Source organism: Dioscorea cayenensis, chromosome 17 (genome assembly GCF_009730915.1).
Source record: "Dioscorea cayenensis subsp. rotundata cultivar TDr96_F1 chromosome 17, TDr96_F1_v2_PseudoChromosome.rev07_lg8_w22 25.fasta, whole genome shotgun sequence".
In the NCBI taxonomy this organism is placed as follows: Eukaryota; Viridiplantae; Streptophyta; class Magnoliopsida; order Dioscoreales; family Dioscoreaceae; genus Dioscorea; species Dioscorea cayenensis.
The window spans coordinates 12,871,914-12,944,002 of NC_052487.1; the positions used below are offsets into that span (position 1 = coordinate 12,871,914).

General features: G+C 35.0%; 1 protein-coding gene, 1 long non-coding RNA gene and 1 other non-coding gene across 5 annotated transcripts; 1 reads left to right on the forward strand and 2 right to left on the reverse strand.

Moving 5' to 3' along the window:
* Positions 1–10,394: 10,394 nt before the first annotated feature.
* LOC120280676 lies at positions 10,395–11,200 on the forward strand. The gene has a single exon (XM_039287603.1). The coding sequence runs from the start codon at positions 10,509–10,511 to the stop codon at positions 10,950–10,952; it is 444 nt and encodes a 147-aa protein (XP_039143537.1). The 5' UTR covers positions 10,395–10,508; the 3' UTR covers positions 10,953–11,200.
* A 24,972-nt stretch (positions 11,201–36,172) lies between these two features.
* LOC120280521 lies at positions 36,173–47,178 on the reverse strand. Of its 3 annotated transcripts, XR_005542345.1 has the most exons (4): positions 46,884–47,178; positions 45,164–46,066; positions 44,938–45,083; positions 43,314–43,563 (listed from the first exon to the last, which is right to left on the reverse strand). It is a non-coding gene; the product is annotated as an uncharacterized LOC120280521 (long non-coding RNA). The 3 variants fall into 3 exon arrangements; XR_005542344.1 differs by lacking the exon at positions 43,314–43,563 and adding an exon at positions 36,173–36,362 and having other exon boundaries at positions 44,938–46,066; XR_005542343.1 differs by having other exon boundaries at positions 44,938–46,066.
* A 16,044-nt stretch (positions 47,179–63,222) lies between these two features.
* Positions 63,223–63,329, reverse strand: LOC120281452. Its single transcript, XR_005542591.1, has one exon. It is a non-coding gene; the product is annotated as a small nucleolar RNA R71 (small nucleolar RNA).
* Between the last annotated feature and the right edge of the window lie 8,760 nt (positions 63,330–72,089).

A 72,089-nucleotide genomic window follows, 5' to 3' on the forward strand; every position in this document is an offset into this window, starting at 1 on the left:
AGAAGCTAATAAAGAGGAAGAGGAGCAAGAAGATGTTGTGGTAGAAGATGATGATGAAGATGATGATGATGGAGATGATGGTGAAGGTTACAAATTTGAATGAGTGTTGATATGGAATCTTGGATATGAAACTTATAATTTGATAGCTTGAGCAACTAAGTTTGAGGATTTGAGCTTTATTTAGTTTTTAAATATCAACTTGGTTGGTAGATAATTTTTTTGAACTAGGTTGTGTTTAAATGCATGACTTTTAATTTATTTTTTTTATTATTTTGATATAATCATATTATATATATATATATATATATGATTTTGATATGGTGAACCCAACCTTATGATTCGATTTGATTCACAATTCTCAATTCACAAAATTTAAAATTTCAATTCACGATTCAAGTCTCGATTTTACAAACCCATGTTCATGGCTATTCCTTACTACCAAGCTTCCCGAAATGCTCACCAGAATGACATGGCGGACGTGAGTCAGCAGGACATTAATAATAATAATAATAATAATAATAATAATAATAATAACTAACAACAGTAACAAATTCTTAAATCTCCTTTTCTTTTTCTCTTCTCTCTCCCGTCATCCTACTCTCGCCGCTCACGCCGCCGTCTCTCTCCCGTCGTCCTACTCTCGCCGCTCATGCCGCCGTCACCACATCTTCATCATCATCGTCACAGCCATCAAACACAAGCTCACTATTGCACTACCATCATCCTATTTCCACCGTCAAACACAAGCTCTCACCATCTCTGTCGTCATCACTCTCTCACGATCTCCGCCGGCATCATCACCGTCGGCATCCTCATCCTATTTCCATAGTCCCCTCACCCAATCCCAGCTATTCTAGCAATCTAGGCAGAGGAAATCTAGGCAGCAATGGCGACCAAGAGGACCTCTAGGTTTCCAAGCTTTTCTTCAAGGAAACCCTCAAAAGGTGAGGTTTCTCAAGCCTTGCACCTCTTTTCTCTGGGGTTTTGTCTGTATCTTCTTCTTCTTTCCGTTTGGTCTCGGTCTCCGTTCTCGTTTTTTTGTCTCTTTCTTCTCTTTTTGATACCTAATTGTTCTCATTCCTTTCGGATTGCTAATCTCGATGGTGTTTCTTAGCGATGAGTCCGATTGTTTTTGGGATTCGAGGTTTTGAGTGTTTTTCGAATAGTTTGGGGTTTATTATGTGAGCTAAAAAATGTGGTTTTTGACCGATTGAGATGTGAAAAGTTTTATCTTTTTGGGACTAATGGATGATTCTTCTTTCCAAGTATCAAGTTTCAACTCTCTACTTCTTGGATCTGATTCACTACTACTGGGGTTTGGGATTTCAGTCTCCATTATGTGTTTTTGTTTTTAAATTGTTATTATGGATTTTTTTTCCATGGATTGATGTTTATAGGCTACTTTGTAACTTCAATAAAATGTAGCATTGTAGTAGCTGCTGTTCTTTGTCAGAGCCTGTATGAACTCTCTGTATCATTTGAATCATCTTAGTTGACCTAAGAATACTAGTATCAGCTTTCAAGTTATGATATTCTTTCTCGGATGCTTAATTTGAAAGTTATAAGAAATGCTAAGGACTGGATTATTGCTTTGGTATGAAACACAAGCTATTAGGCATCTCTACTGGGTAATTTTTTTGGTGGGGGTACCTTATTATGCCCGTGCTTCATTTTGAGCACCTTTTTTCAATTCATATCAAAATGAGTACTTTAATTTAATTTGCTTTCACAGGGAGGGCACTGGGGCTATTCCGGTGATTAAATGCTGACGTGTCTATCAGAGATCTGACATGGAATACTAATTTTCACTTGACTTGCACAAGTGGAAAAGCCACGTGGACAACTTATCCACGCCACCAAAAGAAGGACACGTGGATGAGCCCCTTCTTCTTCTTCTTCTTCTTCTTTTCCCCCAACAAGGCTGGCTGTCCATTTTAGGCTAGCGAAGTTGCTCCGTGAGCAAAGAGCACTGCTAGACTTGTGAGTCATGGATGTTAGCTTTATTCTACTAGATCTAGTGGTGCCGACGGAGTTTCTACAGGAGAAAGGACATATATAGATGTTGAGCTCAGTGTTGACACCACCAAAGCTGGAGCTGGATTTTTTTTTGTCTTTCTTGTCACCTGGCTTCTTATCGGACACTCTGAAGATGTCTTTTCAGCATTTTGAAGAGGAAAGAGAGGACGCAGAGGAGCTGGGTATGGAGAGGATGGAGGGGCATAATCAGAGGGTGGTGGTAGTGGTGGGGGATGGAAAGAGAGAATGTGAAGAGGAAGAAGAACAATACTCCTTGCTTTTTCTCCATAGAAGGGTTGTTTACCATCCATGGTGAAGAGGAGGAAGAAGAACAAGCTCATCCGTGGTGAGAAAGTTGGGTTCCAACATAGAAGGGTTGTTTACCATCCATAACTCAAACTCACAAGAGGAACAATACTCCTTGCTTTTCCTCCATGTGTTTTGCCTTTCTTCTTCTAAACTACAGTCCATCAACAAGATGAAGATGAAAATCAATTAAGCTGAGAAGATGAAGACGTGTGTGTGTGTGTGTGTGTGTGTGTGTGTGTGTGAAATAATGGAGAAGATGAAGAGGAATTAATGAAGGGTTGGAAGGATGAAATATATGGAAAATGAGGAAGTGGTTGAGAACTTGAGAATGTGGCAAGCTTTAGAAGAAAGAGAGAGACACACATGCCTCTGTAACTTGGTTTCCAGGGTAATTGTGCTTTCTTTTTGAGAACTTTGGCTGGAGTCATGGTTATGGCAAACAAGTCTCACTGGTGGAGAAAGGATATCTCTGCTTTCTCAGGGAAGAAGAAGAAGAAGAAGAAGAAGAAGAAGAAGAAGAAGAAGAAGAAGAAGAAGAAAAAGTGGAACTCTGCTCTTTCTGTGAATGTAAAAGAAGGCGAAGAAGTACAAGGGGAGGAGAAGGGGCTAGCGTCCACGTGGCTTTCTTTTGGTGACGTGGATAAGTTGTCCACGTAGCCTTTCCAGGTGGGCAAGTCAAGTGGAAATTAGGATTCCACGTCATATATCCGGTGGACATGTCAGCATTTAATCACCGGAATAGCCCCAGTGCCCTCTTTGTGAAAGCAAATTAAAATAAAGTACTCATTTTGATACAAATTGAAAAAGGGTGCTCAAAATGAAGCATGAGCATAATAAGGCACCCCACCAAAAAAATTACCCCATCTCTACCAAGTAACTTAATTTTAGTTATAGGCTTTAGCTTTGTGCTACATCCTTGGAGTTCTTAAGATTTCCATTCTTTGTTGTAGTTTTCCTTTTATCAGATTTAGCTGTGAGACTTTGCTAGAATCGTGTTTTTTTCTCATAATGAAGCTGCTTTGCATTGAGTCTCTAAACTAGTTTTTGAGCATGTTTTTGCAAAAATAAAAATTAACCCACGAGGAAATTAACGAGAGCAAATGGAGCGAGTTTTTGTTTGATATGAACTTTGACTCATTAGGTTTTCTATGCAAGGATCATTAGCCTTTGATTATCTGGGTTTATGTTCTCTAATGAGCTACAATCTTGTTATCGGTGAGTTCTTTATTGAACCCTCTCTTGAAAGTTCTACTAGATCCATGGTTGATCATTTAGAAGAACCGACATTTCTAACCTTTCTAGAAAAGGCGATAACAAATATTTTGGTAATGAGTTGTATCTGTTAGAACTTTATCCGAGCAAGCGAGATGTATGCCATCTCTATTGTTTGCTATTAATCTAATGGGTGAGTTCAATAAAAGCTTGATTAATAACACAATTTTTGTCGGTTCAATCTTACATTGATTTAAGAACCAAATTATTAGTTTTTTCCAAAATTTTTTCCTTGTAATTCTATCATATGACAAGTTTCGCTGGATGTGTATGCTATCTAACAACTACACTGCCAGTGATCTTGGCCAAATTTATTGAGCTAATACTCTGATGATGGCCATCATGTGACTTTGGTTTGACTTGCCTTATTGGAGGTTATTTTAATTTTGAGCTAATAATCTGATGATGGCCAAATTTTCTTTGGTTTGTCATCCATATTTCTTTTACTTCTGTATGACATATTTCCACATTATGTCCAGGTTGCACAGTTTCTTAGCGGCATTAACTGGGCATTGCTTGTATGACAATGGGAGCAATTCTTATTGACATTAGAACCTTCGATGTTGCATAGGTTGTCAAGATATCAAGAGAAACAAAGAGATGCGATCGAGTTCGAGCCTAGAAACACTTCTAAATGAACAAGGAACGAATTAATGACAACAACAGTCTTGTAAATATGAAAACTATATTTTGTAATCAAAATTGTGATTGACAATTATGTGAATTGTAAATATGAAATATATGAATTGTAATTGGCGATTATATGAATTGGAATCGAATTGTGTAATCGAATGCTTCTTGCATTAACAATAATATTGTAAATATGAAAACTATGACTTGTAAATACGAAAATTGTCTAGATTTTGCTGAAATATAAATTTTTTGCACAAGATTATCTGCATCATTATGAAATCTGCAGATATATGAAACAGGATTTTCTGCACAAGGGAAATATATGAAACATGCAAATATATGACACAGTGATTTTGTCTGAAAGCAAGTATTTTCTCGCACAAGGGAAATATATGAAATCGTAAAATATAAACATAAATAAATGTGGAGAAATTCAAGCTCATAATTATGAAAAATGGAATACATGAAACCTAAAAAAATTCAGATACAGTTTGCTTTCATCACAGCCCATGATAGAATTCAATACACATAGTTACTTTCATCCAAGGCACAATAAAAATTCAACACGGTTTTGAAATCCAAATAACTACGAGTACAAAAACACATATTTACGCATAAAAATCTAACAAACTAGAAATCCAAAAACAACATTGGATCCGCAAAGAAAACAATGACCAACTATTACAGATCAAGCTAAAAATAAAAACAAAATAAAAACACTTATTGGTATAACTTCTTCAACAACATGCTTACCTCGGTAACAAGGCTACTTTGCTCTATTAGTCATTGTCAGATGAGTTGATGGTGTATTTTGCTGCAAATATTGTATGAACTTTTAGTCATCTAAATCATATGTGTTGATATAAAGCTTTCTAGTTACCTGTGACGAAGAATCAGTGCCAACCTAAGAAAAAAAACTTAGTCTATTATATTAAAAATATTATATGAAACAACATAACAAATATACTCTTAAATAACATCATATTACCACACTTTCTTGAGTACAAAGTTCTTGTGTGCCATCTGGAGTTTGTGTATTTCCCTTAAGATGAATCTTCTGAGAAAATAAAAATAAATAAATTTTAGCATAGCAATTATTAAAAATGATATGAAGTTCTTGTATGAGTACCTTTTTCTTATTTCTAATGGTTAATTCTTCGACTTTTGACTTCTTCCTCTTCGATGGTGGTCGGCCCTTAGTTCGAACTTTTAAAGGAGTTCGAAACTTTATTGTTGAAGATGTTGCTTGGTGTTGTTCATGATCCACTTCCAATGAATGTTGCTTTGGATGGCTCTCCCAATAATTTGTATCATCCATCAACTTCTCAATTGCCCAATCCACAAACTTCATTAGAAAATTATAGTTCTCAATAGATTGTGCTCCAATTTCAGCAGCTTTGGAAAAATGAGAGCATAAACTATTGTATCGCATTTTTTGCTCACAAGTGTTTGTATCATCATAACAATTCATCACATAAGTATGCCTGCGTTTGATATCTTTTCTCCAACGAGGTAAAATATATTGAGGTGGAAGCTCTTTGACATTCTTCTCAAGAAAAACCTTGCAAATATGTCTACAAATAATTCCTTTGAACTCAAATAAACGGCATGAGCATTTAGTGTCAAAATCAACTTCATTATGATAGACATTAAATACCACTTGTCTTCTAAATATGCCTTCTTTTCCTCTGAAAATATCTGCCACCTGAAATATATGTAATGGCCCATCTGAATTTATAAGTGCAAGATTGCAATATAGCATTCCTCTCAGTTCATCTTGAAACAATCCAAAAATTTCATTTGTGTAGGCTTCTTGTAGTTGCTTCTCAAAATAACAGTCGGTTATCATGTGAAAGCTTGTGTTAAATGAAGCAAAATCTGCTTTGTTTTCCTTTTCAATCTTGCTTTTTAATGCATTGTCATATTGCTCCACAAATTGCTTTAAAGATGTTGTTGGACAAACATAGCCATCAAAAAAAGTATTTATGCTTTCACTTCTTTGTGTGGTAGACATTCCAGCCCAAAAAATTCCTTTAACATAGATAGGTGCCCATCGATGACGAATATTGTATAAGAAATTCAACCACTCATTTCTTTCAACATTGTAGTCCTTTACCATCTTCAACCAAGTATCTTCGAATTCTTGAATATCCATTGCCTCATAAATGATGCTCTTTAATACCTTCTTTATTGCTTTGTACTCATTTAACCCTCCAAGCTTCTCAGGAACTTTCTTCATGATATGCCATAGGCAAAGTCGGTGATGAGAGTTTGGGAAAACTGCCTTAACTGCACCTTGAATAGCCATACATTGATCTGTAATTTTTGCCTTAGGAGCTTTACCAGCCATGCATTCTAACCAAGTATTGAACAACCAAATATAAGTTTTTGTATCTTCCTTTGACAATAAACCACATCCGAATAATATAGTTTGCCCGTGATGATTTACACCAACAAAAGGAGCAAAAGGCATGTGATACTTATTCGTCAAGTATGTCGTGTCAAATGATATTACATCACCAAAAGCCTCATAAGCTGCTATGGACCTTGCATCTGCTCAAAATACATTTCTCAAATGACCTTTATCATCTATATCGATCATATGAAAGAAATTTGAATTTCTCTGGTGCATTCGAGAGAAATAATTGCCAAGGGCTTCAGCATCCACAACACCAAGCCTAAGCTGTCTTGCTTTTGCAATGTAATTTCTGCAATCTTTTTCAGTATATGTTAAATTCTCATAACCACCACTTTCAATAGCTAAAAAATGAAAATTCTTACTCAAGCCTATGCCTGCTTGATCATTTAACTCAAGTTTTCTTTTCACATATCCATCCATTTTTTTATTGCATCTCTGAAAACGAGATTTCTGTCGACTAAGTGCATGATTGTGTTCCAAATTAACACGCAATATAGTACACTGTCCATTATCACTGATTATAACATTCATCTTGGCTTGACAATTCATCTTAGTAGATAGTCTTGGGTTGAAAGCATTTTTGGCGGTTGATATTCTTTTGCCACCTCTTACACATGCAAGTGTGTAATATTTCAATTTTCCATCTTCTCTTGATCTTGTACTTCGTTTGGTAATACCAAAACCTTCTTGCCGAGCATATTCAATGTACAGATTGTACACTTCTTCTTGAGAATTGAGTTTCATGCCTATTTTCGGAACAACTTTTCCACATGTTGGTACTTCCATATTTACCATGGCTTCATTTTCTTCATTCAAAATTTCTAAACTTGAAGACCCAGCTTCCATCCCCTTCTTGCATAGTTCAGAGGAGACAATTTTTTGCTCTGCCATAGTATTCTTGATTTGGATGATGGGCTACAAAACAACAAATCAATTCAGAATTTACCACCTGAAAATGAAAAACAATGGTCTTACAATAAACCAATTCAAAATAATATAAACTCACCTAGAGATGAAAAACTTGTGGCACAAGAAATACAATTGAGACAACACCTTCTCTTTTTCAGATCTGTAGACAAAAATAACTGTATAATTCCAAAAATTACTCATCAACAAAGCATGGATGATCAACCCAGTAAATAAAAAAATTCAAGATCAAAACAAAGCATACCTTTGTGTGCTTCTCTGTGAATGGAGATTTTCCACAAATTTAAGACTGACAACGGTGATGGCGATTGCCGGAATAGCTGGGATTGGGTGAGGGGACTATGGAAATAGGATGAGGATGCCGACGGTGACCATGCCGGCGGAGATCGTGAGAGAGTGATGACGACAGAGGTGGTGAGAGCTTGTGTTTGACGGCGGAAATAGGATGATGGTAGTGCGGTAGTGAGCTTGTGTTTGATGGCTGTGACGATGATGATGATGAAGATGTGGTGACGGCGGCGTAAGCGGCGAGAGTAGGACGACGGGACAGACAGCGGCGTAAGCGGCGAGAGTAGGACGACAGGAGAGAGAAGAGAAAAAGAAAGAGAGATTTGAGAATTTGTTACTGTTGTTAGTTATTATTATTATTATTATTATTATTATTAATGTCCTGCTGACTCACTTCCGCCACGTCATTCTGGTAAGCATTTCGGCAAGCTTGGTAGTAAGGAATAGCATTACTCATATACTATAACTGCATGGAAGCATAATAGAGTGGGCTCAACGCGGCGACATGACGGTTGAGATGCAAGAGATCACTTCTTTGTGTGGATAGATATATAATTCTCCATTTATTTGTGAATCAACTTTGTAAATATCCTGAAAAACAAACCTCTTTTTGAGGTAGGGCGACAAGCGCCAACCTTCAGGGGCGTACGTGAGCGGGGGAATTGCCACAACGTCCTCACCCTCTTGAAAACTGGGGAGCGCGGTCAGGGGGAATCGAACTCGCGTCTCCTCCAACGAGGGGACCCGGGGTACCTAACCTCTTTGAACCATGTTAGTTAAACAATATTAATTTGATTTATTGTCATGGTAATTCTTTTGGCTTCCAATGTAGGATTTTGTGTTGCAGCAAAAATTAAAAATGCATTTCTTCAAGAATGGGCTTTAGTTTGCTTCATTTTTCATTAGAATTCTTTCACTTGCCATAAGATGGTTAGTGAATCATGGAATGGCATTATTAGGGGTGTCGAACAAACCCAAGTAAACCAACAAACTAACCAGAATTGACAAAGAAAAAAAAATGATATATATATATATATATATATATATATATATATATATTTACTTTGATTGGTTCGGTTCAGGTTGCTCAAAAAATCAAATGGAATTAATTGAAACGAAAATTTAGAAAATGAAAAATATTTCATGCAATAATTTTAAAAAATAATTAGAAACATATTTATTGGCATTGAATGTTTTAACAAATAATTTGCTAAATCTTATTTAAAAACACTAATGGATTTAAAATTATATTTTGGTATAACTTTATTAGTCAAGGAATTTGAACTATGACTTTCATCAAAATAATAATCTCAATTATGAATATATTCCCATATAAACATCTTGTTTTTAACATAAATAAAGAAGTTTATTATTAATGACAAATTGTCATCAACTCCAATTGATAGAAACAAATTTAGGATTTGATCGGAGTTTAAAAAAATATATATATATATATATATATATATATATTTGAAATAATTAGTTAGGTTCAGATTAAAAGTACACCAAATTAAGCAAACCCAAATCATGAATAGGGATGGCAATTGGGCGGGGCCGAGCGGGGCACACCTCTACCATCCCCGCCACGGATGGTAATAAGGCGGGGTGGGGGCGGGGCACGCCTTTACCATCCCCCACCCCTTCCTGTCCTATTTTTTTTTCATAAACCGTCAGTCCCGCCCCGCCTGCTTCGCTCATAGTTACAAATAAGTAACTAAAATTCCTAAAAATATTTTTAAAATAATTTTTTTTATAAAACATATACTTTTAAAAATAAGCTCATAAAAATTTATTGAAATTTTAAAAAAATTCATTTACCCCTACACTATATAATATTTATAATAAATCAAATTATTAACGGGGTGGGGCGGGGCATAGAAAAACCAAACCAGCTTGCCCCGTCCAAAGCTGGCCCGTTCAGACGAATTGGGTCAAAAATCACAGATCAGTTTGGTTTTTGCCATCCCTAATTATGAACACTCCTAAAAGTAGTTACAATGTAGAATGGGTTACATATCAATTTTATTACTTCATGGGATACCAATATAGTTGAATAAATTATTAAATTGTTTATGATTCATATGTAGATAGTCTAGAAATTTAAATTTTTATTATATAAAATGTTATTATTTCATGTGCGTATAAAATGAAATCCTGAATACTTAGAATTTGACTCTCATAATATAATATATGATTAAAATATACTAGGATAAATCTAGGAGATTAAGAGTTTGGCTCTTATTATGATTAAAACATACCAGGATAAATCCAAAAGACTAATAAGAGTTTGATTTTTTTTTCTTTCAAAGGTTTTTGAATGTGTATAGACCACACTTCTTTGTGATGTGTATATATATATATATATATATAATTTATTACATATCAAATTTAAAAATAAAAATTGAAAAAATAAAATTTTAAAATTTTAAAAAGCTAGAGTTAAAAAAAAGCAGGTTGTTGGCAACTTTGTCTCTTCCCATTCATTTCCCAAGCATCTGGTCCCATCTCTTTCTATAAAGTCTCTCAAACCCACTCATAACTTGCCCCAAACCCCACCCAAAAAACAAAAATAGAAACAGAAACCAAAAAGAAAAAGATCAAACGCTAGGTTTCATTCCATTTTCCACCCAAAAACAACAACAAAATGGCGATGGAGCTGATAGAAAACAACCGGGAAGGCGCCGAGATCTTCAGCGGCTCCGATCTCTGCAAGAAGAAGTGCGCGGAGCTACTGGAAGAGCTCCACCTGCCGCGCGGCCTCCTCCCGCTGCCGGATCTCTTGGAGGTCGGACGGAACAAGGCGACGGGCTTCGTGTGGCTACGGCAACCCAAGGCCACGATCAACCACTTCAAGAAGATCGGGAAGACGGTGTCGTACGCGACGGAGGTCACGGCCTTCGTTGAGGATCGCCGGATGACGAGGATGACCGGAGTGAAAAGCAAGGAGTTGTTGATCTGGTTTTCGATCTCTGATATGCTCGTTGCTGATCCCGAGGGGAAGAAGATCGCCTTCAAAACGGCCTCTGGACTTGGCCGAGCTTTCCCTTTCTCTGCGTTTGAAGAGGAGGGGGGGAGGAGTGAGGTTTGATGGCAGTTTCGTTATTAATTGGATGGCATGGGGTGGATTTGTAAGTTGGAGTTGAAGGAATAAATAATATTTTATTAATTAAAACGTTCTCTGCGTGTGTGTTTTCCAATGTTTTCAGAACCGGACCGGGAAGTGAACCGGCCAAACAACCGGGTCATGGGTCGGTTGGACCGGATGACCCGGTTTGGTCAAACCGGATGATGTAATAATTAATAATTATATATATATTCTCCAAAATTCTAAACTCACATATACATGAGGTTCTCTCTTTTACTTTGATGGTATTTGATGGTCCTGAATTATATTGATAGATATTTTCATGAGGTTCTCTCTTTTACTTTGAAGAAGGTAAACTAAGACAATAATGGATACTTAAAACATTGCTTAGGATAATAGATATGATCATTATTAATTGTGGTAATTGCCAAAAACCCCTTGACAATTTTTTTTATGGACAATTACCCCTCCTAACTTTTAGTATCCTCAAAAAACCCCTCTTTTTTCCTCAATTGACTTTTCAACCCATTATGCATCTAACGGATAGAAACAGAATCAATTAAAATTTTCATGGACAATATTATCCTTGCATGGGAAGTTGTGGACAACCACTATATAGTGCGAAATGACCATCATGCTCATTATGTAACCACTTTGGCACTTGAAAAGATAAAACCAAAAGATAAACAGTATTCATCTTATTGGCGAAACTTTTTTCCTCTCTTTGGCCTTTCATCCACTTGCAAGAGAGGACCCGCACTTCTTTCCCTTGTTCTCCAAGCGTTTATCCTCAAAGATACTGTGTTATGGAGAAAATAGTTACTAGAAGCAAGCTTCCTTAGGACCTATGTTGTCATTCCTCGAACGCAATGAGGTGAACTTTGCTCTCCGCTCATTTCTTTTCTCCTTCTTACTGAGTCTTGGATGTATTCTTTGGCTTTCAATACTGACCTTCCGCTGTCAACTTAACTTCTTTCTCATGTTGGTAAGGTTCTTTCTTTTTCTAGTTTCTGATCTTCCTTCTTGCTTTAGAAACTATGGATTCCTATTCAAGTCCAGGCTCCAACAATGGGAATGGAAGAAGGACCACCTTCGATGGATTCTGATTTCAAGTCCTTGTTCAATGTTGATGGGTCACTGGGCTTACAATAAGTCATTAAGAATTTGTGTTATAGTTTTACCTTATATGTTAATGCGTATCTGATTAAGTTTAGTAGTTTCTGTTTAATAGTTTTGGGTTTATGTTTACGAATACGCTTTTTACGTTTAACAATAGTTGTTTTGTTTAAGTTATCTTGTTTCCGTTTATCAATCCTGGTTTATGTTTAAGTTAACACGTTTAATAGTCTTGGTTTCTGTTTAACGATAGTTGTTTTTTTGTTTAAATTACCTTGTTTCCATTTATCAATCCAGGTTTGTGTTTAAGCTAACGTGCTCATCCATTGCAACATAGATCACATAAAAACGATCACATGGGAAGCAACAACAACCATTCAAATCGATTCTAGCCAAAATCAAACAACCAAAATTATTAAAAAATCAATTAAATGATCCAATAAAGATTCGATCTTCTAAGTCAAATACCAAAGCCATCACCAAATCAATTAAACAAAATAGAAAAAACAAGAACAAGAACTTTAGGGAATTGGAACGTAAAAGAGTTACCTTTTCATAGATATATGGATCAATCTCTCTGGCTTCGAGTTGAATGAGGCGGCTGAGAGAAATGATGCAGCTTTTCGCCTCCGAGCTCTGCAAAACGAAGGATTAAATGCTCATTTGCATATTACCCCCTCAAATCCTCTCTAATTTTTAATTAATTCTTGTTCACAGCCTCTCTCTCTCTCTCTCTCTCTCTCTTCGTTTCTTTAGTATTAAATGATAATCTAATTTATTGGATTATTTGCATATTACCCCCTCAAATCCTCTCTAATTCTTAATTAATTCTTGTTCTATAAACTTTAGACTATTTTACCGTAATCCTTTAAATCATACAAATTTCTATCAATATTTCCCTTTGAATTTAAAAATTATTATCCCCTCAAATCCTCTCTAATTCTTAATTAATCCTTGTTCGGGTTTCAAAATTATCTTTATTTAAAATATGATTTAATGAAATGTGAATTTGAATATGAGTTGTTAGAAGTTGAAGAAGTAAATTAAATATAAAGATAAATTTTAACGTTTTACGTTTAACAATAGTTGTTTTTGTTTAAGTTATCTTGTTTCCGTTTATCGATCACGGTTTTCGTGTAACAATCTCGGTTACTGTTTAAGTTTACTCGTTTATATTTATCTAATTAAGTTAAAGCACATTGTCAAATGTTTTACTTTTAATTTATTGGGCTTCAATAGTTTTACAATATATGTTAATGCGTATCTGATTAAGTTTGCTAGTTTGTGTTTAATAGTTTTGGTTTCTATTTATGAATACATTTTTTACATTTAACAATAGTTTTTTTGTTTAAGTTATTTTGTTTCCGTTTATCAATTTGGGTTTTTGTTTAAGTTAACACGTTTCCGTTTAATAATCTTGGTTTCTGTTTAATAGTAATTATTTTTGTTTAAATTACCTTGTTTCCATTTAATTATCTGGCTTTGTGTTTAAGCTAATGTGCTCCCAACAATCAGCCCCATGGTAAACATTCCAACAATTTCAAATTTATCCATACAAAAAATGGACATAAATCGGATGAATAGGAATTAAAAAAAAGACACACACATGTACCAGTTCAAAATCTCCAAGGGGATCGACATAAACCCTAAATCGGTCCTCCATCTCAAGCCTCTTCTTTCCTCTCTTACAAAACACCTCATACCTTTCACCCTCCTCATCCTCCTTCCGCCCCCTCCTTTTGTCCCATCAGATTTCTTAGGTTCTCCAAAGAACAGCACATCACCCATCGGTATATCGATCATCACCGGTCTCTTCCTATTCAAGGCCGAGCCGAGGCAAAGCGAGCCTTTCCCACCCGACTCCGCCGCCAAACTAGAAGGCAAATCCAAAGAATCCATAGCAACAGAAGGCGGCGACGAAAACAAACGAAGCCCACTAGAGATGCACGGTAAGGCTCAAGGTCTTCCAAAAAATATTTAAAAGGAAGGAAAAAAATGGGTGATTTGATGGTGAAAAATCAATTTTCCAAAGGATGATGTGTTTTTTTCCACCATTGCCAAGGGTAAAGATGGAATTTAATTAAATGAGCTGGACATAATGAGCTGCAGGGGGGAAAATTGAAGTGAAACAAAAAGGAAGGGTTGTATAGCAAATTCAAAAGTCAGAGGGGCTGTCTGGGAAGTTTTGAAACTGTTAGGGGGTAAAAAATAATTTTCCCTTATTAATTCTAAATAATTACAAACAAATATATAGTTCATTATATCAGCATCATATGATGATGACGTATAAATACACACATTCATGAATAAGAGCCCAAAGTTAGAAACAATGGAGAATAGCTGGCAATTAATGCAATGGAGCTATCAATTAATGCATTACCATCCTTGTTATTTATTTATTTTAGTAAAATAAAATTGTTTGTCCTCCCAAAAGGAAAATAAGAAACAAATTGTCTTAATGCAAACAAAAAAACCAAGAATAACTTATCCTGAATTAATGATATTATTCCAACTAGTCTTACATTAATGCAAAGTTGCAAACATTAATTGAATATTTGCAAACCTATGAAGAGTTTGAAACGGTGGGAAGTTCTCTTCTTTGTGAGGCCCAAAACTCCAAGGTCAATGATCAATAGCTTGGCTCTTTGATCTCTGTTTTTATTTCAGAAAAAAAAATAGACAAAAAAAAATCAGAAAAGCAATATCCATTGTCCAAGAAAGACTAAATAATGAACTGTGAAGAAGATCTACAACTACAAGACATGGGTTACAAACTTACAGGCTTGAATACTCTAAAAAGCTCAAGTTCCTTGGAACTTGGAAGTGATGAGAAGGTGTGAAGTCACTGAAGTGTGAACTGTGAAGAAGATCTACAAATCATGGGGCAGAACCTTCACCAGATCCAAGCGGGCAGAGCATGGCGCGATCGGCACTGAGGAATCGAAACGCAAACCTTGATCTCTTCTCCCTAGGGCTTCAATTTTCAACGTTAAAGAAAACTAGAAAAGCTTCTCTTCTTAAGTTCCTGCCCTCTTTCTAAAATTAAATCAAAATTTTAGAACTGGGGTCAACCCGGTTCTGGTCAAACCGGGCGGTTCCCCGGGTTTGACCGGGTTTGATCGGGTTGACTCCCGGTCAACCAGTTCCATAGAACCGGACCGGACTGCAGGCCGGTTCCCGGTTCTGCCGGTCCGACCGGCCGGTCTGGTCCGGTTCTGAAAACATTGGTGCTTTCCCTTGGTTGGTGTTTGTCTTTTACTTTTATGGAAAATAAAATAATAAATATATATTGAGATGGTAAATTTCACTTGGTAAACCCTAACATATATTTTTTTTTGGAAATTTGTTAAACTGTTATATGATGTAACTCTTTTATTAATTCAGGATTTATGTTTTGAATTGTAACAATTTAGTACCATATATTTTATATTATTTGTAAAAAAAATTATATTACTTAAATATGTACTAATTAATAACTAGTATACCTCCAATCATAACTTGAATGGTTTTAAATACTATATCAATAAATCTGAATGGTTTTTATTAATACATATTTTAGTAATAAAAATAAAGGTAAAGAGGTAAATTCATATTTATTTGTATGCCACGTCAGTCAGAATTAACGAAGTTAATCGTTTTGACATGTTTTTACAAACAGTTTAGATTACAAGGTACTAAAATGTTAAATCTCAAACCACATGTACCGAATTGATAAAGAGATAAATCACAATATAGTTTAAAAAAATTATAAAAAAAGATTAACCATAATTTATTAAAGCTGAAAATAAAATGTTGCAATGGTTTATGCACACAAGAAACCTAAAGATAGTTTACACACAAAAGAAACCTAAAAATTTGCAGGTCATTATTTAATATTAAAATCATCCAAAACACCATTAGTTTGGAGATCACTATTGTTCCAAGTCTTGTATATAAATATAATAACTATATAATATTATATCTCATGCGATTATTTTTAAGTTACAGTTTAATACAAACAAAAACAAACCTCAAAAGAAATAGTGATTTTTAGCTCGACTTGTTATTATGCTATTAATGTTCAGTCAATATCCTACTTGCCTATAGTAGTTCAATTTTAGAAGGTATGGATAATAATTTTGATTATTTTTTAAAATTTACTTGTAACTATTTCTGTATGGAAAAGTTGGTATAACACAGTCATTCCAAAACCAAAAATAATAATAATAATAATAATCCCTCAACTTATAATAAATAGTGTTTTTAATTAAAAGTGGATGATTTTTATGTAAACAGTGACGAAAAACACATTTTAATTTAAAAGAGTAAGGATTTATATATATATATATATATATATATATATATATATATATATATATATATATATATATATATATATAACTATTGTAAACAACACCTCAGCACTTTCTTAAAGGAATATATCTTCACTTGGCCACTAATGCAAGTGACGCATCTTTGTCAAGTTGAAGACCTTCTCAATAAAAATTAAAAACCGAAAAATAGGAGAAAAAAAAAAGTTGTATTTTTCATGTTCTCATTCTTTGAAATTGAATGCTGAGAAGGGTTGTATTTTTCATATTCTCATTTGTTGTCATTTGTTGTCAATAATACCCAAAAAACAGGAGAAAAAAAGTTTTATATTTTTCATATTCTCATTTGTTGTAATTGAACGCGGAGAAGACTTGTATTTTTCTTATTCTCCTTTGCTTTTTTAGACTACAAATAAAAAAAAAATCAATCTGGTTTAGAATTGACCTGTTGGGTGAACGACTTAAGGTCAGACTAGCCAATCCATAACTGACTTTCACTATAACAAGCCTGATTACAGGTTAGGCTTTCTTAACTTGAACTCAGAGGTTGACCTACCGGGTCAAAAGCTGAGTTAGTTCAAGTTACAACATGGCCCAACCCTAAACCCTAAACCGTTGCTCTTTAATTGTTTTTTTAGTTTTCCAATGGTTGCAAAAATTTTAAAAAGTTTTTTTTTTTAATTTCCATTTTTTACATTTCTTTTGATTTTACATGTACCCTTTCATCCCCTACTAATCTCACACCAATTTCTTTAATTCTCTCATTACTCCAGGGTTTAAGACTCCAAGTTTCTTCAAAGCACTACTAGATTTATTTTTATTTTTATTATTAGTGTTATTATTTTTATCTCAAAGCTTTCTCCCATCTTTAATTAATAAAATTAATTAATAAGGTTAGCTCTCAATTTAAATTGGTTAATTAATTTTAAATTTTATTCTATAATTGTTATTTTTGTTCTATTTACTAAATGCATCACATTATTTTAATTTTACTTTATTACTTATTCTATAGTTCTATATATTAATTATAGTCTATTATTTTAATTTTAATTAATTAATTTATTTATTTTTGTTATTTTCACTTTACCTATACGTTTTTGACATTGTTTATTTTTAAAATTTTACATTTATTGAGTGATATTTTAATTATTTTTGTTTGGTATTTAATTTTCCCTGTAATCTATTAGCGTTGCTTAATTATTTTAATCTTACAACTAGTGTTATTTTATTTATTTTAGTTGTTATATTAATTTTTTGATTTATCTTCTTAGCATTGCTAAATTTTGTTAATTTTGTATTTAGTGATATTTTATTTATTTTGTTTGTTATTAAATTTTTGTTATAAATCCTTATCATTGTTTAATTTTCTTATTTTTTATTGGGTGATATTTTATTTTACCCATTAATTATTTTATTATTTTGATGTTTTTATTGTAGACTCTAAAAAAAATGGCGTCATGTGGTAAAAGCTCAAGAAGGAAGAACATTGGCAGCTCAGCGGCTTTAGCCTCTCATTGCCTATTTCTAAGGAGAGTAGTTAATGGCATGTGTTACAAAGTCTCATTAAGGAACTAACACTAGATGATGCACCCTAAGAAACCGGAGCAATCAACCGCATTGTTGAATTAACCCCTTAATATGATATTTTTTAAACTTATTTTATAAAAAATTTATATCAATGATGGCATTATAACTTATGCTAAGTGTAGTTGCTGTAGTGCAGAGTTTAACTACTCTCCTTAGAAATAGGCAAAGAGAGGCTGAAACCACTGAGCTGCCAATGTTCTTCCTTCTTAAGCTTCCACCACATGACGCCAATTTTTTTTAGAGTCTACACTAGATGATGCACCTTTAGAAACCGGAGCAACCAACCCCATCGCTGAATTCACCCCTCAATATGATATTTTTTAAAACTCATTTTATAAAAAATTTACAACAATGATGGTATTATAACTCATGCTAAGTGTAATTACTGTGGTGCAGAGTTTAAGGTTAGTAAGGGAGGGTAGTATGGCACATTCAGCAGGCACGGAAGAAGAAGCATTCATACAAGATTGGATATCTTCTAACATAATCTTCAATTTATACCTATTGTCAGCCTTCTTTATTTACGTGTTCTCAAGGAAAATATAGAGAGAGAGTTGCGGAGACAATTTCCGGCAAGCACTTGCCATTCAACTTTGCAGAACGATGTCAAGTTTAAGAGTGCATCAATGAGACATTGCAATCGACGTACAAAAAAGTTTCCAGGATGACGGTTCAAAGAACAATTTTTAAACAATACAATAACAGTAAGTTTGTGAGTATGGTAGCACTTTTACTTTTTAATTTCTTTATGTGCCGATATATGAACTGATATGTTTTACAAAAATTTGTTTATGGGTATATGATGCATTAGATTGAAGCCTCATAAAATATCCAAAAGTGAGTCATTGCTTTAGGGTATTCAATGAGACTCAAACCAACAATAATATTTATAGGCTTTTTTGTGGAATCATCAAAAAGTACTGTTTGACATTTAAGATTTTTTAATTTTTTTTGATAATGCCTCCGCTAATATGGCCCCGATTAGGCCTCTAGAAGAATATTTTAGGCCCCCATGCGGATGTAAATATTTTCATATAATATGCGCTTGTCATGTGTGGAACTTATGTGTGTATGCAAATTGGGTTAGAGTCACTAAATTAATTTGTGGGCCCAATTAGGGATGTGATAGCGTACCTGGGAAAGAACATGACTCTCATGAAACAATGGGCTCGTTATTATGAAACAAACAACATGAGGGCACAAAAAAAAAATCATGGAATATGTTAGAACTAGATGAAACTTTATGTATCGACTTTGCTACAACATTTCCTTTTAAGGCATTATTGACTACTTTTGTTAGTGACACTTTGTCTGGTTTTAATTTATTTGAATATCAGTAGTATATTGCTACTAAAGTTACGAATTTTCTTTCTATTTTTAATACATGTATAAATTTATTTTTGTAAATTTATTTTTATACTACACATTTATTTTTGTATGGTGATGTTGATCCTGTTGAATAATTGTGAAAGTTTAGATTAGATGCTTAATTAGTTTTGGGCCTTGTAGAAATGAAGCTCAAGTGGTTAAGCTATTATAGAGATATTTCTCATGTTGCTCTAGTTACATTTGTTATACATCTTAGGTAGGTTAAAAGGTTTGTTTACCTATTTAGAGGCTTATTATGAGTTTTTAGGGTATAATGGAGGCTAAGATTCATATTTCTAGCCCATGAATACTTGGAGACCGACTTCTTTATAGATGCTAAACCAATTATTAGCGATATGAGGACTCAACTTCTTAAATAATATGAGAGCTATTGTTCCTAGCATAGCCATTTAGTTCCACAAGTTGCATTTGTGGTAGTAGGATAGTCCAACAGTAGTGGAGTAGAATCATTTCAACAAAATCGAGCCAAGAAGAAGCCGAGGGGGTTATAATACACAGATGTCAACGTGTACTTAAACACTTCATTTCGGTTCTCTAAGGTTGACCTGTACTTAAATTGTGGCAAGATAATTGAAATATGTACCCCATTCTTTCATTAGTTGTCAAGGACATTTCTGCATGTCTAATGCCTACTGTAAGATGCGAGCCTACTTTTGGTGCAGGTGGAAACATAATAAATGCAACGCATTCCCAGTTGTTGATACCAAATGTTGAAATTAAGTTTGCATGGAAGATTGAAATTGTGCTCAAGTTCAACAACAAGAATCAAAGATGGGAAATCCAGAAGCTAGTGACTGTTTTTTCATTGATAAGATGATGAGCACAATAATGGCTCTTGAGTTTGAGCAAGAGCTATAACCTAACACCTATAAAAATAGGTAAGGGGGCGTTCATTTCAGGGAAAGTGGGGGGAAGTCAGGAAGTGGGGGAAGTGCCACTTCCTTGAAGTGGGGGGGGGAAGTGATACACTTCCAGAATTTCTGATGTTCATTTGTCAGAAAGTGAGAATAAAATCGAAAGATTTAGGTGTTGGATGAAGGTCTATGAGTTCAAAAAAGATTTTGGAAGTGAAAGGAAGTTAGTTTTTATAGATTGTCTCACTTCCCCCCACTTCAGTAAAAAAAATACCGAAGTGGGCTTAGTTCAAAATCCACTTCAGTCGGAAGTGGGGGAAGTGGCACTTCCCCCAGTTCAGCACAAATGAACACCAGAAGTGGTGGAAGTCATACCACTTCCCCCCACTTCCCCCCACTTTCCCTGAAATAAACGCCCCCTAAGTGGGTGACGACTCTAGTTCAAGGTAAGAGAACTACGTTGGCCTTGATTCCTCTCACACTCAAAATGATACATAGCTAACTTAATTCAATAAATAAATGAATTAAGTGCAAGCCCTTTATCTTTTATAAATTATTTTGAAGTATTGTTATTTATTAGAAATTATTTATCATTTTTAATTATATTTGAGTATTTAAAAAATTACCATGCCGACCGTGAACTGGTGAGGCTTAGCCTGACTTGCCAGTTCAACCCTTGACCTAGGCTCACTAGTTCTAGCTGGCTTATTTGGCCCACTAGAACTGCCATGTAGCACTAGCAGGTTTAAGGTCTAACTTTTGGTGAATCGAACTTGGTGAGTCAAGTCCACTAGAGGCAGATAATTAGCCTGCACCCTTATCTATGCTGAAATTTATTATTTTGTGTCAGTGAAAATTGCTATCAATTTCTCCTCTAGTTGACCATTATCTTCAAAATTGGACTACAATATAATATTTTAGATTCACGAGTAAAATTTTCTTTTTTAAAAAAATTATATATCACCCCTATAGTAATGTAATTGTTATTTTATTTCCTTCTCGCTCAAATGTTGATGGTTGGAATTTATCCTATATATGGTTTATCCACATTTTAAAAGAAAAAAAATTCATATATCCTAAGCATAATTTTATCCACAATTTTAACAGAAAAAAATTTATATATCTTAAGCATAATTTTATCCACATTTTTAGAAAAACAAAAATTCATATATCCTAAGCATAATTTTATCCACATTTTTAAAAGAAAAATCCTAAGCATAATTTCCCTAAAAAAGCTTGATTGAAAAGTACATAAAGTCATAGGATTTGCTAAAAACTACTGCAAATTATAATATTTAATTATTTATTTTTTCAAAATTTAAAAAACTTGTATTTAGATATACCAAAAGAGATAACCACTTGTAGCCCACTGATCAAAAAGGAAAAGCCTATTGTCGTGGTAGTTGACGAAAGGAAACCTTTGAAATCTACACCTACAATTACAAAACGAATTTTCATGAAAAAAAAAGTCCATAAGTGTCCAAGAGGGAAATTCAAAAAGGGTGACCAATTAGAAAATGTTTATCATTATTGTAAAAAGAAAGGTCATTGGAAAAGAAATTGTTTGCAGTACCTAACGTCACTCAAAGACAAATTTTCAGAAGGTATGTTTTATATACTTATCATTGAAACTAATTTTAGGTTCTGCTAATTTGTGGTGTATTGACTATGGGGCAACCTCTCATGTTTGCAATACATTGTAGGGGTTTCAGTAAAGTAGAAATTGAAAGAAGGGGAAGTGACACTGTTGATGGGAACAAAGGCAAAGGTTGTTGTCATTTCTATAGGAATATTTAATTTAGTCTTGGATGGAGGAGTTGTTGTTGTTTTTTTTTTGGTTGAAAGATTGTCTTTATGTGCTTTTGGTTGAAAGATTGTCTTTATGTGCCTCAAATTAGGAAGAAATTTAGTTTTCATTTCGAAGTTAGATGAACTTGGATGTTCTATTTTATTTCATAATAAAGTTATTATTAATTTGAATAGTAAATTTGTGACTTATGGTTTTGCACAAGATGGTCTTTATTATTTTACTCCTTTTGATGAGTCTTGTGAGCAAGGCAAGATGACAAAATTGCCTTTTACTGGTAAAGGTATAGGAGTTCATAATGTCCTAGACTTAATACATTCAAATGTATATGGTCCCTTGAATTATGTAGCAAGAGGTGGGTTTGCTTATTTTATCACATTAACTAATGATTATTGTAGATATGGATACATCTACTTAATGAAACATAAATATGATTTTCTTTGAAAAATTCAAAGAATTAATTATGAAGTAGGAAAACAAAAAGGTAGAAGTATCAAATGTCTCCATTTAGAAGAAGAAGAAGAAGAAGAAGAAGAAGAAGAAGAAGAAGAGACTGGCACAACATAATGGTGTTGAAGAAGAAGAAGAAGAAATTGGCACAACATAATGGTATTTCATAAAGAAAAATTGTACTTTATTGGATATAATATGATCTATGAAAATATGACAGATTTGGCCTTATTCTTTTGGGGTTATGCATTAGAGACTGTGATTTAAATGTTAAATAGAGTTCCAACCAAGTTAGTCACAAAAACTCCATATGAGTTGTGAACTAATACAAAACTATGTGTAAGACACTTAAGGATATGGGGATGTCTTGCACATGTTAAGAAACAAACTGTTGATAAGTTGGAATCTAGAATAGATAGATGCCTATTTGTAGGCTGACTGAAAGAGACTTTTGGATATTACTTTTATAATCCTATATAACAAAAGATGCTTGTAAGTAGGATTGCAATTTTCTGCCAAGATGATTTTGAAACCAGTTGTAATAAAATCAATAAGATTGCTTTAGAGGAATATGTTCGGTCCAATGAATATGATTCACAAGATGAATGCATCCCTAATGTCATTGGTGAGCCAAGTGTTTCAATAAGAAAAAGTTGTAGGATAATTCGTCCTCCAGAAAAATTGACTTTTTGAATGAAACTTATGCTATGATCTCTGAAGAGTGCGAAGATGATCCATACAATTATAATGAGGCAATGTCTGACATTGACAAAAATAAATGGATAGATGCCATGAGATTAGAAATGGATTGTATGCATACTAATCAAGTCTGGAGTCTTGTCACCCTACTGGGTTAAAAACAATTAGTTGTAAATGGGTCTATAAGAGAAAAAGAGGATCAGATAGAAAGGTAGAGACCTATAAAACAAGACTGGTTGCAAAAGGCTATAATCAAAAGGAAGGAATTGGTTACGAGGATACTTTCTCACCAGTAGTGATGCTTAAATTCATTAGAATCTTATTGGCTATAGTTGCATACTATGATTATGGAATCTGGCATATTAATATAAAGACAACCTTCTTGAATAGATTGCTTGAAGAAAAAATTTACATGGATCAGCCTAATGGATTTATATCCAAAGGGGATGAACATAAAGTATGCAAGCTTAACAAGTCTATATATGGACTTAAACAAGCCTCTAGAAGTTGGATCATCTGGTTTGATGAAACAATCAAATTGTTTGGTTTTATTCAAAATCTGAATAAAGTTTGTATTTATAAGAAAACACAATTGAATGCTATTATATTTCTTGTTTATTATGTGGATGATATTCTTCTCATCGGGAATGACATAGGAATGTTATCTTTAACAAAAATATGGTTGCCTAATCAATTCTCTATGAAATACTTGGGTGAGGCATTGTATATTTTAGGCATCAATCTATATAAAAAAAGAGGTAATTGACTTTTGGGATTGTGCTAGTGTAACTATATTGAAAAAATTGTGGTCAAGGTTAACATGCAAAATTCCAAAAAGGGGTTGATACCTTTTAGATATGGAATTATTCTTTCTAAGAAAATATCACCTCAAATTGATGAGGAGTTAGAGAGAATGAAACATTGATGTACACAGTGTTATGTACAAGGCCAGATATTACTCAAGCAATTAGTGTAGTGAGTTGATATCAATCTAATCTTGGAAATGAGAATTGGACTGCCATTAATCATATTTCTTAAATATCTTAATAGGACTAAACATTATTGCTTGATATATAGTGGGGGTCCATTAAAGGTTGATGGATACACTGATTCAGATTTCCAATCGGATCCTAATGATATAAAGTCTACATTTGGATTTGTATCAACTTTAAACTATGGGGGTTTTAGCTGTAGAAGTTGTAAACAGGGGACTGTAGCATAATCTATGCACAACCAAAGAAGAGTATGTTGCGGCTTGTGAAACAGCAAAAGAAAAAGTCTGGACCAAGAAATTCATCTAAGAGTTGGGTGTTGTTTCTATGATAGAGTCTCCTATCACTTTGTTTTGTGATAATAATGGAGCAATTTCACAAGCTAAGGAACCAAGGGCTCATCATAGGACAAAAGCACATAGAAAGAAAGTTTCACTTAGTAAAAGAGATTGCTAAATGAGGAGATATAAAAATAACAAAAGTCGCTTCCACAAAGAATGTAGCAGATCATTTAACTAAACCTTTAAGGTAAAATGTGTTTAGAAACATTTAGAAAAGATGGGACATTTGAGATTTGCGCCTGATTGGCTTTGAGTGCAAGTGGGAGACTAAAACCTAATATGCCCTAAAAAGGCAATTTTAATTATTATTTAATAATAAAATATTTTTATTTCGTTGCATGCATAATTATGGGTATTGCATTATTCATGTTGATGATATATTATTATGGGCTTGCAATACTGTATAGAAATCAAATTAATGATAGAGATCATTAAAGTGAGACATGATTATCTATGTTCCTTGCAATGCAAAATAGTTCACAACCTATGAGATAAAATATAATTTTATATTCATTATTGGTTGTCACATGTTGTACTATGTCTCAGCCACTAGAGTGGAGACGCTTGATAATATTGTGAGTATTTGTAGTTGACAAGTATTATAGTGGACCACTACAAAAGTCTTAGACTAAACACCGTCATAGAAAGAAAGAGCTATTATGTTGCATAAAGTCCTCATTAGCCAAGGATGTTATTAAATCTTATGTATACATTATTTTACTTTGATAGTGTCAACCAGTGATGCTAATTGGAGGCTATATACAGACACATTGGGTTATATAATGAATACATGAAGGTTTGTAGTCATTCAAGATGGGATCTGTCCCTCATATTGTGGGAGAGAATATTGTAGATTGTGTTTCATATGTATTGGGTAGAAATTCGACCGGTTAATTTTCAGAAAGTATTCTATTATATATAAAATATATATTATTATACATATTTTTTAAAATTATTTTATGTTCAATAGTATAAGAAAACACACATATAAGTTGGGATCGACAATGCCATTGATGGTCTAATTATACCCATTTATATGAAATATTTATTGATAGAGGGACTAATATATAAAATATTATATTGGGGTCTCACTTATGAATATCTCTAATCTTTGGATTAAATTACAATTTATTGATGGGCATGATTGTGATTATTAAAATTAGTATGAACTAATTTGCTAAAGATATATAAATCCCAAACAGGTTACACACTACATGTTCTAACCTTATCTGATTACTCCCTATAAATATGTGATATGAGATTAGGGTTTTAATTAACAATTATTGCCATCAAAAGACGGCTATGAGAAAAACCTAATATTCACATTAGTTGCTGGAAGCAAAAGAAGCCATAACTTCTTTCGGATGAAGGGTGAGAAGTTTAAGAGCATCGCGTGTGTGCATTGAAGGATTTTGCGCTTGTGAAATCTCTGTGAGGTAATCCTAATTTATCACATATATTCATGTGTTCATGTGGGCGATTTTTTATGATAAATATCAATTAATAGTAATTGATAGCTCTAATTTGATTAGAATAATTTTTCTTAACCCTAATTCGAATAAATTGATTTTACCAACACCAATCTCCTGTTCAGTAGCCGGGGTTGGACTGATTTGGCTCGACCTCACACAATTTGCCAATGGCCATCTATGTTTGTCTAGTTCCAACGAGCTATTCCAACCATAGAACTTGAGGAGATAAAATAAAAAATAAAACATAATAACAATAAAATAATAATTTGTAAAAAAAAATAAGGGTTCGATGAGCTATATATATAGGTTAAATACCCTAATTAGTCTCTCTACTTTTTTTTCTCTACTTTAACTTAGTCTTTTTAGTTTCTTTACTTTTCAGTTTGGGTAAATCAGGTCATTTCCCCAGAATGGTGTTAACTAGGTTGTTAGTTGAGTTTGACATAGCATTTCCATGTATATAAAATTATTAAAAAATAAAAATAATAAAATAATAATTCTTTGGAAACCAATGTCGGATCCAAATCTCTCTCATGCAATCGGATTTGAGAGAGTTTTGTAATTTTTTTTAGTTCTTCTTCCCAGTGACACCTTACTTCCTTCGACACTCCCCTCCTCTTTCTTTATCCCCTTAACCTTCTCTTCATCTCCAAAGCTTCTTTTTCCCCCTAACCTTCGCTTCATATGCAGAGCTTTGACATTGGCGGTCAGCAAGTGAAGACTTCTAAGTTGAGCGATCATCTGGTGAACACTTCTAAGCCAACGCTCCGATGTGAAGAGATATTCAGCATGAAGAAGGTCTATTTTGAGATGTTTCCCTAATCTTAACATTGAATTGTACCTTTTTTTTGGATTGTATGTCAAATTTGTTTTTGATGTTCATGTGTTTTCGCAATTTTAACTAAACTTCTCATTTCAGAGGAAGTTTGGAGCTTAAATGACTAAAAAAATTTTAATACTCTTGCACCATCTTTATATGATAGGCTCACATCCTTCTTAATGTCATACCCTAGTTCTTTCACATCTCCTACTAAATCCCAATAAGCAAACTTTTCAAGGTCAACAGATAATTCAGACACTCTCTCATTGACATATGTGACCTGTCCTTCTCTCACTAATTCCTCCCATGGTGGTAGTTTACAGTGTACTCATACAAGGTAACCATCCTATATGAAAGACATTTAATTTGTAATAAATATAAGCATATGAAAAACCACATACTGATAGAGCAAGACAAAAAAAATCAGAGTAGGTTTACACTGCAAAGACTAGACTGATAAATTGACAGTAGTATGAGATCTATTTTATTTAATTAAATAAACTGATATTTAATTGCACAACAAACATTACTTGACCATTCAACCAATTATTTAATTACATAGACTATTTACATGCAGTGTTTCCTTGCTACTGTGGTAAAAACAAGAATGATTACAGAGGATCAAGTGAGATGAAGGGAGTAGTGAGAAAAGTGTTAGGTTTTTACAGACCAAGACAAGACCTGATTTGCGGGGGAGGAGGGGAGGGGGGGGAGCTCACCTAGACACCCAAATTTCAGACAAGAATGACTACAGAGGATCAAGTGAGATGAAGTTAGGGATTTACGAGGAAGATGGTGATAATTTTTAAGGGGAAAAACTCTCTCAGATTTGATTACATGAGAGAGATCCGGATCCGACAATGGTTTCTAAAGTATTATTATTTTATGGATTTTATTTTTTTAAATAATTTTATATTCATGGAAATGCCACATCAAACTCAACCAATAGCCCAATTAACGTCGTTCTGGGGAGAGGACCTGATTTACCTTAACTGAAGAATAGAGGGACAAAAAGAGTAGAGAGAAAAAAAATAGAGAGACTAATTAGAATATTTAACAAATATATATATATATATATATATATATATATATATATATATATATATTTGTAATAACTTAGAAATCTAATGGTTATTTAAAAAGTAGTAGGGATCCAGACGTTTCTTTCTTTTATTATTTTTTAAAAATTATTAGAAACATCTATCCTTTTCCGTTATTTTTATTTAGCATCAATGCCATGACATCATGGTTTCAACTGCTTTCCATGTTTCTTACTTGTGGTTATAATCATCCACCCACCGCTTCAATATATATAATAAAAAGGAAAAATTAAAAGATCATAATTAAGAACAGGCAGCCACTAAAAGACGCATTAACATGTAGGGAAAACTTTTGATCAATTTCAATCACTAAGATATATTGAAGTTATAAGAGAATTTAATGTTTTGATTTTATGTAAGAATGAATGGAAGTGCTTTATTACGCCTCTGGGCCTACCAAACTCTCTTAAATAAGTATAAATTATTTATTTATTTATTTATTTTGTTATTTGTAGATAATTCCATGAGTTAGTCTAACTATTAGGGCAAATTACTTATAATTTCATGGAAGTTTGAATTTTTTTCCAACAGCCCTTCTAACAAACAATTTTACTTTTCGGTGCATCTAATATGAGGCGTGAACCTACTCGTGTAAGTGCACACATCACACAAGCAATAAAGTGTGCTATAATCTATACATACTATTAAAGTAAATGTATAATCTACTTTGAGAGCGTTTAAAGGAACAATTTTAAATTTTTTTAATAACATTTAAGTTTTTATTTTTATTACTTATAATATTAATAATTAAAAAACATTAATTACACATAATTATTTATATAATAAATGTCTATAAAACCTTTAAAATCTATGATATAAATTAGTTTATATGGTAGGAGTCATTTAATTATATTATTTTATATATGATATTGCTTCAAAACTCCTCACAAAATTTTAAAATGTCCGATGTGAAACCGGAGAAAATGCCTAGTAATAATATATTTGAAGTAGTTGTATAATCTGATTCAAGAGGGTTTTAAGGAAGATTTTTTAAATTATTTTATAAATTTCTCCTATTGCATTTAAGTCTTTGTTTATATTATATGTGACATTTTAGTAATGCAAAATCTTAATTCCATTTATTTGTTTACATCAAATGTTCTACAAGATATTTTAAATAAATTATTATTATTAAAAAATATTTTTCTTTTGTAGTAAAAAAGTATACCAACACCTTTGTACATTGTTTGGAGTATAATATTAATCATTCACGTAAAATTTAGATTAATAAAAATATTTTTAAATATTATTTTAGGATTATTGACTACTTTTAATTATATGATATGTAATATAGTATATATATAATTTATAATATTATTACCATTAGTTAAATAATTTGAAGAAAAGAAGCAACTTGTCAATCAATTTTTGTTAAATTAAATATAGTAATAATAATTGAAAAAAATTAATTACACTTCTTTGTTTGTGTAATAAATGTCTATGAGACTTTTCAAAATTACATATATCAATAGTTTCCATTATATGGAGTTATTTAATCATAATTTCCATTGTACTTTTGTATACAATATTAGCTTAAAACTCTTAAGATTATAAAAAACAGATGCAAAGCAAGAGAAATTGTCTAGTGATAATAATGAGTGGTGAAAATAAATGAAGATAAACTAACACAAATAAGCCTAGACAACTACTGCATGCAATTGGCGCACAAGGGAGAATCACACATAAGAAGAGAGTGTTCGGACAAGGAATCCCCTAGAACTTCGCTAAAGCACGAGTCTTAATTAATGAATTCTAGCATAGATGGTTTGAGTCATGGGTATCCTAGAACATGTCAATTGCTTTCTCAAGACAGTTGACAACTAGTCCCATATAAGGCTTTGACGATGATCTCTATCATTACTAAAGCCACCTATGATTGCATGAATGCTTTGGGTACCCCAATATAGACTAACCAAATTCCTTAGATTAGGCTAATCCCTTTCTCAAGGCAACCAACTCCTAATCCCATATAAGCCTCGGCGGTGATCTCTCTCTTCACTAAGATGCCTATGATTGTATTATGCTCAATGGAATTTGGAGGTAGGGTTAATTGAATTGGAGAGAAAAGGGACAAATCTTTTATCTTAAAGCTCACTCTCTACTCCCTTCAACCTTTGTAAATCTAACTATAGTGGGTTTCTCAACTCTTGACTAGAGTGCTTAAAAGTGCAATCAAGATCTCGCTATAATGTATTACACAGCAATCAGAACACAAGGTTGAAACTCAAAACCAATCTCAAATTAAAAGACAAAAGTTAAAGCATACAAATAAATAGTTCTAAGATTTAACCAAGTCCAAATACCAAAATAAGTTAGTTCCTCATACGAGAAGAACACTTATACAACACCAAGGAATGTAAATGCATAAAAAGAAATATAAAAACTCCCTCTAGACTCGTGATCTCCTTCGATAGATGACATCTCTGAAGGTTCATCGGTGATGCCACCGGGATCTTTCCACAAATGACTCCTTTGATGACTTGGAACTTCAACTAAGTTCCTCCTCTTTTGCTTGCTTCCCCTTGGTGAAGATGTGCAGTAGAATCCTTAAAATCATTGCCAAAGGGCAGCCAAGAACCCCAAGAAAGAAATGAAGAGGAGGCCTAAAAGGTTAAGAGAAAAGCTTCCTTCATACCCATAGCATCAAGCTTTTATAGTCAGATATCGGGTGGACACACCACCTACTTACATGGATGTGGATCATGTACATTACTATCATTGCTACATTACCATGCTACAATACTTTTGCTATAATGTTTTTGATACAATGTTTTGCTATAGTACATGACCCAGCACATGGTTGTGTGATTGATGGTGTGGCTCTACCTTTAGAAACATGGAGAATTGTTTTGAAAATTGTACATGATTGGGTACACGAGAGTGTGACTGCCCCTGTAGCATTCTGGTGATTGAAAATCTTCATGAAACCTTTTAGAAGTGGCACACACGCCATGTGGAAATTGTCGGGCTATATGTATTGATATATGGCTTGAAAAAATCCTGTAGAAATGCTCCATAATACCATTTTTTTCCTTTCTTTTTCTGCAAATGCCTCTCTTATGCCCTAGCTAAATGAAAGAATGAATTACACACTAAATGAGTGTAGTAACTTAGGAAAAACATGCTTAATCTATATAAAATGATAATATCAAATATGTATAAACAAGCACTCATTTCCATCTCATTTCAATTAACTTAACATTTCATCCTCCACATTAACACTGACTGTTAACCACTTTTGATTTTCGGTTTTACCCTTGAGCTGGGTTGGATAAAGGCAACCCAATCACATTACTTTTTTTTTTGAGATGTGATATACGGAGGCCATCCACTAACTTTTCAACATTTGAGTGTTTTTTTTTTTGTATAAGTTTCTACTTGCTCCCTTTTAAAAGAAGTAACACCATGCTTCTCTTTCTTTTTCTATCATTGAATCTTTTTTTGCTATGCTGCCTCAACCCCATAGCCCATTACTATATATAATGCAACCCATTTCTGTAGCTAAGGTAGCCATTATTGTGGCTCGATATTGTAGCAGTTATTATATTTTTGAAAGAAGTGTTTAAATTTTAGCAAGCTTTCATCTGAGAAAATTAATTATTGAATATCCTTCACATACCAAGCAATGATTTACAAGGTGTTTATATAGATAATACTAGTTAGGGGTGGCAATAATTTGTTTGGGCCCGCCGGCCCAATTTTGTCTGGCCCTAAATAAATCGGATTTGGATAAAAATTTTAGTAATATGGGCAGGATCCCTACATAGTCTTGTTGTCCGGATTTAAATGGTCCGGCCCAAGAAATTCGACAACCAGGCTTTTATATTTTTAAATTTCTTATATATATAATGTTAAGCTCACTTGCCCAAGGCCATGTTTTTTTATTGCGAATTAAATATAGTTTAGTATTTAAATAATTGTTCATGATTCAAAGCCCAAGCCCATATATGATTATATATATATATATATATGATTGTTTATGATTTCTTATACATTTAAAGCCCAAGCCCATATTTTTCTTATATATATTTTTAAATTTCTCATTTATATCTAGACAACCGGGCCTTTGTTCATGATTGTCATTGAAATGTATATTAAATGTCCGGGTTTAAATGTATATAGTTTAGTATTTAAATTAATTTTAAATGTATATTACAAGATTTAAATAAAATTCGGATATTCGGACAACCCGGTTTGAAAAAAACCGAGTCTAGGCAAGTCACACTTGTCCGGATTCAAAACCAGGCCTGGTTCAGGCATCTAATTTAGTTACTTATAATAGTAGTTATCCGGACCCGGTTTTGTTGGGACCCGGATTTTTGCCACCCCTAATACTAGTAACCCTAGAACTAATTACATAAGGAAATAGAGCTAATTACAAGTAAAGAATAATCAAATATAATCAAGCCTAAAATATCTCAATACTCCCCGCAAGCTAAAGATGGGATACAACATGAAGCTTTGATAGAAGAATGCCACAACCCAAAGCGGAAAGTGTCTTAGTAAGTATATTTGTAACCTAGACATCAATAGAAATGAACTAGACCTGAAAATCACGATGTGTTGCCTTTTTGTGAAAAATGTTTGCTATGTGTATTAAATACTTGATTAGTAGAAAGATAAGTGGCCCAAGATTGTCGCACTAAAGGATCAGAGAAGAGCATAGCGGGAGACTAAGCTCCTAAAAATAGGGATTTTAGCTATGTGAGATTTGGCAACCGTAATAGTGAGGGCTTTGTTTTCTAACTCAGTTTAGAAGTGGGAGATGGTACATTATTTATGAGAGGTCTAGGAGATTAGGTTGGCCCCAAGAAAAATAGCAAAGCTACTTGTGGATTTTCGATCATCGGGGTAGGTATCCTAATCAGCATCACAATAGACCTCATAGAAGAGAGGGGACTCATGCAAAGGTAGAGTCCATGAGCATAGGTTCAATATAGGTACCTAAGAATACCTTTGACAGCGGACCAATGATCATTAGTAGGTCAGTGCATGTATTTCGTTGGATTAGAAAATAGTGAACTCAATGAAGTGGAGAGAGCCATGGGTATGGACAGTGGTGTTGACATTAGTTTGCCATCTTAAAAGCATGTCCATCAAAGTAATTGAAGGATGTATTTTTGCTAGGATAGTAGTAACCTTGAGCCATGAGGAACAATCTCAATACCAAGGAAGTAATGGAGAAACCAAAGGTCCTTGATTGTAAATTCTAAGAAGAGGGTGGTAATAACTTACTTGTTATAGGCCGAGTGTTCCCTATAATAAAAATACTATCAACATATAATAAATTAAATAGTTCGGTCATATATTAGAAATAGATGAAGTGAGATGGATTGGTCTTGGAACACATACAACTAGGTCATCAAGGCCTACCATAAATGACCAAACCATGATAAAGGAGCTGGTTTGAGAGCATTAATAGATCGATGAAGTTGGCACACACTTTATCAGGGTAGGCCCTTGGAAGACAACTTGTCTTTGTAACATTCCACAGTTCCATTAGCCTTTAATTTGATCTTGTAGGCATACTTGCAATCTACAATGTTTATGGAATTCTGAAATGGAACTAACACCCAAGTGTCATTCTGAAGAAGAGCACTGTGCTACTCAAAAACTTATTAGCCTAATAAAGGATATTGGTTATGTGTTAGAGAAAGTGTTAGACACAATGGTAGGAAGGCTGATAGAGATAATAAGACATGGTTTTGGTTTTGGTTTTGGTAGTTTTTCCATAAGGAGCGTTGGGGTACTTAATATAGTAATACCTAGCCTCGAGATGAGCCTAATCATAAGATATATTTTAGGATGCTTTACGGGCAAAATAGTAGTTTCACGTGTCAGTAAATTTTACAAAAGTTATTTAGGTTGGGGGATGTGATGCCAACATATCTTAGTAAGGGTATTTTAGGGGTTAGGTGGATATGGACGCCCATTCGGTTTATTTAGAGATTTTTCCAAAATTATTTCCGATTACCCTAGTGAGCTAACTACAACTCTAGGGGCATTTTGGTTATTTTGATTCTTGTTGATTTATAAATATCATGCCTTTTTATCATTTTCCAGTCATTTTAGATAAGTTAGTTACTGAGTAGATATGTATATCAGTAGTGGATTACTTTGTAGATAAGTTAGTTAAATTCAAATATTAGTTAAATTCAAATAGTATAATCCCTTCGTTAGTCCCTCTATTGTACAAAAAGTGCTCTTTTAATTCTTCTATTTCTATTTGTCCACTAAAGGTCCCTTTATTGCTCCAATTGAAAATCTTAGGTAGCGTTTGGATAACAGTAATGGAATAAGGGGGAATGAAGTAATAAAAGTGTAGGAAAAGGAATGTGTAGAGGATGGTAATGAAAAAGGTGTTTGGTTGGAGAGATAGTTCATTGGGAATGGGAAAAAGAAAAAGTGGGGTTATGCTATAAAAAATGATATTTTTATAAGTAATTATTATTTATAAAATAATCAAACATAAATATTTTATTATTATTAATTAATTAATGTTTAATTAGAAATTAATTTAAAATAATTAATTTCATTCAATAACTAAATTTTTTTAATTAATTTCAAATAATATTTAATTGAAATAATTATTATTTCTAAAATAATGAAACATAAATATTTAATTTATTATTATTAATTGAATTTAAATTAGTAATTATCTCAAATAACATTTTTACATTCTATACTTAGAATTTTTTTAATTAATTTCTAATAATCTTTATTTTAAATAATTATTATTTATAAAATTATTAAATCATAAATATATATTTAATTATTATTAATTAATGTTTAACAAGACATAATATTAATTTTTAGTGTTGTTTGAATGCAAGCATTGGAGTGGGAATGACTACTATCCCCATGTTTAGATGTACATCAATGGGAGTGGAGGTGGCATTAAGGAGTAAAGAAGGTGAAATGATGGGAGAATCACAATCCTCTCAAAAATGAGGGGATTGTAGAGGGAGTGTGATTCATTGAACATAAAATGACAAGTTTATCCCTTGACTTTTCATTCATTTATTTAAATCATGATATTTAATTATTATTTATTATAATAATAATTATTAATATGAAATAATTAATTTAAATATTATTTATAATAGATAAAATGAATAGTAATGAAAGTGAACTATTTAATTTTAATATTTAATTATAAATAATAATATTTTTAAGTTTTCATAAATGAAAATTACTTATTGTTAAATTTTAATAATAATAATAATTAAATAGTTATTATGACTTAGGTTTCTTATTTAAAATTAAATAGTTATTTATAATAATAAACATTTAAAAAGTGTAATTAGTTATTTATTATGGTTAATTAATAACTAATTAATGATATTAACAAATATTTTGATAATAATTATTCCAATAATAATGATATATTTAAATTTAAGGTTATAAAGGTTATAAATATCATTTTATCATTTTTTTCTTCTTTTACTTTTCTCAATCCCAAAGAACTACTCAGTACATTATCAACCAAACATATTCTTCATTCTCAATCCTCCACTCCTCACTTCCATTACTCTCACTCCTCAATTGCTATAAAAAATGATATTTTTATAAGTAATTATTATTTATAAAATAATCAAAGATAAATATTTCATTATTATTAATTAATTAATGTTTAATTAAAAATTAATTTCAAATAATTAATTTCATTCTATAACTAATTTTTTTTAATTAATTTCAAATAATATTTTATTAAAATAATTATTATTTCTAAAATAATGAAAACGTAAATATTTAATTTATTATTATTAATTAAATTTAAATTAATAATTATCTCAAATAACATTTTTACATTCTATACTTAGAATTTTTTTAGTTAATTTCTAATAATCTTTATTTTAAATAATTATTATTTATAAAATAATTAAATCATAAATATATTTCATTTTTATTAATTAATGTTTAACAAGGGCATAATAGTAATTTTTATGTTTCACAAGGGCATAATAGTAATTTTGTGTACACAATGGCATAATAGTAATTTTTATGTTTCAGAAGAGCATAATAGTAATTTTGTGTTTCACAAGAGCATAATAGTAATTTTCATGTTTCACAAGAGCGTAATAGTAATTTTGTAGGGGGAATGAATCATTCCTCCCAGTATGGGAAAATACTTCATTACCCTGCAGGGGTTAATGGTGACCCCCCAAGGGTAATGGTGACCCCCCGAAAAAGTTTCCCAAACACATTCATGGGAATGTGTAAGGGAAACCATTATTTCCATCCAAACACACACTTAGTCCTTTCACCTAATTGTTGTCAGTTTTCTGTTTTTCACCCAAGATGTTGATCTGGATTTAAAAATAAGTAAACTAAAATTAAAATATTCTACAAAAATTTAATCATCTAATTGATCCTAACAAAATGGATTTGGATCCGAATTAAATCCGGACCGGAAATTAAAAAGGTCCTCTTTGCCCTCTCAAACGCTGCCTTTCACCACCCACCATTGCAACCACTGCATAAAAAATAAAAAATAAAATAAAAAAATAAAATAAATTGCACACTTGTCAATAGTGACAATCAAATTTCATAACTATAACCTGTTTATAGCAACAGATATTTACTGACAGATATTCTTATGTTGGTAAAACTTCTTCTATATACCTTCTATATGCTAACGGACAAATTTTGTAGCTATGGATTGTATATAGCAATGGACCATCAAAACTATCAAAAATTAAAAACATTTACTGACGAGATATTGGTATGTTGGACGTTGGTATAACCATTACTATATATTGATGCATATGTGAAAATCTCATGTATAGTTCTATAAAATGCACCTTTTTACCAAAGTTGACAAAATATACAAAGCCTACTGACTACACAGAACCCAACTTGCTTCAGATTGAAAAAAATTTGTCAGACCTCTTAAGTTACTTAATCAGAAACAACATGCTAATTATCAGATAATCAACAAGTGAAGCTGAATGAACCATGAATAAAGCATAATAAATACATAAGTGAAGCAGAGAGCAGTAAGCAAAGGCGTAAGGTTATCATACTTGGCATTCACATTACAAAATGCAAAGATAACATTTTTTTTAAGAGAAAAAAAAAACAAAAACAACTAACAACAAACTTGATGGTGCCAAGGCTTGAAAAAATCAAACAGACAAGAAACCAACTAATTAGAAATATGAAAAGAATAACCTGCCGCAAAAAAGCTCCTACATGTACAGATGAGGTAGATGGAGGATTCGTTGTATGCAATTGCACCCTTATCTCTCTGCAAGCAAAATGACAATTTTCTCTACACAAACCTATGATGCCCAGGTCTTTAACAAGCAAACTTAATGATACACAAAAGCCCATCCTTGATGCATGTCTCAAAAAAGATCAAAATTTAGGCCGAATAATATGAGATTCCATTAATATAAGACACCAAAATTAAAATAAAGCATGTTTCCATATTGCCAAATATCTCTCAAACAAACAACATTTAACAGTGCACGAAAGGAACAATGCCAGATAACCTTAACTAATGCTATACAACAGTAAGAAAGGTAGGATTAAAACAAAGAAATTGCAATAATTAGTCTCTAATATGAAACCCTAAAAGCAAGCAAAGCATAGGACGCAATGAAATGTGAGCAAAATCAAATCAGCTCACAATCAAATGCCACAACACATCCAGTTTTAAGAATGAATTAAATGAAGAGAATGAAACTAAAGATCAGAGAATTAGAAAAAGTGAAAAAAACCAATTCTTTAAGAGCTTTGGTTTCTTGTTTCACAGTAGAGGTTACGTCAAACCTTGTTTGGTGGGCACTCTATTGAATTCTCGTTGTTTTCACTCTAATAGACAAATGGAATTAAAAAATTTAAATGCAAGAAGATTCACCATCATACTACAAAAATGCAGAATGCTAACAAATTCTTTTTCATTAATATAGTTCAGAAAAAAACAAAGGCATTGAGCTTTGATATAGGCAAATGAATCACCTCATAAACTCTACTTACACAGATTGCCCCATTCTTGGCCCCATTCTTGGCCTCCAAGGTGCAGGTCCTAGCTGGATGTTCTGGAGTGCCCCTGTGGTTTATGCTTGCTTTGCAGAAGAATCAAAACGTGAATTCCTTTTAATAAGCAACATGTTTCTAGAACAGAAACTGATAACGGGCGTATAGATGACGTGGCATGTGCGTACATGGAGAAGTACGAGGCAAGGGCATTTTGGTAATTTGGTGGGCAACGGGATTTTATGGTTCGACCGAGTTTATTTGATGGGAAACGGGTTAAGGAACAAAAGTCACGAGTTTGTGTCCCACAAACTCGTGAGTCATACCAAAATTTGGCCAAATTCCATCGTTTAGGTCTCGAAAATCTTAATTTTGCCCTTTTTGGTAATAATTGATTTCGTTATATCTTAGGACAGAAATCTCTGGTTTGTGAGCCGTTTGTGTCAATAATCTTTATTTTGTTAGATTTTTTAATTCTTGCTAATATTTGAGAATTTACTATTTTTGGTAAATTTTCGAATTATCTCTTTTCTTAGTGCTATTTTTGCTTATTTAATGTAAGCCTATGGGCAAGAGGAAAATAAGTTTTGTGATCATTTTCTTGAGTAATAAGATTTTACTCTTCCCAATTCCTGGTTATCTTTGATCAATAGGGTTTGGACAACTTGTTACCGGCATTCGAAGGCGAATCAACGGGTTTAAGTATACCACTGCATTAGTTTGATATCAGAGCCGAATCGATTATGCCACCGCGAGGATGAGGTGTGGGTCTCCCTACGCAAAGGATGGATGAGATCTATGATCGTGAGGACAATGCTAGATTTGAGCAGCGAGTTGGCCGCCTCTTAGACTGTCGGGTGGAGCGGATGATGGATGAGCTAATTGAATGGATTACCCAAATGATGGGTCGCATCAATCAAGGGCGTGCATCCGAGTGGAAGCGAAGGCACCATTGAGGAAGACAATGGCTACTTTGCTGACATTTCCCTGGCAGGGCGACTAGGAGGGCAAGATCGTGGGAGTGACAATCGACACTACCGCGATGAAGATAGGCGTTGGGAATTCGGCATACGGGTCGATATTCCAAAATTCCATGGTGGACTACAAGCGGAGGAATTCCTTAACTGGCTGACCACTGTCGAGGAGATCTTGGAGTTCAAAGGGGTTCTGGATGATAGAAGGGTGGCACAGTGGCGACGCGGCTGCGTGGCCGTGCAACTGGTTGGTGGCAACAACTGAAGCTCAACTGTAGCAGGTTGGGGAAAGACAAGATTAACTCGTGGGAGAAGATGAAGAAAACACATGCGCTCCAATTTCTTACCCCACAATTACCAGTGCGTAATTTTCAGCCGATTGCATAATCTACGCTAAAGAACTCGCACCGTGGAGGAGTATAGCACAGAGTTCTATCCGTTGCTGGCTCGGAACGAAGTTCAAGAATCAATAGATCAGTTGGTGGCGAGGTACATTGGCGGCTTGCGAACCCAGATCCAGGAGACCGTCAACTTGTTCGACCCAGTCTCCATCTCGGCAGCCCATCAGCAAGCTTTGATTATTAAGCGGCAACAACGGCGTTCAGTTCCATTAAGTTCTGGGGGAACAGATGAAGGAGGTCGTCCGATTCCCTCTCCTACCAGCCCGAGGGGGGGTTACTGCGGTGCGTTCCACAGGACCTAGCATGACCAGGGGAACCAATAGCACCATTCATTGTTTCAGTTGTGGAGAAAAGGGGCATCGCTAGGCCGATTGCAGGAAAGCAGGAAGAGAATTATGCTTGCCGAGGAAGAAGGGGATACGGGAGACATTCTTCTACCCGTATTTGACGAAGATATCCTTGATGAGGTGATTGTTGAAGTTAACGTAGGTACGACCTTGGTCGTGCGAAGATCCTGCTTGACACCCAAGGCTTCTGAAGATAATCGGTGGCGATCTAACATCTTCCAGTCCACCTGTACTACCCTTCGGAAGGTATGCAAGTTTGTGATTGATGCAGGTAGCTGTGAGAACATTATCTCTGACGAAGCAGTAGAGAAGATGAATATCACCACTGAGCGACACTCGACGCCGAACAAGCGGGGTGGCGAACTTATGGTTAGCAAGAGCGCTTTGATCGCCTTCTCAATTGGCCCAAAGTACAAAGATAAAGTATGGTGTGACGTTGTGCCTATGGATGTCTGTCATTTATTGTTGGGCAGGCCTTGGTAATAAGATTGGAAGGTGACACAAGATGGCCGCGTAAACTCTTATAGCTTCGTCTACAGCGGCATGAAGATAGTATTGGTGCCCAACAATCCCGTGGAAGCACCAATCGCCACTGACACCAACTTGCTGTCCTATGCGCCATTTGGGAGGAAGTTACAGGATTCAGGCAGTGCTTTTGTCTTGCTCGGGAAGACAATCACCGAAGGCTTGGAGACGCCAAAAATACCGGAAATCGTTCTTCCTTTACTTGATGAGTTCCAAGAAGTCTTCCCTGAAGATTTACCCGGAGGGGGGGAGGGGGGCTTCCATCCCTACGGGATGTACAGCATCAGATAGAGCTCCAACCTGGCTCTGTCTTACCACACCGACCACACTACCGGATGAGTCCGAGGGAGCATGAAGAACTAAGTGTCAAGTAGAAGAACTGTTGGCGAAAGGACATATCCACGAGAGCATAAGCTCATATGCGGTCCCCGCTTTATCGACACCAAAGAAAGACGACACTTGGCGCATGTGTGTGTACAATCGGGCCATCAATAAAATCACTATCAAGTATAGATTCCTTATTCCTCGATTAGATGATCTGTTTGACCAGATTAGCGGGGCTACGTTGTTCACGCGCCTAAACTTGAAGAGCGGGTATCACCAGATTCGTGTGCGCCCTGGTGACGAGTGGAATACAGCGTTCAAGACGCGTTAAGGGTTGTACGAGTGGATGGTGATGCCTTTTGGGTTTTCCAATGCCCTTAGCACATTCAAGAGGGTCATGAACCAACTCCTGCGTCCAATTATTAGCAAATTTGTAGTCATATATTTTGATGACATCCTCATTTATAGCCCCGATGAGAAGGCACATCTTGTACATGTTCGGGATGTCCTCACCACTCTTACATCCCAACAGTTCTATGCGACAAAGGAGAAGTGTGTTTTTTTCACACCCAAGGTACTGTTTTTGGGTTACGTTGTTTCAAGGGAAGGTATACAAGTGGACGACTCCAAGATCAAGGCAATACAAGATTGGCCGACTCCAACAACTATAACCGAGATGCGAAGCTTCCACGGCCTTGCATCCTTCTATTGGCGGTTCATCACTCAGTTTAGCAACATCATGGCACCGTTGACTGAGTGCATAAAAGGCAGCAAATTTACATGGACTGCCGACGCCGAGGCTGCTTTCCGGTTGATGAAAGACCGCTTGACCAACGGCCCTGTCTTGGCACTTCCTGACTTCACCCACCCATTTGAGCTGCACACAGACGCGTCCAAGGTTGGCATTGGAGGTATCCTGAGCCAGCAAGGTCGGCCTGTTGCGTTTTTCAGTGAGAAGATGTCGAGAGCACGCTTGAATTACAGCACCTACGACGTCGAGTTTTATGCTGTGGTGCAAACTATCAAGCGCTGGCAGCATTACCTCATTCATCGGGAGTTCATTCCGTACACAGACCGCGCCGCCCTACGACGGATACATCAACAAGATAAGGTGTCATCTCCCATGGATGATGGGTGAACTTTCTGGATGAATTTACCTTTGTTGTGAAGTATAAAACATGGGTCTCTAACCATGTGGCGGACACACTCAGTAGGCGAAGCAACCTTCTAGTCACATTGCGAGTCGAGGTACCTGGTTTTGACTCTTTTCGTGATTTGTTTGTGACTGACTCATATTTCTCGGAGATCCTCCTAGATGTACAAGCTGCAAAACGGACAAATTTCCTACTCCAGGATGGTTTCTTGTTCCGGGGAAACCAACTCTGTGTTCCAGATTGCAATTTACGGGTGCAAATTATCAGAGAGCTGCACGGTGAAGGCCATGTGGGGAGGGATAGAACACTCCAGTTGATTCAGTCTTCCTACTTCTGGCCAGGCATGTGTAAGGATGTTGAAAAGTTTGTTTAACGATGTCGAATATGTCAGATCTCCAACGGGGGCGCGACTAATGCTGGCCTCTATATGCCATAGCCCGTACCTTCTCAACCATGGACGGACATCAGTATGGACTTCGTGCTGGGTCTGCCGCGTATTCAGCATGGTAACGACTCTATCTTTGTGGTGGTAGACCGTTTCTCCAAGATGGTGCACTCATTCCCTGCAAGAAGACGACGGATGCTTTCAATGTGGCCCAGTTATTCTTCTATGATGTCTACCGCCTCCACGGCCTACCATCCTCAATTGTCTTCGATTGAGATACACAGTTTCTTAGCCACTTTTGGCGAAGTGTGTGGAAGATGGTGAACACTCGACTTAACCTTAGCATTGCCTATCACCCTCAGACGGATGGACAAACTGAAATCGTTAACCGCTCACTGCGTAACTTGCTTCGTTGTCTTGTGGGGGATCATCCTAAAGGGTGGGATGTGAGATTGAGTCAAGCAGAATCTGCTCACAACCATGCTACAAACAGAAGTACCGGGTTTAGTCCATTTCAGGTGGTGTACTCGGCAATTCCTTGTGGACCCCTCGATTTGATTCCCCTACCAGTGAAGACTCGGATCCATGGGAAAGCGGCTGACTTCGTAACGAGCTTACAGAACATTCACAAGACCATTCTCAGAACTTGAACGCCTCCAACACTTGTTACAAGCAGTATGCCTACCAGCGGCGCCATCATGTTGAGTTTGAGGTTGGAGACTTTGTGTGGGTTGTGTTGTCCAAGGAGCGCTTTCTAGCTGCAAAGTGCAACAAGCTTAAGGCCAAGAAAATTGGGCCCGTCGAGGTCATTGAGAAGATCAATTCTAATGCACACCGGCTCCAGCTCCCCAACCACATCCGGACGGCTGATGTCTTTAATGTCAAGCACTTGATACCCTATTATAGTGACTCTTTTGACGACGACAATTCGAGGGCAAATTCTCTCCAACCTAGGGAGAATGATAACGGGCGTATAGACGACGTGGCATGTGCGTGCATGGAGAAGTACGATGCAAGGGCATTTTGGTAATTTGGCGGGCGACAGGATTTTATGGTTCAACCGGGTCTATTTGATTGGAAACGGGTCAAGGATCAAAAGTCACCAGTATGTGAGTCATACCAAAATTTGGCTAAATTCCATCGTTTAGGCCTCCAAAACCCTAATTTTGCCGTTTTTAGTAATAATTGATTTCATATATCTTAGGATAGAAATCTCTGATTTGTGAGCCGTTTGTGGCAATAATCTTTATTTTGTTAGATTTTTATTTCTTACTGATATTTGAGAATTTACTATTTTTGGTAAATTTTTGAATTATCTCTTTTTTTAGTGCTATTTTCCCAATTCCTGGCTATCTTTGATCAACAAGGTTTGGACAACTTGTTACCGGTATTCGAAGGCGAATCAACAGGTTCAAGTATACCGCTGCATCAGAAACCAACTAAATTGTCAAATTATTTTGTTCACCAAGATTAAACACCCGTCTATAGTCCTTGATATAACCAACAATCCTTTCATCAAAGTCAAATCCAGGGTTTCACACCAGTGAGCCATAGCTAAAAACCCAAAGCACCATCTTTAACAACTACCATAATGAGAAAAATATTTAGGATCATCACTTTGCCTCAGTTCAGTGAGTATAGTAGTAGAACAAACACATATATAAGGGAAGGAAGGTCAAAATACGAAGATCTAATAAGAAAAATAGAGACAAGCCAGTTCTCACCACACTGGCAAATACCAAGAGCTAACGAAGAGGAGAACGTAAAAAAAATTGGCATCTTTTTTGCACTTTCTATTCCTTTCTTTGAAGTAATGACTAACTAGACAAACAAATTTAGAATCTTTCACATTAATCTAATCCAACTCTGAGGAGAACAACAATACATGATATTCAGGTTTGCGCACTAGAATTTAAACTAATATACATTCTATGACTTGTCTGATTTACCAAGCACTTTAGACTGCATCCATCGAATTGAAACAAATTGAACATCACCCAAAATCAATGAAAACCAAATATTAAATTAAAATAACTTCAAAAAACAAAAACCAGATATTATTCATTGCTAAACATTCTCATACCCTTAAGGAAGTACAAAATGAACTAAATATAAGCACCAAATCACCATCATCCATAAGCAAAATTAACTCTTTGAAGAAGCAAAGTAGGCGCAGAGGATTAAAGTTCCAGCTTTGTTTTTTCCCTTTAAAAATTCAAAGAAACAGATGCAAGGATAGATTTATGCTCCAAAAATAAGGGTACCTTTACAACAAACCAAGAACTTGGCGAGAGAGAGAGAGATATGCAGTAGAGAGTGCGAGAAGAAAAAAAAGCCGGTTGCTTTAAACCTGTTCTGAAAGTGGTGCATATCATCATTAAGTATGAATACTCGTACTTAATAAAATTTGTATTGTTCTAAATAACCAAATGCCTAAAAATATCAACTGAAATTTCTGTTCCCCTGGGCTAAGCATATTCCTGCCACAGGGAAAGGCAATTTATATGAGCATGCATCTCTTGGTTATGAACATACTTGAAGTTATGCAATCAAAATTAAAGGCTTCTATGTAAAGACTAACATATCAGATAATGAAATTATCTAATGAAAAGCTTTTCAATAATCAGATAACCAATTTATCTGCATTGTTATCAATTATGGGGTCATGTTCGTTTTGTTTAATTCTTTAATTTCCTTTCTTTTCTGATGTATTTTATGTAAAGACTAACATATCAGATAATTCCAATCAAAAGCTTTTCATCCGATAATTTGGTTATTTGATGAAAAGCTTTTATGTAAAGACTAACATATCTGATGTAGTTTTTTTTTTATATTATCCATTGCTTGTCTTGTTAGAATTTATAAGAGATTTTTCTTTTAATAATCAAGAATACTAAAAGAAAATAAACAAGAAACAGAAATAATAATACTAATAATATGCAAATTAAATTACAAACCTCATCTTTGTCCATAGCTTCTGTCTGATTAACATGTAAGACTGTCACAAGCTCTGTCAAAATCCGAATTTCAGAATCTGCAGTTTCTGATGACTGATCCTCCACAGCAGAAGCATACTCTAAGCTCTCCTGATAAATAGGAGCAACTGAAATCTGAGAAGTTAGCAATGCATTCAGTACTAGGAGTATTCAAAAACTCATCTTTTTCGGTTTTCAGCTCCTTAACTATGATAATTACTTCTCCATTAGTATTCTTAACCATAGCTGCATCTCCATCATAACCCTTTTCTCTGATAATTGATAACAATGGTGATAGAACAAAAAGCCATGCAAACTGCAACAAAGTCCTTCAAGAAATGAACTGAGAACACAACTTAAGATTGACCAAAGTCTAAGCTTGTGAAGATCTTTTTTATGTTAGCTTTGACTGACAATAATACAGAGAAACTTTGACCATCACTTCTATTGAAGTTCCTAATAAATTAATGCCTATCCAAGGTTAATTAGTTGGTGGATTTAGATAAGGTTTTTGTTGTTTTGATGAAGTACTTGTGAACTTGTTCATCTTTTTTTTTCTTCTAATACAAGTAAAATTATATATGACATTGGTAATATATGCACATTTAAAAAGAAAGAAAAGGAAAAAAAAAAACTCTACTGATTTATCTTTTCTAGATTGGAATCATTCATTTTTATAAAAAAGTATGTTTGTCTATGAAAAAGTATGATACTTCTCGGAGCATACATACCGAGTGCCATTTGTTATTAGCTCTCATTCTTCAAGTAAACTAAACTCCATTTCCAAGTAAAATCATCAACACAATTCCATGAATAATATACAATTATACATTTGATGAATAAAAGAACAAAACTAATAACCTTTATAAACAGAGCAAGTGATACCCAGCGAAGAGCGAAGGACTGACAGGAAATGGGTCAAGTCCTATCAAAGGGCAGTGTCCATAGTGGTCTTACAGCTGGGACAATGCCATGCAATGCATGCACAACCTGGAATAAGACTAGACACTCTTTTCATCTCCTCATCATCCGCTGCCCTTTTCTGCCTCGTTGCTGCATCCGCCTCATCGTACGCTCGCACATTGTTTAAGTTTTGAAGTTTAATTTATATCTTCGTGATAACAATCAAGAAGTTGTGCATATATTAGCAAAGTTAAAATAAAACAGAGTAGATTAACTTTGATGTTATTTAAAAAATAATAATTAAAAAAAGATAAGCGTGGGTCTAACGATGATGATCAACAAAATAAATGTGATCAGCATTCCTCTTTTGCCAGCTTCATAATGTTAATAAAATATATAAAAAAAAGGAAATTAAAGAATTAAACAAAACAAACATGACCCCATAATTCAACAAGCTTTTATGTGTTAGTGAGACATTCAGCCGTTTCATACTGCTAGAAAAATCTCTTATAAATTCTAACAAGACAAGCAATGCTTTGTAAACACACAATGAAAAAGGATGTCTATTAAATAAGAACTACTTTCAGCAAAATCTACAAACATTTTAAAAGAATTATAGACAAATATCCAAAATAAAAAGCAATAAAATCACGATGAAAACTGAATCTTAACAATAGAGATAAGGCCATAAGGGGCATCAAAGATCAATCTATATTCAAAGAAACATCAAACCCTGATATTTCACCAATCGATCAAACCAAAGACAAGTGAAATATCCTAAATTCGATCACCAAATTACACAATAACTTAAACCTAGGAAAAACAAACAAACAAACAAGAAGAAGATTATCTATGAACGATCAATCCAACATACATATCTCCAATGGCATCCATAAACAAACAAAGAAATCCCTAAATATCAAGACTGATTGCGAAAGAAGCTTTCTATATCTCCAATAGCTAAAACAACCCAGAAATCCCCAAATTTGATCATCAAATTGGAAGGGCAATAAAATCATGCGTACCTACAGTTCAATTATGTTGATCCGGTGATAAATAGCTTCATTCCAGTGTAGGCAAAGGCCAATCGCATAATTTCCAGTGGTGCAGCCCTGGCTCCGGCGTTGGATGGCTTTGTTCCGATGGAGGCAAAGGTTGTTGGCACGGTTTTTAGTAGTACAACTCTGGCTCCGGCGATGGATGAGTCAAGCTCGTCTTCAAAGAGAGAGACGTGGGCACGGTTTCTAGTGGTGAGGCCTCGAATCCGGCGATGAATAATGCAAGCTCATATTGGAAGTGGTAGTGTGTGTTTTAACTTGTGCTATTATAAATTAAATATTTCTTTATAGCATGTTTTCCATATAGTAAAGATTATATGTATGAACTCAATTTTTAATAAATTTAAAAATATATAATTAGATGGATGATATTAAAATTTAAGTCCAATTTTTATTGGTAATATTTCAATTGGATCATATTATTTCACTATATTTAGAATGCCCTTAGAAATTAAGATGACAACCTTATCAATTAGAGCATATGCTTACATATATGTGTGTGTATAAGTGTGTATTGTACTTAGGGCTGTAAATGAGCCGAGACGAGCTTTGCCTTGTTCAAGCTTGGCTTGTTACTATTTTAATCGAGCATGAGCTGAGCTTTCTTCAAGCTTCATTTTTCAGGCTCAAGCTTGGCTCGTTATTATTTTAACCGAGCTCGAGCTCTAACCGAGTTTATTTCGAGCTTCATGTTTGAGCTCAACTTGTCAAGAAAATTTGAAACTTAGACTTGGCTCATTAGCATGATTAAGGCTTGATTATTTTTTTAATTTCCCATTTTTGGATTTTGTAAATTATCATTTAAAGTTTATTAATGAATCATTATCAAGTGCGACTCAACTTGATTTGAGTTTGAGGATCATTTTCGTAAAGGAATAATTTGAGTTTGTTTATGGAATCATTAAGGCTTGAGTTCAAGCTTGTTAAAATCTTCATTAAATAAGTTAAAAAATAATTACAACAATAACAAAATAAACATTGTGATGTAACTATCTATAATTTCTTTTTGTAATATTATTAATGATCTGGTAAATAAGTTTGTTCATGACACTATAAATGATTATATTAATGATTGTTGCAAATAAAATTGTAAATGATACTATAAATGAACTTTTAATTATACAATAAACGAGCTGTTCACAAGATTTAATGAGCCAAGCTTGGTGGTGTTCAAGCTTGGCTCGTTTATCTTACGAGCTCATTTAACTTAATAAACTAGCTGACCCAAGCTTTTAACGAGCTGAGCCTTTAAATAGTAGTTTACAGCCCTATATGTGTGACTCAAGTTGACAACAATGACATAGTCACGTATACACCTAATATATATATATATATATGTATATATATTAAGGTAATATATATATATACATTAATGTAATATATATATATATATATAAACGAGCTCACAACTGAGCTTATAAATGAGCTTGTTTGCGAGCTGTGTTCGTAAACCGTGTTCGCAAGCCAAAATGAGTCGAGCTTTCGGCTGCTCAAGCTTGGCTCGTTTATTAATCAAGCTTGAAAATGAAGCTCAAGCTTGGCTCGTTTACAATATGAGCCGAACACGAACGACCCCTTATTGAGCCATAGACTGAGCCGCTCACGAACGGCTCTGCTCAAATACATCCCTAATTGTATTAGTTTGAAGCCATTTCAGTGCAAATCTTACATTAATTAACATAGGTAGCTGATTTTTTCATCAATCTTCCTTTCACCAACTGCTTTTTGATCTGTATGTGAATTATTTTTTTTTCAAGGACTTTGTTTTCAAAGTTGTTGGATGTTGATTCAATGACTCTTGCAAACGAAAATTTACAAATATCCCCAAAATATGTATGTATATGTATTCTATACATTTTTTTAGTGTTTTATTTTTTTTAAACATGTGCTAAAATTTTAATGTCAGATTTTGAAGAATGGCTTACAGGTTATCATAGAAAACTAGTCCTTTTTTTAACTTGGAAATTTTTAAAACTTTTATCTTTTTAAAAACATAATTGCTATTTAAAAATATAATGAAAGCAAACTAAAGTATCTAAATACAGACCGAGAGGATTAACCTATAAATACATAAATTTTTAAAAATTTTATGTAAAAATAAATAAATAAATTAATAAAGAGTTTATAAAATTATTTTTAAATTAAACTAATTATCTATAGTTTATTGAAGTTTGAAAATAAGAAAAGCCAAGTTAGCTTTTTTTTTGGTTGAAGTTTGATAATAATCGGTTTTTTATAAGAGTTTGATTAGAAAGAAATAAAAAAAATATTTTAAAAAATTAAAAATAACTTGATTATAATTAGAGTTTGATTATAAATTAACTAAACAAAATAGAAAAACGCTAGCTACTTTTCTCTCATCTCATTCCCCGTCTCTTTGTTCTTATTTATTTATTTATAAATGTGACAAACACCATATAATCAGTGACATGACGTGCACACTGGTTGGGAATTGATAATTCAGCCTGTGTGTCCTCACCTAATAACAAGTAAATTCGAGCAGTGTAGTATCTTATTGATAATCTTGATGTTTATATTGAGAGAGAAGTTATTGAAATTTTTTTATTAGATTTCTACATAATGATCCTATTTCTTCAAAAAACATTGTGTTTATTTTTAAAGATACTAATTTTATTTTTTTTCTTAATAGTTCGTTTTATATTCTTCCACTTAAAATCTTTTTATGCATAGTATTCAAGCTTTTATATATGAAATACCATATATAATAGCATTTTTTAAAAAAATTTTATATAATAGAAATATATATATATATATATATATGAATGATAATAATACTAAAAATATATTTTTTTTTTGGCATGATTTTAGTTTACAACTAGATTGAAATCGTAGCTCTTCTACTATTGAAAAAAAATACATTATTCAACGACAAATAAATTCTAAAATAACCACTAGGGGGAGAATATAAAAAATAATATTATTTATTTTACTTATGACTATATGGATGCAATTGCGAGTGCATATTTAGGAATTCATGTTCCTACTGGACAAGTCATGGTAACAATGTAGCATCATAACCCAAGGCAGCTTTAGACTACTAAAGTAGAAGACACTTTGTTTCTATTAGAGAATAAACATTGAACTCTATTTATCTCCATATATATATATATATATATATATATATGTTGAATATACGTGGCCATCTTTATTCGTAAGAAATGCTTCTTGGAAAGATGATTACTCTCTCTGGAGGCGTGCATGCATACGTTAATTAGTGCATACTTAATATACTTCCTTCGGTCCTTTTTATCTATCGTGGTTAACTGAATCTCACATACTAAGAAACTTAGTTATTTGACAAAATTTTATATAAAATTAGTTATCATTCCAAAATTACCCCTAATTTATATCTTCACATTTTTCTCTCATATTTAATTTCAAGAAGAGAATTGAATAGAGTGTTAAGGGTAATTTTGAAAAATAAAAAATAAAAATGACAAATAAAAAGGAACATGGATTTGTGACAGATAAAAAGGAACGGAGGAGTATCTTCTTTAATTAATTCTGTTGGTGTTAAAAATAAAAAAAATGAGAAAACACCATTGGTTAATCAAACTAGTATCAATTAAATCTAAAATTCAGCACAAGGTTTTTTTTACCGAAGAAATTGAAACCCTTTATTCAGAAATTATAAGTTCCAGCCCATTATGCCCAAGCTCATTGGGTTCCAGTATATACTTTGATAACCAGGAATCATGACTAAGAAAAAAAAAATATCTGAATCAAATCTTGAACAAATATATTTGCTAGCTCCAAAGAATAACCCTCAATTGCCAAGCCATTACTCTAGTATAGTACTTGATCTGTTAAAAGGAATGAATGATCAATCAACATAAATTCCAATTGTAATAAAGGCATCAAGATCAACATATTAGTCTGGAAACAATTCAAAAAAGCTTGAAAGACTTGCATAAAACTATTCATTTAAGTTGAGAAATTAATAACAGGTAATTCTTGAGTAGTTAAAACAAGATACTCACAAATCAACAAAATAGAGAGAAAAAGAAAATTAGAAAAAAAGAAAGTTTTCTGGAAGAAGAAAATTAGTAATCATAGGGATTTCAGTTAAGGTGCAACGAAAAGATCAAATATGCAGTTGGTATCTCGTCTTCCGCTCATGATGAAATCAGAGATTTTCCCTGGACGTTTGGTAATGAGGTGGAGGATGAAGATGGGTTGTTGGCTCTATTGGAGTAGTCTCCTTGGGACGAGATGGAGATGATGTATCATCAAGTGGCTCTAGGTGTTGATAGTGAGTTGCTACTTTTGACGACTGCAGTAGTCGAGCCTTGCTCCCATACTGGTAATCAACACAGCTTGGTAGAGGTCCGACTGGCAATAGTGGAGCCTGGCTCTCATGACGGAGGTGAAATGCTATTGTCCAAATGTCAGAGTGTCGGCTTGCTGGGCATTTCGTGCTGCGGGGAAGAGCTGTTAAATAGAAGTGGGCATGGTCTGAGGCGCAGTGGGTGAGCGGATTGAGGGATGGAGCCATGGAGGAGCAGAGGTTCACTCATGATATCCTGCTAGAGGAGATCGGCAAGCAAATGAAGGAGTGTGCTCGCCCTATCGTTGTTCTTCTTGGTAAGAAAAAGATGAGAAAAAGAGTTGGGAATCAGGTGAAGAATAGATTATCGTTGCATAAGAGATTGGAGAACGGATGGGTGGGGAGTGAGATCGGAGTGTCCTCGCCCTATCGTTGTTCTTCTTGGGTTTTGTTTCACATGTATTCTTCCCTGCATCAAATAATTAATCAAATTATATTAATATATTAGAATATTGCTCAATGAATAATATCATTCCATTGTCCTATGTAAACTTAGCTAACCAATAATTGAATCGTGATGGAGTTAGTCAAAGATTTAGATATTTTAGATTACAGACTTGTAGCATTGTCATCAATATGTAGATGAAAGTATATAACCAATAATTGAACCATGATGGAGTTATTACTTCTTCATTCATGTATTTCTCGTCTTCTACAGAGTTGTGAGGTGCTAAACTACGCAAACATCATTCGAACTTCTTTGTAAGGAAAATTCAGAGCAAGCAAACGATAAATTCCTTGGAAACTACCTGAACCTTGGAACCTTCCTGCATAAGCATGAATAGACAAAGCCATGTCAGGTTTAATAGATAACCTTACAAAAACATGAAACGTACCTAATAATTTCAGCAAAATATCATATGCTAAGAATTAGAGCAATTCGTTAACTTGGACATTTACAGATTAGTATTTATTCCTGTTTGATGTATACCTATCATTATGATGTGATGTAGACAACATCAAGATGCCAAGATCAAAATTGAAGGATATGAAAGTAATCCAATCTGAAACAAATACTAGTCGCAATGCTGCTATAACTAATGAAGTTGAGATTTCAAATGCTCAAATGCCTGATGCTCAACCTCGCACCTCAAGTCATTCATCAAATACTGAATCAAACTGTAATGGAGATGATGAAAACCAAGACCATGGTAATATACTTGAAAATACAAGTGGAGTGGTAAATGTAAAAACAGGTATTTTGTGCAATTGATTTCCAAATACAACTTATTAAGTAATGGATTAAACCATTTTGTCTTAACAAATGGACACATGAATTGTTGTAGTTGACAATGCAGGTCGCCATAAAGGAAGAGGACAAACAACTTTAAAGGAGTTGTGGGCGCTGCCTCCAAAAGAGAAAGTGTTGGTCAGTGCAAACTGGCTTGGATAACAAATTGGGCCTGAGGCACAATTATTCTCTTCATTCCTAGGAATGATCACTCAATCTAGCCAGAAGATGGTCTTCAATACGAGAGTTGGCATAAAGTGCCAAAAACATTGAAGGACGAACTATTAAACTTCATCAAGGTATACTTTTATGCTTAAATTTGTGTTACGCATAAAGGGCTCTTTATTTACAAAACAATCTTATTAAGGTCATAATATTTGGTTGATTGGACAACAAGGTAACACAGATAACCAAACTATTTGATTAATCATTGAGCAATATTCTTAGTAAAGGAAATGAAACTGTCATGCATGTGAAACAATTTGTTATTCCATAGTTTTGTTTTCTTTGGTTGTACGCAATGTGTAGCTGCTGTCAAATTACTAATTTTCTTTCCTTAGCTAATGCTACTTTATAAGAAGATATGTCAACTTAAATTTTTGTCTTTCTTTTAATAATTTATATAGGACCACAATATCTTATCTGTGTTACCTTGATGTCCAAACAGAATATAGGACATATTCTTGTTTTACAAAACCCAAGAAGAAGGCATAGTTATGTCCTCAACTTCCCATGCTGTATCTAAAGAAAAATGAATTCAACTGACATACATTATAGAAACACCAATGTAAGAAGAAACCTGGAAAAAAAAAGGAATTCTTCATAATGATATCATAATTGGCTTGAGAAACTAATTTTGACATATCAGCACCAGGATCTGCTATCTTAATTCTCAATAGTCTTACTCATAGGAAATGGGAACAATTGACTATGACCTAGATACAGATTGTAATAAAGGGCTTTGGTAAATCTATTTGCAAATTAAAGAAGTGGACATTGACAATCAAAGGTGGAATGGTATCGTGGTCCAATCTCAGTCATATGAGATTGATTTTCATAGTTAAGATAGCATATAAAGAAGTTCCATTCCAAATTATCACATGGCACTAATCTCAATCAACTTTGCTCAATGTTTTCTCAGAAAAATTTAAGTTATTTCCATTTGCATTTAACAATATTTCTATAACTATTTCCTTTAACAGAATTTCCAATTGGATTTGAGGAAACATACTATGCTGTAGTCGGTGTTCTTGATTGCTGAAAGAAAATTCTCAGGAAGGACGTCTGATGAAACTTATTCCTGCACAATGAAGGTAAATATTCAGACAACATCTTTAGCACAATTGCCAACTTAAAAAAAGCAATACCATCATCATTAAATAAGTCTTCTCAAAACAAATTGAGAAGACTGATGGCAAAGCATAGGAAAACATAAAGACTTGCATTTTTCATGCTAGTTGGATGGTATGGGATGGGGTTCTGGCTGCTTACATAGAAATGTATAGTAGCATAAGGTTTAGTGATGCAATATAGTTTTCCCCCTTTTTTTAATCTCTTTAGGAAAAACACAGCCTTCATAGAATTCACCAATTCACATAGTTTCAGTAATTATGCTGAATTTCTGACAGATTAATTAAGTACTTCATGAAACAACTTAGTTTATAAATTTTGAACAGAATGGAAAGGCATATAGAAACACACTACTTGAATTATGCATTTGATATTAAAACAATTAAGTGATTTTTGAATTCTTAGACCATAATTCATACTTTTGGAAGCCAATTGCTTAATAAAGATTTTTAAAGGTTCATGAAATTTAATCCCTGCCAGACCTTTGCATGACAACATCCCAACAGAAATCTTAAGATTCTCTTTGCCAACTCCTTTGATCACATGTTTTTTAGATGACTATTGTTTGTTTAGCCTCATTTATAATTAGATAAATTAGACAACTCCATGTTATCTCCTGTTAAGGGAAGGTTATCTTATTGGAGGTTTCTAATCAACCCTCTAGTATATGCATGAACCGAGTTTGCATCCAGTGCAAATTATAAAATTGAACCTATAAAGAATTCATGCCAAAATGAAAGCCTAAATCTCCCTCGAAAAAAATTGAGTGTAGGAGCCCAATAGAAACTGGCTGAAAACTTAGCCATACTTTTAATGATGCATGCATAATATCTTCAGATAGCTATTTGTAATATTTTCCTTTTATTGAAAGCAAATATATAAATGAATCAGATTACTAAAGGGCAGACTATTGATACTTCTACAAGGAATTAATCTTCCAAAGATATTTTTGGCATTCTAATTTGAGTGGTTTTTTGTCAATATCATACATTTTGTAAAATTTGTGTACAACATTATCAGCAAAGTCTTCAAACAAACCAATAAGGATAAGAACCTCTGTCTTTCACGCAAATTTCCTTTAGATAATGAAGTCTAAACAATAATGTCTTAGATCACTTCTAAAGTACTTACCTGAGCTGAAAAGTTGTTTGCAGAAAGATGGACCACCAAAAATTTAACATGGCTAGACTTGGACTTCACATGAAAGTTAAAAAAAAAGTGCTTGCATCACCCACATCATAAAAGACAAATGTTCATAAATCACATCTTGCCACACATGTAATTTAATTAAAGCATGCCTCCATTGCCCCTTGGTCAACAATGTGCTAAACTTGTAAAAAAAGGAATTTCAGAGAGTAATTTATTAATAACTACCAGTAGATCATGAGCAATATATGAACAAAGGCTTATCAGAGGTCAAATAAGTCACATCCCATCAGGTAAAGTTCTACCAGTAACTAATTTTTTAGTGAACCTGTAAGTAGCAGCTTCATGCCTTGAAAAGTGATTACCAAAAAAGGCAACTAAAAAGTGTGAACTCCCAACTTGTAAGTACAACATATTCTTTTGAAATCCCAACTTCCGTAGTTCCCTATCTTCAGTGCTTCATACCATCAATTACTTCGTTAATACATTTAATTTTTTCACCCAAAATTTTTTTAAATTTTAAATTAAAGGTTTTTAAACTACTCATAAGAATTTTAAACATAAGAACACAATTGTTGTTATATTTGAAGGTCATCTTGCTAATCTTTTCAAACAATCTACATTGTAATCGATATTGGCAATTCTAGGTAATTCATCTTATGCAGGATGTATATTTTTGTTATGTATCTATTTGTTGCTTGTTGTTCCTTTATTTTGAACTTATGACTTGATTTCCATTTTATTTGTTACTGTTAGCTGTATTGATGTCATACTTATTTCCATTGTTATTATAATGTGTTGGATGCAAACTTGGATCTTTTTTTTTTCCCTGGTCATTTAGAGCCCAAGTAGTTTAGTGATAGCAATTTAAATGGCTCAATATCTAAATTTGCTCCTTGTAAATAGAGATGGCAATTTGTACCCTACCTGACGGGTATACCCGTACCCGTACCCGGTCAAAGAGGGACCCTCTTTGACCGGGTACGGGTACAGGTACGGGTATTACCCGTTAGTTTTTGAGCGGGTACGGGCGGGTAAGGGTATGCCCCTACCCTACCCGTACCCTTACCCTTACCCGTTGAAACGGGTAAAACCCGTACCCGTACCCTTACCCTCTCATATATATATATATATATATATATATATATAATTTTTTATAAAACTAAACATTTACTCACAATTTACTCAATATCTATTTTCATAGTGATTAATTTGAAAATAATACTTCAAATTTTCTCTTAATATATTATTTTAAATTTTATTTAATTTCTATATTTATATTTGATAATATTATCAAAATTGAATTTTAGATATATATTAAGAATCATAATTAAATTAAAAAATAAACAAATATAAAAATTATACAACATCCTGAAAAATAAGATACTAATAAAAAATCAATTGGATATAACTTATGAGAATTACTTATAATGTTTTTTATATTCAAAATATTACTAGATATTTATAAAATTTGAAGCTATATAAAATATAAATAGTAGATATATGAAAAAATTTTAAACAAAAACCAAGATGGTTAAACATGAACAAAACAAATATATATATATATATTATTATTATTATTTATGTGATTATATAATTTAAGATAAACAAATATATATCAACTTATAATTTTGAATTTATGGACATGTGTTTAAAGATTGTAATATAATGTATAATTAATTTATTTTTATTATTATTTAAATTTAATTCGATAATTTGAACAACGGGTAAGCAGGTACCCTACGGGTATACCCGTACCCTGCGGGTAAGGGTAAGGGTATGATTTTTTTTACCCTGAAGGGTACGGGTAAGGGTACGGGTATGAGGTAGGGGTTACGGGTACGGGTTAGGGTTTTGGCATACCCTACCCATACCCTACCCATTGCCATCCCTACTTGTAAATGGATAATTAGGTAGTTGATGAGCCGAAGAGGACTCTCACAGAAGCTTTTAAAACAATTGTTGTAATTGTGGTCTTTTTATTTGAAGATATGCATTTGCCTAGGTTATCAAGTTTCCCACAACCATCAATATTTAGGGACCTAAATTTTCCACGCCATATGAACCATAACCTAAGAAGTAGACGTGACTATTATGTTAGCTATCTTAGGATGGATATAGGCCCTTTCATGCACTTATCATCCATGACGCTTGATAGGCATTTGCTCATGGATAGGAGGCATGTTTCAGTGGAGGAAAAATTGGCGATATTCCTCCATATAGTTGGTCATAATACAGAATAGAACCATACGAAAAGATTTCCTTCAATCAAGTGAAACAATTAGCTCATATTTCAACAACGTCTTACGAGCCCTTTGTGCAATGCTTGTTGATTTTGCCCAACCACCTATTGTCACTTGTCACCTAGAAATCGAGAATAACCCAAATTGGAACCCATATTTCAAAGTAAATATGAAAATTAAAACTAAAAAAAAAAAGAAAACAACATATTTAAAATTTTAAAAGGGATTAACATGCAAAATAATATATAAAATTTTATATAACATGTAAACATTATATAAAATTAGTTTAATCCCTCCCATGAGTTGCCTCAATTTTCCGATAGGAAGGGACCAACACAAAATGTTCTAGCAGTGGTGAGCCATGATATGAAATTTACTTATGTGTTAGCAGGATGGGAAGGTTCGGCAAATAACTTCACCGTCTTAGGAGATGTGTTGTTGCAGCCACATCTCGAAGATCTCAATCTAATAAAGGTTGGAAATTTAATAGTACAACATCATTAAATTTTATTTAAAATGCCTTCAACTTAAGTGCTTTCTTGTAGGAAAATATTATTTGGTAGACACATGATACACCACTATGAATGGTTTCATAGCTTCTTACTGAAGAGTTAGATACCATTTGAAAGAACATAACTGAAGGGCGCCAATGAACCCTAAGGAGCTATTTAACCTTGGCATTTATTGTTGTGCTCACGGGTCAAGTGCGTATTTGCCACCCTCAAGAATTGTTTCAAAATTCTTACACCGCACCCTTTTTTCCCATTCAAAACTCAAGTTTTGTTTGTTCTTACCTGTTGTATTCTCCATAATTATATAAGCAGGTGTTAACCCAAATGATCAAATCTTGTGTAATACTAACATGCAAGAGGAGCAGCCTGTTGCATCACAATCTCATACCGAAAGAGAATGGCAAGAGAAGAATAGACAATGGTTTGATCTACGGGATAGAATAGTCAACAAAATGTGGTGGCAATACCGTGGTCATGGTTGACCATCCCTATCGTACCTCACTGAGTGGTTTTCATTTTAACTTTTACTGCATCTTTCAGACTTGACTTCTAGTTTGTGATTTGGTTATTCTACTTCTTTATGCATGATGTTTTTATTGGCATTTTACTAATGGTCTTCATTGCTTAAATTTTTTTGTTAAAATTAGACATGTGACATATTTTGTGACTATATTTTTGACTTTTTAAACTTTTTAATTTCAGCCTTAATGCATCTGTTAGTTTTGCCTTGATGTTCTTATGCATATGTATTTTCACTGATGGTTTTTAATTGATGCACATGTTGTGTTTTATTGATAATGATATCTCTGGTATTTTTGTCGCCATTTGACTATTGGTTTCACTGTTGTTTTTCTCCTTGTTTTCAAACCCTTAATATATGTGATATCGTTACTAATTTGATAATGTATGATTATTGCTAATGTGTTTATAATTGTTGTTGTCATCCTTTTTACTGAAATTGTTTATTCATACATTTGATATTCAATTTACATTATGTTTTTTTTGCTTCATTAGAATTGCAAATATCATGGAGAGTGTCAATTCTGTGCATGATATGGGTAATTCAAAGTTGAGCAAAGAAAAATGTGCTACCACAAACAAGCTATGGAAAACTAATTTTGACAACTTTTTGATCCCATTGTTGGTTGACCAAGCCAACAAAGAGCTTAAGTGTGATAATTCCTTCGAAAGAGTAGCTGAGAACTGTAAATGGAAAATTTGGAACTGAGAATGCTGAGAACCATTATAGGACTTAGAAGGGATGCTATGTCGAGATCAAGAAAGTGAGTGACTTGAGCAGGGGCTAGCTGGGACGATGAGATAAAGATGATCACTCTTGACCCCATCGTTGCCCTCACATATGCTGAGGGTTGTATCATAATTAGCTTCGAGTTATGTAATAACACCAAATGTTGATTATTCTCTCTCGTGATGTTTCTATTTCATGCATAGGCACATCCAGCTATGAAGTCCTTCATTAACAAACCCATTGAGAACTATGAAGGGCTTAGAATTATTTGTAGCAATGACAATGCAATAGGTTCATATGCGATGTCGGTGTATACTGATTTTGCTGAAAGATATACAGGGGAAGATGGTGACAATGATAATGACAATGCTGAATCACCCATTGACAATGTTAATAGTGGTAGAGATGGGGTAGGGAACTTTGTGCCACTTATTACTAGTAGCCCCACAACATAATCAACGTATAGATCCCAACGTAATAGGGCACATAAGGGTAATTCCATGATGGCTAAACTTGTGACTTTAGTTGGAGAAATGGCTGATGCTATTAAAAACCTTACACATTGGTCAGACATTATATGCAAAGATGACGAAGGTGGAGGGATACAATAAGCAAGTTCTTGAGAATGTTATCGATTATAGCTAGGACTATGAAAATGAGGGGAGAAGGTTCATGGTCAAAAGGATGGATATGCACCAAGCTTGGATTGAGAAGCATCTTTCCTTCTTCGCGTGAACATGCTAGAAGCATGTTATGTGTCGTTGAATTATGCTACCTAGGTGTCTAGTTTCCGGTTCATTTATGTTGTTTTCATTACTTTGTGCATTATCTGCATTCATATTTTCTCATTTTAAACTACGTGTGATATACTATGCATGCATGGTCTTAGACTTTGATGATACTTTGGTGTACCCAGATGGTCCTTATCTATCAAGGGATCTATCTGTGCTACATCTGGGTATTAGATATTATTCTCCCTTTACAACTTGTCTATTGTGCTCTAACATGCATGCAATTTTGTCAATTTTTTTCTATTATGTATGCTTTTGTCTTTGTGTTATGTATGCACAATGTTTATTGTGTTTCCTACTCTTAATGCATGATATTTGTTCATTTGTTTTTCTTTGTAAATCATAATTATATTTTCTATGAATTTCATACCATATGTTGCCAGTTACCTTTGATCCTCCATGTAACTGTGTTTATTTTATTTGTTATATTTTCTTGCTATAAGTTTTTTTTTGTTTGGCTAATTGTGTTTTTTTGTTTTGAGCATTTTCTTTTTTTATGTGCATGCAAGTATAGTTTTAATGCCAATTATGATGACCAAGAGTCAAACAAAGCACTGAGGCATTTGTCTCCAATGGAATGGTGTTCTGCTGTGCTCTTGGGTTATTCCGATGCATTGGTAGGGCAGATCTATGCAACCATTTGCATCTTCAATTCGTAGCATGTGTTGTTGGATTTGTAATGGGTAGTGAGTACTGAGGAGAAATGGGCCATACAACACCTATTGCAGCCAACTTACCACTTGTTATTGAATCTGTACAATTGGCTAGATGCACTTTTGTGAAAATAATCCTATATTTTTTAGGTTTTATCGGGTTATTAGTCTTTACCTTATTGCTTTTTGGTTACAGTTTTCCTTTTTTCTTATTTATTTTTCTTGTGTGCTATTGGACATATAATGCCAGTGAAGTGCTACTGGTATATGGACTTATTGATAAGTGCTTGTGTGTTAAGAATGTAAAGTGTTCTTTCCTTATGATGAGCATTACTTTTATCAGGTTTAAGCGCTAATACATGTGTATTTGTGTTCTTTTGCGCATTTAGGGTTGTGAAGCTAAGTATTAAGAAAAGAAGCCAAAAATGGATCGTAAATGCACTATTTGGTGGAATCTTGGAAGGAATAAACGCGAAGACACAAGTGGGGCTCTAAGATACGTGAATGTGAGCCAACCTCCATGTAGTCAAGGCATTATAATGAGTTGGAGGGGCACGAAGGCAGTCACATTTATGTATCCCTACTTGTGTATTGATAACAAGATCTTCACCAATAATGAATTTGATCGAAGAAGAGTTCTGATCTACGGCATAAACGTGTGCCCGTTTTTGTTACCTCGATGAAAAGTGTGGAAATGGGAATGTTTTGGCGGAGCACTATAGCAGTTTATTGTAGCAAATCACTATAGCAATACACCGTAGCAGTAACTTTTCACAGCCGGCCAAAAATCAGGTTTCCAGAGAATCCACAGGGGCATGTGGACGCCCGATCCTAGCCATATTTAAGCCGCAATTCGGCCCGATTTTTGGGGAATCTTTTCACCCTTCTCTCCAACTTTTCTCCATCTTTTCAGAGGTCGTCGGCTAGGGTTTTGAGAGGCTTTTGGCAAGTCTTTGGAGTAGTTCTACGGATTCAACACCGCGCTTCTCTTGGAAGAAGGTTATTGGGGGAGCTTTTGTCAGCACCGATCCGGTGAGGTGTGCCCTAGGCCGGACAAGGGGACCTTTGACGAAGAAGAGGCTACTCCACAAGACCATCGAAATGAATACCGAGGTGGGTTTTCTTATGGATTACTTGTTTTTACTTTCTATTTCATTATTGATTGTATCTTGCTCCATGGAGAGCTAAACCCTCTAGTGGATACTTGGATTTTGTAAACCCTAGGATGTTAATGTTTCTTTGACCTTTTATTATGCCATCCTTAATTGATATTTTTAATTGAGTTTCAATCTTGAATGGTTGTTGAATGGTTTCTCCCTTAGAGTGACACTATGGTTGAGAGCTCATCTTGGTAACCTTTGTGGATGGGTGACACGCCATGAGGGTTAGACAAAGCTAGATTAGAGAGGGTTAAGAGGGTGAGTCGAGAGGTAGCAGAGCGTCTCCTTTCCCCTCTAGTGTGATTTATCCTACCTCCAATTCCTAGAGTTCTTTGCGGTTACAATAGAGTGAAGAACTAAAGGATGAACTCCACTGGGGCTTAGTTGCACGAGCAACAGAGTGAAACGTTGAAGTGACTTTAGTATCTTGGGCTTAATTGTGACTAGGGGTCTTTCGCCTGGATGAAATGGTTAGATTTACACACAGGAATAGGGTTTATCACTTGGAATCCCTAGAACTCCATGCAATTTTGCATAGTGTGAGGTGTTGAGATTGAGCGATTTCTCTGCCGGGACATAGTGTAGAGTTAGTTATGGTTGACCTTAGGTTTGAGACCGTGTACTTTAGGATTTCCACGACTCATTAAGCATTAGTTAGGAAGCATAATAGTAGGTCTTTCACTTGAAACATTAGTAATAGAGGAAGCATTGTCTGAGTACCCCACTTCTATCGATTGTCTTTCCTCTTACTTACTTGGGCCTCTCATTCTTGTTTCTTTTATTTTTGCTTATATTACACTTTATTGAAACAATCATTAGTCATTTTTCACTTGGTTAAGTAGCAATTTTAGTATTTTTATTCCCTACTCTCTATGAATACGATACCTCACTCACTTGGAATTTATTACTTCGATAAACCTGTGCACTTGTGGGTCACACGCAAGGGGCGTTGTCAAGTTTTTGGCGCCGTTACTGGGGAGTAGGCATTTAGAGATACTTTTCACTTTGTTATCTTAGCCATTCATCATTCATTCTACTTCACATCTTTTTATTCTATCATCGTTCTGATTTGTTTTCTTTATTTTGGTGCACCTCCAGGATATGACCCAAGGGAACCCTTCGATATTAATTGAAGGTGATACTGAACTTGAACGTACACTCAGAAGAAAAGGTAAAGAACCTGTGCAAGAACTGTCGAATCTAGCTAAAGCCGAAGTTGAAGGGTCTGACAACATGGCAGAATAGAATGAACAATAGAGACCACTTTCAAATTATGCCAGACCATCAGTATTGGGGACACAATCTAGCATTGTGTGGCCCCAGATTACAGCTTCGAACTTTGAGCTAAAGCCAGCATTCATCTAAATGATACAGCAGTCGCCGCAATTCAATGGTTTGGCTAATGTGGATGCAAACAACCATATTGAAAACTTCTTGGTAGTTTGTGACATGCTAAAGATTAATTGTATTACGGATGATGCTATAAGATTGAGGACTTTCCCATTCTTTCTAAAAGGAAGAGTAAAGCAGTGGCTACATTCTTTACCATGAGCATCCATTACGACATGGAATAAAATGGTCGAAGCTTTTCTTGTAAGGTACTTCCCTCCGAGGAAATCGGCGAAGCTTCATAATGAAATATCATCGTTTGTCCAGATGAAGCTTGAATCCTTGTTTGAGACATGGGAGCAATTCAAGGACCTCTTGCGGAAGTGTCCACAGCATGGTTTCCCCGAATGGATGATCATTCAGACTTTTTACAACGGGTTGAATCCAAGTACGAGATAACTTTTAGATGCTGCCGCAGGAGGTACAATGGGGAACAATACCCTTGAAGAAGCCTGGCAGTTGGTAGAGGAAATGGCCATAAACAACTACCAATGTAATGCAAGGGAAAAGAAGAAAATGGCTGGACTCCATGAAATTGATGCGGTTACATCCTTAGCAGCCCAAGTAGAGGCATTGAGCAAGAAATTGGATACATTGACTTCACTGAGGGTAGCCATGATCATGAGTTGAGATGGTTGTGGGGGTCCACATATGCTCTCTGATTATCGTATTCCAATTGCTACTTCAGGGCCGACTGAACAAGTAGATTTTGTGGGTAATTCGGGAAGGGTACAAGGTAATCCTTATAGCAACACCTACAACCAAGGGTGGAGGAACCATCCTAATTTCTCATGGAGTAACCAAGGGCAACAAAAGACCATAGCACCCCGGGTTTTCAACAACAACAACCCCCGAACATGGAGAATAGAGTTTCAAGGTTAGAAACCCGGATGCCCCACTTAGAGAAAGCCTTGACTAGATTTGTGCAATCATCGGATACACGGTTCCAATTGATCGAGGCTACACTTTGCAACCACACCGCTTTATTGCACAATTTAGAAAATCAAGTGGGGCAAATTGTGAAGTCTCTATCGGAGAGACCACAAGGAAGCCTACCGAGTAATATCGAGACTAATCTGAGAGAACATGTGAAGACGATCACTTTGAGAAGTGGTCGTGAGGTTGAGGGTAGGTTTCCAAGTAAGAAGACCAATGTTGAAGCACTCGAGATTGTGGAGGTTGAGGAGAGAGCTAACAAAGAGAAGGAGGTGGCACCCCCACCTTACAAGCTGAGAATCCCATATCCTTCAAGATTGATGAATAACCAAAATAATAAGCAATACAAGGAGTTCTTGGGCCTATTCAAGCAATTGCACATCAATATTCCTTTTGTGGAGGAGTTGTCTCAAATGCCTCGGTATGCCAAGTTCTTGAAAGATCTTTTGACCAATAAGAGCAAGTTGGAGGAGAGTGCATCAGTGATTTTAGATACCTCTTGTTCGGTGGGGTTGCAAAAGAATATGCCGAACAAGAAGAAAGACCCAGGAAGCTTTGTGATTCCATGCAACATTGGCAATTTGGGTGAAGAGATGGCATTAGAAGATTCAAGGGCTAGTATCAACGTCATGCCATACTCGTTCTTTCAGAAGCTAGGCTTGGGAGAGCCTAGGCCCACTCGGATGACATTGCAATTGGCAGACCAAACAATGAGACATCCGAGGGGCATCAATGAAGACATACTTATCAAGGTGGACAAGTACATATTTCCTGTAGACTTTGTAGTGTTGGATGTCGATGAGGATGCAGATGTTCCTTTGATACTTTGGAGGACATTTTGGCACACTTCCAAGGCACTTATTGACATGGACGACGAGGAGTTAACACTAAGGGTTGGAGATGACAAGCTCACATACTGCCTCACCGAAGCCATGTGACATTCTCTCGACTTTAATGATACTCTTTATTTTCTTGACACTACCGATGAACTAATCAATGAATATGTGCAAGAAATGTTGAATCCAGACCCGTACGCGGGGTTGCTAGGCAAAGAAATGGAGAACAAAGAGGTGATGATGCTTGGTCTAGAGGAGAAGGTACCATCTACTCCGAGGATTATGAAGAAGATGCTCTGGAAGATGAAGCAAGCTAGGAGACACCACAAGAAATGCCCCAAGGCTGTTGGGGAATTACAAGAACAGAACAAGGGTGATGAACCCTTAAGTTGTAACAAGCTCGGTAACTCTCCCTCTACCTTAAAAAGATTATGTTCATCATGCTTCTAAGTCATGGGTAAGAGGAGAACCTTCATCTATGAACCCCCATGAGGTAAGACAAGGTACATCAAGCTAAGTGACGTTAAACAAGCGCTTCTTAGGAGGCAACCCAAGTTTTTACTGTTTTCCTAGTTTTTAGTTTAGTGTTTTCATGAATAAGGCTTTAAGTGTTGGTGTCTTGATTTTTAGATGCTATTGCTGTGATTTTCTCGTGGACATTTTGGTGTTATCGTGTGCTTAAATGGTTACGGATAAGTTGTTGGTCATTTGAGAGAGTTTTTCGTGTTTTTTCCCTGGTATATTTTGTATGATAAGGTACGCTCTGAATGTATTTATATGTTCAGGAATTTTCTCCAGAGCCTGCAGGGCTGTCTAAGGTATCCAGAGAAATGCAAGACCGTGTGGAATTTCCACACGGCCGTGGGTCTCTACTACGAGCTTATTTCGAGAGGACACAGGGGCGTGGAATCGCCCCTGTGAACGACCTTGTGACGGTCCACGCCCGTGGGTTATTTCCACAGGGACGTGTGTTGTCCTGTAGAGACTTAGAGATTTTCCCGAGAAGACACAGGGGCGTGGACTCGCCCCTCTGGATGACCCTGTGACAAACACATGGGCGTGGGTAATTTCTGCACGCCTGTGTGGATCTCTGCAGAAGAGCTCTCTTCCATCCTGAGAATACACAGGGGCGTGCGAGTTCCCCTATGAGTTGGTCCTGTGAAGGTCCACGCCCGTGTGGAATTTCTGCACGAGCGTGTGAAACACTTAGAAATTCTTCTCGGATGGACAGAGAAGCCACAGGGGCGTGCGTCTGCCCCTGTGGGTCAGGCACACGGGCGTGCGTAATTTCTGCATGCCTGTGTGAATGTGCAGAAACACAAGAGCCGTGGGTTTTCTTTAAAATCCGTTCGTTCTCCTTCATTCTCACATTCCCTATCACTTAGAGAACACTCTTACTCAACTTCCTGACCTTACACCGTTGACTTGGAGGGGTTTTGCTTGAATTTTCCGGCCAAACTCAAAGTTTCTAACTTCATCTCACCGGTAACCCTTAATTTTTATTTTCTTCATCATACTTGATATTAATCAATAAGAATGGTGAATGCTGCTTCGTTTCGTCAATTAGATGGTTTATGTATGTTTAGGAAGAGTTTTGAAATGATTTGTTGGTGTATTTCTAGATTTCTAACATGCGGCAGTGTGGTTTTCACACCCCGTGAATCCACACGGGTGTGTGGAAATTCCACAAGGCCGTGTGGAATTTTGTAGAAATAATTTTTGAATGCTTTTGATCAATTTTATGCTTTAATTTTGCAGATATGGCACCCCAGTCGAAGAAGCAAGCTGAGAAACATCCGCGTGAGTCATCCCCTAAGCCGGAGAATATGGGATTTGCTACTCCCGAGCACCAAGTCCATTTTGAGCGGTTGTCAAAATTAAGATTCAGACAATCTCGCTTTCTAGACACAAGCGTGTTGCGAGATATACAGCAGGGAGATAGGTTGGTAGATGAGGTAGAGGATCTTGTGTCAGTGGATGGTTAGAGGTGGTTACTATTGATCAGAGAGCCAGCCATCCATGCACTCACACTGGAGGTTTTATCCTCGTTCGAGTTTGATAGGTCGTATGCTAGATTTGACAGTGTCAACGCTATACAGTTTAGAGTACTTGGGAATTACCATGTTATGAGCGTCACACAGTTCTCGATCCTTTTGGGCCTATATGATGAGACCTTTATGGCCACTGAGGAGTATGAGCGACTTCCGACCAACTACCCCGGTATTTTGACTCCTCAGAGAGCATATAGCATTCTATGCAGCCAGGGGCAGTATGAGCCAGGGGTGTCCAAGGCCATGCGCCTTTCTCAACCTGTGTACCACTATCTTCATACCATTATGAGCAGGTTGGTGAATGGCCGTGGTGACAGTACTGAAGTTTTGAGCCGACAATAGCTACTGTATCTCCATTCAATGGTACAAGATCAGCTGATACATTTAGGGCACATACTGGCCGAGTATTTGCACCACCAGGGCCAGTATTTCAGAGTTAGTGTCATCTTTTTAGGCCTGTACATCACCAAACTCCTTATGGGCATGGGTTTGCTAGACGCCATACGTGGGGCTTTGAAGATGAATGTGCCTTCACCATTAGGCCTGGATATATTAAGATTGATGGGATTACTACATAGACACAGACTGGTGTATATGTATTGACTATACCTATTTCAGAGGTAGCAAAGGGTGGAGGTGATATAGGAGAGGATCCTCAGCCTGCTCCTGAGCTGTATCCAGAGCATACAGAGACCGAGGCTCCACCTCCAGCACAGGAGCCGCCCCAGTGCGGATGTCTTTCCCTTCGCGAGCCTATGACCATTTTGAGAGGCTCGAGAGTGCTGTAGGTGTACTCCAGTCTGAGATTACTGAGGTTCCCGCGACACAGGCCGCGCAGCATACGGAGGTGATGGCACGTCTTGATTCCTTACATCAGTTATTTGAGCGAGACGCGTCCTCACCTTTCATCATGAGACCAAGGACCCCTCCGGCCCTACTAGCATCACCGTCACCAGATCCACAGGCACTATTCGATCTGGTACCGACAGCAGCTACAGAGCCGACCGCCGACGACACTGACACTTGATGCACCTTTCATTTCTTTCTTTCTGCATTTTATTTTGGACTTGTATACTCAAAAAGGATCTTCCTTCTGAGTTTATCTTTTGTTTCTGTCTCGAGTTGTATTTTATTGCTTTACCTTTTATATACTCAAGTTATTTTTATTTATTGAGATTCACTGAACCCCCTTGTATATGCGTGCAAATGGTCTTGTCAGTATGGGAATTGAGAACTAGTCATGGATATGGCCAATGCGAGCATGTGTGCTTCACAACCTGTTGGAACTTTACTCCTATGGATTTAGCTTCATCAAACACAACATTAGGAGTCAGGGGAGTATTGTTTCAATTACCCACTCCCACATATTTGCTTGATTTCTATACTTTTTATTGTGCTTGCATGTGTACATTGAGGGTAATGTACATCTTAAGTATTGGGAGGGGGGGAGTTCACTTTGCACATGTCTTTTACACAAGTTTTAATTGACATACATGCTCACGTAGCCAATGGTGGTTCACCTTAGTTACAATGCTTGTATTCTTGAGTTTAGGAGAAATTTTAACATTGAATGTTCTCATGCTCTAGTTTTTACTTGAATTTCTAGAAATTTTTGCCTGATTAATATTTGTGCACCAATCACTTATGAAACTCTTTTGGAAACTCAAGTTTGATGTTTAAGGGACTAATTAGTTTTGTTTATTGTTCCATTTTGCTTAAAAAATGGAAAACGAAAAGAAAAAAAAAGATTGTTTAGTTGTGCATTGAGGATGGAAAGAGCTACCACCTATGAAGTATGAAGCTACTCTCATAAGTCGGATACAAGTTATGCCCTAATGAGAGAAAGAGCTATCTCATGGGATGAGTGAAAGCTACTTCCCCAGTAGAAAGAGCTACCACCTCAAGAGTGTGAAAGCCACCTTAGCAGCCGCTTTGGAAAGGGCTACCTTAGAGGGAGGATGTGTGAAGCTACTACTATCCTTTTGTTTTGTTATGCTTATAGATAAATAAGTCCCTTGTACTTAGAACTTTGAGGAGTATACTTTGGGTTTACTTGAGTTAGTTTACACACACTTACACGATGTCGGGTTTGTTGTCATTTTTCATTCAAGTTTTTAGATAGAGCATTGATTTTTCGTATTTAGAGTTGAAAGTTCCCTTTCTTGTAGAATGCACTCCTTGCATGCTTTGGTGAACCTAAGGCCAAGCACTTACAATTTTTCCTTCTTCTTTGAATTAATGTTTTATGTTTGCTTGAGAACAAGCAAAAGCTTAAGCGTGGGGAGTTTGATAAATGCTTGTGCGTTAAGAATGTGAAGTGTTTTTTCCTTACGATGAGTATTACTTTTATCAGGTTTAAGTACTAATACATGTGTATTTGTGTTCTTTTGTGCATTTAGGGTTGTGAAGCTAAGTATTAAGAAAAGAAGCCAAAAGTGGATCATGAACACACTATTTAGTGGAATCTTGGAAGGAATAAACGTGAAGACACAAGTGGGGCTCTAAGATACGTGAATGTGTGCCAAACTCCATGTAGTCAAGGCATTACAATGAGTTGGACCCATGTAGTCAAGGCATTACAGTGTGCCAAACTCCATGTAGCAAATCACTGTAGCATTGTCCGAGTACCCCACTTCTATCGATTGCCTTTCCTCTCACTTACTTGGGCCTCTCATTCTTATTTCTTTTATTTTTGCTTACATTACACTTTATCGAAACAATCATTATTCGCTTTTCACTTGGTTAAGTAGCAATTTTAGTATTTTTATTCCCTACTCCTTGTGGATACGATACCCCACTCACTTGGGATTTATTACTTCGATAAACCTATGGACTTGCGGGTCACACGCAAGGGGCGTTGTCACTTATGTTACCGAAGCCATTTTTGGAGATGCACAGAGCAGCGACTGGGAGGTTTTTGTTCAAAGAAGACATGAAGACTTGCATGTTAGAACAATTTGATCATTGCGAGTATGCAATCTTCTTAGCAAGTTTAACTTCTACCGGTTGGGGTTCGAGAGTCTGGACTTTATTGACATTTGGACCTTTGTACTAAGCTCTTGTAAGAACATCAGTTTCATTTTTGTAAAAATTTAAAAATTTGAATGAGTTATGCATTTAAATAGTTGCAATCTCTCTTCTTGTGAACTTTTTTATTTTTATATTTGTATATGTGGGTTGTGCATTTCGGATAGGTTCTTAATTATGTCAAGACTTGAAACATGATTCTGGCATGTTTAATTAACACTAATAGTCATAAACCATGTTTTAACGAGATATCCTTATGGTATTTTAATGTGAGCCAGAATATATTACAGCAGTATAAGTTATAATAAAGTGAAAATGATTTTGTGGTGGTAAGCCATTTTTTTTTTAGCTAAAAACATTATTAACAAACATTGAACAATTTAATTTTGAAAATTGCAAATATTTACAATCCAAATTAGACCGCTATATCAAACACAATTTAACATGGTCCAATGTCTAATCTATATTTAATTAAAAATTTAACCCAAATTGTAAACAAGGTTTTCAATAGGAAAAAATTTGATTAGTATAAAATTAAGTACAAAAAATAAAAATAAAATAAAATAACAAACTTGTTTTTTAAAAACACAAACCAAATAAAACATAGGTGCCACTATTTGAGGTCTCACCTTCTCCTGAAGTGGTGATTCTAACCTCATTTCTATACCAACCAAACACAAAGAAGTGGTGGAATCAACTTTTCAGGATTTTAACTTCCACAATCCAAACACATGAAGTGGGTGTTGATGTGACACTTCCCCTTTACAACCAAACATACCTAAGTGTGACTTCCCCTTAAAATCTCACTTCAACCAAAGTGGGAATTTCAGACTTCCACCACTTCGTGGATCACTTTTGAACCAAACACCCCCATAATGTTTGCTATGTTTCTGTTGGCCATCCTCCTCCTATTTTCTTCCTTTATTTAATTAATTTTATTTTTATTTTTGTTTTTTTATTTATTTACTTATATCATGGAGAAAGCAGGTGATGCCAATAAAAAGTTCTTTCATACGGTGGCCAATAGCCTTCGCAATCACAATTCTCTGTATAAGGTTTGCTTGGAGGGTAATTGGATTGAAGGGGATACTCTGATTGGGGATGCACCCATAAAAGCCTTCCGTCAACAATTTTAGTACAAGAGGAATTTCCGTCAACAAAAATCTCCCCAAATTTGCAGGTGTTGGAAGTTCCTTTCTGATAAGTGCTTGTGTATATATAATACGAAGTTTCCTTTTCTTACATTAAGCATTATTTTTCTCAAACTTTATCGCTTATTCTTGTGTATATCTATTTTTTTTGTGCATCTAGGATTGTGGAGACAATTGTGGAAGAAATAAACCAAAACTAGTTCATGGATGCATTCGTTGATGAAGTCTTGGAGTGAACAAACGTGAAGATACAAGTTGTGTTCAAAGACACGTCAGTGTGTGCCAACCTCCATTGAGCTGGAGTAATTACTCAACTTGGAGGGCCACAAAGGCAGTCACACTCATGTGTTCTGACTTGTACAATACTAGCAAGATCTTTGTCAATGTGGTTTAGTTGAAGACGCAACGCGATCTACCGCATGGATGTGTGCCCGTTCATGTGGCCTCGATGAAAAGTGTAGATTCGGGAGTATTTTGGCAAAGTATTGTAGTAGTTTACTAGTAGCAAATCATTGTAGTAAAATCACTATAGCAATTATTGTTCACAACTCGCAAGAAATCAACTTCTGGATATTCACACAGGCGTGTGGAAATTCCACATGCCCGTATTAATGCCCAATTCCAGCCCTATAAAAGCCATGATTTTAGGATCCTTTAAAGGATTTTTTCCCAACTTTTCCCTATCTTTGGAGGCGCTCATGGCTAGGGTTTGGAGAGGCTTTGGCTAGGTCTTTGAAGTGGTTTTACAGCCTTCGACACCGCGTTTCTTCGGAAGATAGTTATTGGGAAAACTTTCATCGGTATTGATTCAGCGAGGTGTGCCCTAGGCTTGACGAGGGAACCCTTAGAGAAGACAAGGCGACTCCACAAGACCATCGATATGGACTACAAGGGGTGTTTTCTTATGGATTGCATACTTTTACATTCGATTTCATTGTTGATTGTATCTTGCTCCATGGAGAGCTAAACCCCTAGTGGGATCTTGGACTTGTAAACCCTAAGATGATTTTGTTTCTTTGACCTTTATTATGCTTCTTTAATTGATGTTTTAATTGAGTTGCATCCTTGAATGTTTATTGCTTTAATTTTCCCTTAGAGTG

Excerpts from the sequence above, each read along its gene's own strand:
- LOC120280676 (XM_039287603.1), top strand. The coding sequence starts at position 10,509 with ATGGCGATGGAGCTGATAGAAAACAACCGGGAAGGCGCCGAGATCTTC.